Here is a 71,183-nt window from a genome sequence, read left to right as displayed (position 1 = left end):
CTGTAATGTTTATATGTACAAGTTATTTGTCCTCATTTTCGGTATGGTATGTTGTAATTGTTTATTTAGAGGGACAGAACAGTACATCCTGATGCTCCTCTGTTGTCCCTCTTCTCTTCCTAGGAAGTTGTGGAGGCGCCAGTGATAGGCTAAGTAAACTGTTATGGCTGATGCTTTTAGCGACCATTGACATGTCTGCAATATTAAACACAGTGATCCAGACAGAGGATCAAAAATAAACACAAGCATGGACAAACAAATAGATGACTGTCACCAAGGAAATACATAACAATGCATGGTTATGACATGCAATATAGCCAGTGTCTCCAATCCAGGTACATCTGAATTCTATTAGCCAGCACACGATTTGGTTCTGTGTTCTATTAGTCATCTATTTTAGAATGGCATATGGGCAGACACCCTATTGAGGTCATAATGTCAAGATACAGTATCATACAAGATAGATGTTCAGTATACATCCCCCCCCCCCCTTCCCTAATCCCTAATCAGGGAAGCGGAAGTGTGTGTGTGGGGGGGAACAATGCTGGAGCCATGCTTTAGTCAGGATAAGAAACCCCAAACAAGGAGTTTAAATTAGAAGTATTCTCCTATGGGATACCCTGCTGGGTTTTAATTAGGGCAAATCTAATAACATCACACACACACGTGTGCACACTGCTACACATGCACACACACACACTCTTTTAAGTGACTTAACTTGATGAACCAGGGGAAGGAAATGTTTACTAACACACAATCAGATGATGGCCCGGCTACGTACTTCCTGGTACTTCCCTGCATAAAAAACCCACTCCCTAATGAAAAACAGCACAGGATGTATGAACCATTCATTTTCTGTGTATGGATATTTAATACCTAATCATAAATGCATATGCCCAGAAATGTCATACCACCAGAGTTAAAGGAAAGCTTAACCCAAATGTGTTAATCTGTCAGCAGATGCAGAATGTCTCTGTCTAGTAGACTGATATTGCCTCCTGCTGGAAAAAGTTTGAAACTATTTGGTACTGCAATGGGATACGCATCACACACGTGGTGAGAACTAGGTATATTACTTTTTCACCGATACCAACATATATCCTTGTAACACATCCTTGTCTTTCTCTCCCTCACACACACACACACACACGCACACACACACATCCCTAGTTGAGTCACAGCAGTGACCAACATCATGTGACTGCTCTCAGTGGCCAGTCATTCTCCACTATCCCCTTCCTTCCATAGTTAACCGAGAACCGTGCAGACATAAGCAAGATTTTTGGATTACTACCTGCTGGTCAAGGGCACAAGAAATAACAACCAGTCTGCAGTGACCACACACAGCTCAACCCAATCTTTCCCAGTGAACAAACATGCTTTTTTATTTTACTAAGAGCTACTGGGCTAAAAGGCTACACTTAAAACATTTTTAGGTACACCAAATACCAAAATAGCTTATTTTGAGCATAGATTGAGCCAAATTAGAGACCAGAGAAAGACATAAAACATAATTGTGTGGCCATGCTTGGGCTTTAAAAGTAGTACACTGATGACCCCTTGTGTCAGTCTGAGGTACCTAGTCATCAGAGATAGAGAGGGCAATGGGCATAGAGTGAGGTACAGAATAGACTTGTTTCCTACATATAAAAGAAAACAAATATGGTTAAAAAATATATACATTCGGGTCCTTTACCAGGGGTTAACTTTTTTTCTCAGATAATATGCAGATAAATTCTACGTTACCACCTTCATGATCAAATTCAACTTTAATACATTCATTATCATATTCCTAATATTGAGTTGCACCCCCCTTTTGCCCTGAGAACAGCTTCAATTTATCCGGGCATGGACTCTACAAGGTGTCGAAAGCATTCCACAGGGATGCTGGCCCATGTTGGCTCCAATGCTGTCCACAGTTGTGTCAACTTGGCTGGATGTCCTTTGGGCGGTGGACCATTCTTGATACACACAGGAAACTGTTGAGCGTGAAAAACCTAGCAGCGTTGCAGTTCTTGACACACTCAAACTGGTGCACCTACTACCATACCCCCGTTCAAAGGCTCTGTCTTGCCCATTCACCCTCTGAATGGCACACATACACAATCCATGTCTCAATTGTCTCAAGGCTTAACAATCCTTCTTAAACCTGTCCCCCCCCCCTCATCTACACTGATTGAAGTGAATTTAACAAGTGACATCCATAAGGGATCATAGCTTTCACCTGGATTCACCTGGTCAGTCTATGTCATGGAAAAGCAGGTGTCCTTAACGTTTTGTACACTCAGTGTACAGTGATTTGATATGTGTAAGTGAAACATTTTTGTCAACTGAAATTAAATGTAATTTGTACTTGTTATTGTTTTTTTTTTATCTCATTCATTTTCGTCATGAAAAATAGGATGTTGACAAATATTTTTAGTCATAGATATTGTTGACTAAATTAACACTGGGCGACACGATGGCTTGTTTGGAGCATGAGCTGTCTGGCAAGACCATCATAACAGCATTTCATTCTAACCTTGCCAAGGCAAACTCACAATGCCATATGGTGGCTTGCTCTCCCACAGTTTGGCCAAGGTCTTCCTGGCGCCACTCCACAGGTTATTAGAGTAGGTGTCCTGCAGTTTGTTCTTATGCTTGTAGACGTGCAGGAAGAGGATGGAGAGGTAGAGAAAGAACACAATGAAGAAGGGCATGATGAAGACAATGACAAGTGGAGGGAGGACCCAACCCCAGTAGTCTATATAGCTGAGGTAGTCCTGAAGGTCTCACAGTCTTCCTACAGCTGGAACAGGCAGGAAACTGCTGGGCGTCAGTGCAGGAGTGATTTTCACAAGTCATCCTGGCTGTCTCTGCACAGCCCCCAGAGATGGCCGAGGCATCAATGCTTTACGTCTGCCTTGGTCCACACCTACATCATACTAAAACCAGGAAGTAGAGAAACAACACATTAGCTTGCCTACAAACAAATAGCCCACTGCAGGGATCATCAACTAGATTCAGCCGCGGACCAATTCTTTCTTGAGCGGATGGTCGAGGGCCGAAACATAATTCAAAATACATTGTAGACTGCAAATTGACAGCAAGAAGCCCAAACCGATACAATATTTGACTAAAACAGAATCATTTCCAACCTTGTTACATTTGTATATGATCACGTTTCTCTATTATGTGTGGGAATACTTGGGAACAGACTTCCAAAATTAAAATAACTTTGCATAACTATTCCACTTAGGGGATGGCAAGGTTTCTATCAGTCACATAAACAAATATAAAGCTGGCTGTGTGTGTTATCATTTAACAACAGCTACATATTGATATAAACATTTGTATCAACAAACCTAAATTAGTGGGAACACCCCACGATGCCACATCTGGGGTGTATTCATTACGCCAATTATGTTGCAAACTGTTTCGTCTATTGCTAAACGTTTTGCAGCGTGAAACCGTTTACTCCAAACGGAAAACGTTTTGCAAAGAAAACGAGAGTTTCTATTGGACAAATTCAGGTAGGTCCTGCTCCGTTTCGTTCAGTTTGCTTTCATACAAGAAGATTTTAGCAACAGAATCGGAGTAATGAATGAAGCTGATACTGTGGTTTGGTTTACATCAGGGGCATCTTCCACTGCCCGTGTCTATTGAATTATCCGTGGCAAATAAGCTCGTCTCTTTAGCTCTGATCTAAATATTTTTCCGTTTCCATGTTTAGCTAAATCGGACGTGGAAGAGAAAGCGCTGTTGCTGACACTTGTTGCTGTTTAACATTGATCTGTCTTTCAAAAACATCGACCATGTGACACAAGAAGGGTTGTCATCCCAGCATGCAATGCGAGGCACGAATTCTAAAAGACGTGAGTGAACTCGAGCTAGCTAGGTACCAAATTGATTAGCCTGCTAGGTAAGTTGGGAAATTAGTACATTTTTACACATTTAAACACATAATATATTTACCGTTGGCTATAGAGTCATGCCATACTTTATTTGTATATGTCTGTCTAATGTAACGATGAAATTGACTGTGTTTAGTTAGGCTAGGTAGTTAGCAAACTAGTGTTGGCAAGCTGGCTGTCTTTACCAACTTGACTTTGCTTGCTATATATAGGCTAAAATAAATTCTAGGATTGTTAGGGAATAATGTATGAGTTAACTAAAGAGCTCTAACTAGGAAAATAGCATAGCTAGCTATAGCCAGCAACATTTTTCCATTCAAAGAAAACCTTCACCTCTCACCCTTGCCAGGATATCCCGACCCTATTGTTACGCTTGTTTACACTTAGCTGCACTGGGGTCAGAACGCAATCAAGGTTACATTAAGACACATTGGAGGGAGAGGGAAATATGGTTCGGAAAACTTAGGGATGGTATATGCCACTGTACACAATTTTACCAGAACAATAGTGTGTGTTATTGCGGACTATTCTTAGGGTGCTTAAATCAGTAGTTTTTGATTACATAAAATGAAGTCGGAGCTCCAGTCCGTCCACACTAGTCGCTGCTCAACTGCATCGAAAATCGTGGAGTTGAGTTTAATCGGCTACCCTCACCCCAACCTCCCACAACAGAAAATAATAGCCCCCCTCCCTCTTACCCAGCCGCGCATGTGCCAATGCTAGATTTATATTGGTACAATTACAAGGGGCATAGCTATATCATTTTAGCAATTTAGCAGATTTTCTTATGCAGTATGACTTACACTTAGTATAGCCTAGTATTTTACAGTATAGCGACTTACAGTATATCCTGCAGCAGCATAACCAATATTTATCTGTGCTGTGACCAATAATCTCTAGTGGTTTGCAGAGTGAGAAATACTGTTATTACCAATGGTCTTTGGTGTGTGTCAGTCTATTTACTGTAGGTGGTGCTGATGGCTGATAGTGGTAGGCTGCTATGCACCCAAGACTGAGAAGCTGGCCATTACGAGGTAGTCCTAGGTCAAAAACTCTTCTTTCAAATACTTCAGCTGGACATTTATTTAGCATGGTACAATGGAGCTAATAGAATAGACCCAAAAGTGCAAACTTCAAGCTAATTCGTGTGCATCAGACTTTTGACCCAGGCCTGTCATGCAGCTCACAATCTGATTGCATGTCACCAGCATCTTTAATTTGACATAGGCCTAGTTCAGAGGAGGCATCAACGCGGCACTGCATTATATATTTATGAAAGCGTTTATTGCAGTGCCCCCACATAGTCCTGCTGGAATGCATCTGGCTGGCACAGGCTTGTCTTGCAGGATGTCTGGGACATCACATACAACACCACCCCTTTCGTGCCCTTGCTTGTCAGAGAACAAAATCCCCACTGACACAACACTAGATCTTTTGTTTTCTTTCTTCCTCCATGTTAGTTATTTTAAGAGATACTTTTAATGAGTTAGCCTAATGTGTGATTTTGTTTTAATCTGCAGACCACCAAAGGTACTGGTGATATCGATATATTGCTGTCAATGGTTAATAAAAATGTATTCTCCAAATTAACCTGTGACACTAAAATGTCCATGAAATTGGGCATTTTCCTAAAATGTAATCTTTTTTTGTTTACTACTGTGGGTTCAATCTTTCAGAGTGGGACTGAAATGTCATCTGAAATTACCCCGCTGCATTGGAGTTTATCGTCATTCATTGGCCCTGGATAGTTGTGAGTTGGCAGTTAGGGCCTAACAATTAGCCTATACTAGTACACCCTAGACATTAGGCCTAGTTTCATAATTTAGGAAGGATAACACAGGCTGGAAGGATAACACAGGCTGCTTCACATTAAGCTATTTTGGACAGTAGAGACCAGACTGGTATATACTCCTCGGCTTCTAGGTATTGCATGGGAGTGGAGTTAACTATCTTAATAGCTGCAGGCTACAACATTTGCCTTGTCTCTGCAAAGGCAGGGAGGAGTGTCTGTGCAGCTGCCACTTGTGTTTGCTAATGTATGTGCCTTTTTTTGTGTGTTTGTGCGTGTGAGTGTGTGTATGGGTTGTGTACGTGCATGTGTGCTCCTGTCTGTCTCCAACTGTGTGTGTACAGGTAGAGGGAGAGTGTGTTGCTATTCTTCTGAGCCAGCTGCTACACATCCCAAGCTCTCCACCCTCTCCCCTCCCTTTTACTTTTTGAGCCGACTGGCAAGACCAGTTTGTGTTTGATCGGGAAAACCGGCTCTTCCAGTTGTCCATGCCAACAAATTCTGGTATGATCCCAGCCAGGTCCCTGGGAATGCTCAAAACGCCCGGCCAATCCCATGAAAGGCATATTGGGTTATCACTGGTGGTAGTTTAGTTGGTATAGCAGTTGTTCCCTGGTTTCCTCCTCTCTATGAAGTTTGGATCTGTTGAGTGGCTTTTGTGTGCATTGAGTATACTTTGACTGACAGTTCATTCTAGTGGGGTGAGTGAACAAGGCTCTTTTATTCAGTTTGATATAGGAGGACATTTTGCCTGGTGAATGTCAGTGATGACTGTTAGCAGATTTAGTAGGGAGGATTAGGCTACAAAGTGAAATAGGCTAGTTTATCATGTCTATGCTCAATAATGGGAGGAAATATATTATTTGGCCTTAGTTATTGGATGATTATTATAAACCGGGTGGTTCGAGGCCTGAATGCTGATTTGGATGAGAGCCGTGATATGTAGGACCGTATACCACGGGTATGACCAACATTTTTTTTTTTTTACTATTCTAATTACGTTGGTAACCAGTTTATAATAGCAATAAGTAATCTCTGGGTTTTGTGGTATATGGCAAATATACCACGGCTAAGGGCTGTATCCAGGCATTCTGCTTTGCGTTGTGCGTCGTGCGTAAGAACAGCCCTAAGCGGTGGTATATTGGCCATATACCATACCCCCTGTGCCTTATTGCTTATTTCTCCAATGGTGATTAAGCCAAACCTACTGTACCAGCTTGGGAAGGGAGAGGAAAGAGAAGTCCAGGCAAGCTTGAATTGTGTGTGTGTGTGTGCGCACTGGCCTGCACTAATGTGTTTGTGCATTATGTGCTCTGGCTACATTGCCTTCAAAACCCGATTTACAAATTTGACTGCCCTTTAGGATCAGATATGGTCATGTGAATGAGAGGACTATATGAGCATGCCCTGGATTGCAGTCACTTCTCAGTGTCTACATAAGCAAAATACTGGTTGTATTACCTTGTATCATATTTTACCGGTATTGTATCATATTTTATTACAGGTATTGTAGTGACCTGTCAGTGCAGCCATTTCCTCTAGGGGCGCTCGTGAGTAAAATAGGGTCCTCTCTTGACTCATCTTACCCTCTGTTTTCTTTTGTCTTTTTTGCTTTCCCTTCCTCTCGCAGATTTCCGGTTTGGTGCTAGATGGAGTTGTGTATTGGCTGAGTGAAGCTGCCAACCAGTGAGTGATTGGATGATGAGCAGTCCTCTGCTAAGTGGGAGCAGCCCCGGCTCGAGTGGGGCCTCGGAATCCACTGACCTCTTCAGGGACCTATGCGGTCGACTCAAAGACTGTCACGATAGTGCACTGCAAGGTAGGCCTACTGTCTACATGCCAGGGAACCTCCACCAAAACAACTAAGGCCAGTGGGACATGTTTAATACAACTATCAGTGTTAAGAGTACTTGTCAAAATAAATCATTCAACAATCCCCTTTTCAAGCTCTTTTTTTTATCCTGTGTTTAGGTTTGCAAACCAAAGTGAACAAGCTGAAGAAGGAGCGATGTTTGTAAGTACAGTCATTTTAGTTGAACGTTGTGTTGATGATCAATGAATAGAATCTGAAACTTTATATTTTCTGACATTCTACTGCCATTTCAAAGAGTGTGATTATTGTTTTACGGCCGCACTTAAGATGAGACCGTTTTCCGTTGACTCCCCGTCAGTGTGTAAGGTTTCAAATGTCACTGAGAAAGTCAGTCTGACAAAGGCCTCTTTCACACTCTTACTTCAGTAGGACAGCATTCTGAGCCCTACTCATTTACCAGGGCTCTGTGATGGGAATCCCAAAATATAATTCCTCTTGTACCCCAAGAATGCACATTCAAATACATTACTTATATACTCAAACACTCCCATGTTTATTAATTCAAAGGATTTAAACCAATGTGTTCCTTCCTTTTGTCCCCCCTCTCACCCCGTAGAGATGCCCAAAGACTGGAGGAGTTCTACAGCAGACACCAGCAGTTGAGGGAGCAGCACAAAACCCTGCGGGACACTGTCACAGTTCTGGAGGACAGGTTGGTACCCCATCAACCTGTCTGTCTGTCTCCCTCCGACTTTTTCTCTATCTACCTATATTTCTCTCGATCTCTCCTTTTCTTAGTCCTTTGGTTCATCTTTTCTCCTCTGTCTTTCTTCTTTCCCGTCTGTCTCTCTCCTTCTGCCCAGGCTGCGAGCAGGGCTGTGTGATCGCTGTTCTGTCACAGAGGAGCACATGAGGAAGAAGCAGGTGGAGTTTGAGAAAGGCCGTCAGCAGAACATGCGCCTCATCGCAGAGATCAGTGAGTTGTACATCATTCCCTTCTCACTTGCACATACCCTACATTCTGTATCTGAGATGCATTTACCTCCACACTGGTCCCTCTTTTACACAGGCCATACAGCTCCTAAACTTTTGGCTAAAATAGGATATGATTATGACAAAGGATGGGGGTGGTCATGAGTCATTCACAAGGGAACTCTCTCACTACCACCTCCATCTCTCTTTGTCCACTGCACTCCTTTTTTTTCTCTGTAATAGGTTCCCTCATAGATCTACACGTCACACAATATAGCCTTTCTCTTTTTCGCTAAGTCTGGGGGTAGCGGGGGAGGGGGAGACGGACACACAAGTAGTCTCTTTTTACATTGATGGAAAAGGCAAACCTGAATGATCTCTTTGTTTCCTAAGTTATCTCCCAAATGTAACATTCCTCCGTGCTCACAAAAGGGATGCAGTTCTTCCTCTATACCACTAGTGCTCTGCAAATAAATTGACTAAGCCCAATCATCGCTGTAGTAGGTCGACTCCATTGGGAGGAAGGATGTTTGACAAGCTTTTTACATTTGTATCATAAATAATGTTTAAGCAAAATCATGATGAAAGTGGCCATTTTAGGCCTCCTGTAAGACCCTATGATCTGTGCATCTTGGTGTCATTATACTCCTTATAGTGTGTTCTCAAATATGGATTATGTCTACATTCTGAAATATACTTTTTCACATTAATGTATTCAATATAAAAAATATTCATTTGAATATTTCAAAAGTACCCTTTTTAATTTTAATTTTTAGACATTGTTTGGAAAATTATACTCTTCAAACATGTCAAGTGTCCAGATTCGGCTCTCTGTACTTTTGAAGATCTAACCCATTTCATACATTTACATTATAGGTCATTAACCAATCAAAGCCCTACTTCAGGATTGTTTGCACATTCAGCAAATCACCAGCAGAGGGAGTTCCCTTTGAATCCATTTTACCATTCACTGTGTTGCTTGTGCTCATAAAATGTATCATAACTTCAAAATTTGCACAGAGCCCACTATGGAAATTTGATGTACTTGTTGAGTATATTGTTCCAAACAATGTCTTAAAATCTAAAAGGGTACTTTTGCCATATTCATATTTTTCATGTTGAATATTTTAATATAGTTTTATTTCAGAATCTTGACTTACTCCATTTGTTAGAGCACACTATAATGAGTATAATGACATCAAGATGTTCATAGATGATACGGTTTTACAGGAGGCATGTATAGTTCTAAAAATGGCCACTTTCATCATGATTTTCTTAAATTCCTCGCAAATTAAGTTTGTTCTTGCCATTTTCACAATCTGAGATAGCTAAAATGTAATTTGCATGAGTATTCCCACCCCTTTGCTATGACACTCCAAACTGAGCTCAAGTGTATCCAATTTCCTTTAATCATCCACCTGTGGCCAATGAAGTTGTTTGGACATGATTTAGAACGAAATGTATCTGTCTATATGTACACTACCGGTCAGAAGTTTTAGAACACCTAATCATTCAAGGGTTTTATACATTTTTTACTATTTTCTACATTGTAGAATAATAGTGATGACATCAAAACTATGAAATAACACATACGGAATCATGTAGTAACCAAAAAATTGTTATATCAAAATATATTTTATGTTTGAGATTCTTCAAAGTAGTCACCCTTTGGCTTGATGACAGCTTTGCACACTCTTGACATTTTCACAACCAGCTTCACATGGAATGCTTTTCCAACGGTCTTGAATGAGTTCCCACATATGCTGAGCACTTGTTGGCTGCTTTTCCTTCACTCTGTGGTGACCCATCCCAAACCATCTCAATTTGGTTGAGGTCGGGGGATTGTGGAGGCCAGGTCATCTGATGCAGCACTCCATCACTCTCCTTCTTGGCAAAGTAGCCCTTACACAGCCTGAAGGTGTGTTGGGTCATTGTCCTGGTGAAAAGCAAATGATAGTCCCACTAAGCACAAGCCAGATGGGATGGTGTATCGCTGCAGAATGCTGTGATAGCCATGCTGGTTAAGTGTGCCTTGAATTCTAAATAAATCACAGACATTGTCACCAGCAAAGCACCCCCACAACACCACCACCTCCTCTATGCTTTACGGTGGAAAATGCACATGCGGAGATCATCTGTTAACCCACACTGCGTCTCACAAAGACACGGCGGTTGGAATGAAAAATCTCCCATTTGGACTCCAGACCAAAGGACAAATTTCCACCAGTCTGGCCATCGCTCGTGTTTCTTGGCCTAAGCAAGTTTCTTCTTCTTATCGGTGTCCTTTAGTAGTGGTTTCTTTGCAGCAATTCAAGGCCTGATTCACACAGTCTCCTCTGAACAGTTGGTGTTGAGATGTGTCTGTTACTTAAACTTTGAAGCATTTATTTGGGCTGCAATCTGAGGTGTAGTTAACTCTAATGAACTTTATCCTCCGCAGCAGAGGTAACTCAGGGTCTTCCATTCCTGTGGCGGTCCTCATGAGAGGCAGTTTCATCATAGCACTTGATGGTTTTTGCTACTGCACTTGAAGAAAAGTTCAAAGTTTTTGAAATGTTCCATATTGACTGGCCTTCATGTCTTAAAGTAATGATGGACTGTCATTTCTCTTTGCCTATTTGAGCTGTTCTTGCTGTAATATGGACTTGGTCTTTTACCAAATAGGGCTGTCTTCTGTATATCACCCCTACCTAGTCACAACACAACTGATTGGCTCAAACGCATTAAGAAGGAAATAAATTCCACCAATTCACTTTTAAGGCACACCTATTCATTGAAATGCATTCCATGTGACTACCTCATGAAGTTGGTTGAGAGAATGCCAGAGTGTGCAACCTGTTAAGGCTGCTATTTGAAGAAACTCGCATATAAAATATATTTTGATTTGTTTAACACTTTTTTTGGTTACTAAATGATTCCATATGTGTTATTTTATAGTTTTGATGTCTTTACTATTATTCTACAATGTAGAAAATTGTAAAAAATAAAGAAAAACCCTTGAATGAGTAGGTGTTCTAAAACTTTTGACCGGTAGTGTATTTCAGAGCAGAAACTATACCATGAAGTCCAAGGAACTGGCTGTAGATCTCTAAGATAGAATTGTGATGAGGCATATATCTGGGGAAGGGTATGAAACATTTTCTAGAGTGTTAAAAGTTTACAAGAGCTCCATCATTGGGAAATGTAAAAAAATATATATGGAACTACCCAGACTCTGCCTAGAGCTGGCTGTCTGCCCAAACTGAGACACCGGGCAAGAAGGAGCTTGGTAAGGGAGGTGACCAATGACCACTCTGACAGAACTACTGAGTTCCTTAGCTGAGATGGCAGAACCTGCCAAAAGGACAACAGTCTCTTCTGCACTTCACCAAGTGCCACTCTCCCATAACGCCCAAATTGGTGAAGTGCTGTAGAGGCTGTTGTCCTTTTGGCAGGTTCCTCTATCTCAGTGATGGCACTTCTGGAGTTTGCAAAAAGACATGCGAAAGATGGTGCATAAGTCAAAAGTTTGTGTGATCTGATGAGACAAAAATAGAACTCTTTGGCCTGAATGCACATTGAACCTTTTTGCCTGGAGATAACCAGGCACAGTTCATCACCCATCTAACACCATCCCTACCGTGAAGCATGGTAGTGGCAGCAGCATGCTATCGGGATGCTTTTCATCGGCAGGAACTGGGAGACTGAGAGGGAACAATTAATGGAGCCTAAATGCCGGCAAATTCTTGATGAGAACCTGCTTCAGAGTGCAAATGACCTTTAGACTGGGGTGAAGATTTGCGTTCCAACAGAACATTGACCGCAAGCATACAGCCAAAGCAATGCTGGACAGGCTTCAGAGCAAGAATGTGAAGGTCCCTGAGTGGCCCAGCCAAATCCCATTGAAAATCTGTGGAAAGACTCTGTGGAAAGGCTGTTCACTGCTACTTCCTATCTAACTTGAGAAAATATGCAGGGGAAAATGGGAAAAAATGCCCAAATCCAGATGTGCAAAGCTGATGCAGACATACCCAAGACGACTCAAAGCTGTAATCGCCGCCAAAGGTCCTTCTACAAAGTTTTGACTCGGGTGTGAATACTTATGTAAATGAGATATTTCTGTATTTCCTTTTCAATACATTTTCAAAGATGTCTAAACACGTTTTTACTACGTCATTATGGGGTATTATTGTGTGTGTATATGGGTGAGAAAAATACATATTTAATCCATTTTGAGTGGAATAAGTCAAGGGGTATGAATATTTTCTGAAGGCACGGTATATGTGGTTTGATGTGACTTCCAGTGACAGAGAGGAACAGCCTGCAGGATGAGAACAGAAAGCTGAGTCTTGAGTTGGATAGACTGAATGGAGCTCTGTGAGTTAAAACCATCCCCATCCGGGACTACAGTACTTTTGTAACCAGGATTGTTGATTCCAAAACAATATTCCTATTGCACATCGAGAAAGCATGGTTGAATTAGAGTTCTCACTTTGAGCTTAATGCGGTATATTATTATTTCTGTGTATTATTAATACTTTTTATTATTAATATGGTATGTTACGCCGTTGTATTTCTGTGGTGCGTCTGTTTGGTTTCCAGCTCCGTGTCTCCTGAGCCAGAGGAGGCGGTGATTCCAGACTCTCCGCTGCAGAAGATCTCGCTGCCTGTGGTCAGCAAGATGAGGAGGAGGAAGGAGACCCACCATGTCCGCTACGCCGAGAAGTCCCTGTCTCAGTCTCAGAGCTCGGCGCTCAACGGTCAGTCTGATTCATACAAAGAAATGCATATACACAGGTACAGCATTCAAGGGTCACCCTCAGAATCAAACACACATGCAGGTGCGTGCACACTCAATCACACTCGCACACAAACACACTCCATATTAGTTTCTTACGATATCAGTTTCATAGACTTCATTGAAGTTCACTTTTTTTGTTTTCATAATGGTAGAACCAAGGAAAGGATTGCCCTCCCGAACCGCGCAGAGCCAAGGAAACGGCATACTGGTGCCTGAAACGTGTTACATGGACGCCACCCAGACCCAACGTAAGACCTTCATTTACTAACTGATGACTGATAACATGCGTTTGTAATCATGTTATTGCCTCTAAATGTCTGAGTGTCTTGAAAAGCACTGTAAAAAAAATCATGTAGTATTCTTCTTGTTGATTCAGAGTGCAGCAGCCAGGGCCATGAAGGTGCTGTAGTGGCAGAGACGTGTCGCCTGGATCTCCCTGATGATCCACTGCCTATCCCCCAGAGAAAGGGTCCCCTCCTGGGCTGTCCCGGCACCACCACCACTGAGGACAGACCCCTGTCCCTCCTCCCCCGCCTGAAGCTCATCCCCGCCAATGCCCAACGGCGCCACCTGGAGGGGATAGCCCGCATCGCACCTCTTAGAGCCACTTCCACCCCATGTGGCGCCTCTCACCGAGAGCTGGAGAGAGGCAAGAGGAGGAAAAGTAGCGAGGAGGAGGAAGATGAGGAAGTGGTTGACAAGCCTCTGGACCTTTCCGACTCCCCACAGAAGGCCCTCGTGCCTCCGCTCAATGCCCAGAGAGGTAGCAGCGTCCCTGCATCAGAGAACCAAGACAGAGGCCAAAAGCGGCACATCCTATTTAAACATCCCTCTACCTCTCCAAGTGATGAGCGATCCAAAAATGTGTTGCTTAGTCAGCAGGTAGAGCCATGATTTTTCATGTAATTTTCTTAACAAATTACACGATGTTATACAGGTACATTAGTCACATTTGAGCCTTGTTACATAGATGGGTTCATCTGGAAACGCAGAACAAAAATCCTGATAAATCCAAATAACCAGTGACATAAAACCAAAGCACCAGAATTTTTGGGGGGTTTGTTTGATAATTTAAAACTAGGTACACATTACACAGAAAAGTACACAACTTATTTCCATTGTGATCCTCATGAAGGCATATGTGGCAGGATTTAAAAAAAAAAAAAAGATGCTAAAATGGCAGGTCAACTTGGTTATGTTCCTCGTTAGTCGTCGCATCCCACAGTCTTTTGACAGACGATACCATTTGTTACGTTGTCTGTCTGAGATATTATAGATGGGTATATCAAGAGCTCTTTTTCTTGGACACTTTCACCCGTCTTATGCATCAACATACTACTGTAGCCCCAGCTTTCCTATTTGTCCATTTAGACCCACGATGTCCACCACGAGCCAATCAGAAAGCGGAGTCGGGAGGATACTGAAAAACTGAAGCAGACCTCTGTCCTGCAGGCCAACCCCTGTGCCCGTGTGAAGAGGAGCCCTCCACAGGACAACAATGGTACTGCATCAACAACACTGCCCTCCAATGCCCCTGAAACTCCACTGGGAAAAGGTATTGTGTTGCAACTCTGCATAATAGTCAATCATTGATACTGAAAATATTTTTTTCTCGATTGACTGGCCCTTAAGCATAGTCTAAGCAAGCAATTTGAATAGAAATGTCATGTTTCATTTCTTACCTTTTGTTTAGCCAAGCTGATGCCAGCAGAGCAGATGTGGAGCCTTGACCCAGAGGCAGCCCTCTCCCAGTATGATGTAGACACCCCAACTTCAGCAGAGGTATGACATTCACCAAATTAATCTGCTACTTTCCTATACCCTCTGTGTATACCTGCAGTTCTTCACGTGTGTGTGTGTGTGTGTAGCCCCCCTGTGAAGGTGAGTCTGTCGATATGGACTGCACCTTCGTCAGCCCCAGCCTGCTCCACCGAGGAGCTCCAAGAACCAGCTCTGTTACCGGTACAGCTTACTACATTTTCGCACAAAATCTTTGATACATTCCCAATCATCTGATTTTAATTTAATCAAATACGGTAAAGAGGAGAGAGCAATTAAATCCTTACTTTTATCTTTCAAGTTGCATTAGATCACTTCAGTGATGGGAGGAAGGACGGTTACATTCGAGCAGGACCCATATAAACAAACTAACCAAACTCAAAACCCTTCTTTTAGGGATTGGTCAGAGGGCCAACGACAGCTTGGCTGAGATATTCGACCGAACAGGCTACGGGGAGTACGAGTCGTGTCCTCAGCATAACGGCTCATATTTGGACAAAGAGGAACCCCATCATGGGGAGGAAGAGTTTGATAAGGAGGAGGAGGAAGAGCATAAGGATGGTAAGGACTTTACACTGTATTTTCTCTATAATCTTGTATACTTGTTTGTTTTATTTGACCAGGCAAATTGGTTGAGAATGACCTGATCAAGTAGTACAACACTTGAGATGAATTCGCGCATTCATTGTTAAATATTTATATCAATATTTTAAACTGTTTTGTCCTCTCATTAAAAGCACACATGCCTCAAAGTGGAACACCCAATGGAGAACGCAAAGACAGGTGAGATCATAATCGTCAGACTAACGTAGAACACTTTCATGCTAGGTTTCTAAAAGGTTTCTTTGCCTCGTTGTCCTGTAGTAAAAACCTATCGTTTGCACACGTGGAGGTGGTCCGCAAGAAAGCTGAGAGGAGGAAACTCAAGGGGCACACGTGTAAAGAGTGTGAAATCGTGAGTTGACTCGACCGTGTTTTGATGTGTGGAGCTGAAAGTGCCTGTCCATGATCATGTTCATTACATTTACATTTTAGTAATTTAGCAGACGTTCTTATCCAGAGCGACTTACAGTAAGTAGTGAGTGCATACATTTTCGGTACTGGTCCTCCGTGGGAATCAAACCCACAACCCTGGTGTTGCAAGCACGATGCTCTGCCAACTGGATCTCACGGCACCAAACTGAATAAATGTGGTGTTTTCCGTTTCAGAACTTTTTGCCAGATCGAACACAACCCATGATTTGTGACATATCTATTCCATCTCCCTCAGTACTATGCCGACCTTTCAGAGACAGAGAGGGTGAAGAAGTTGTCAGCCTGTTCTCGGCACCGCTTCCGTTATCTTCCTCCATCAACCCCAGACCACTTTTGGGAAGTCGGCTTCCCTTCAACACAAACCTGTGTGGACAGAGGTATGCTACCCTATTCAATTAGATCCATTCAACAGAACGCAATGGTCATCAAATCCATAGTATTTAATACTGTAGTCTTTTCTACACAGAAGATCATACACAATTGCCTGATGTTTTCCTGAACTTTCCAAAATCTCCCTGGTGTATTTCAGTCACGTCAAACCATTCTTCCTTCAGATTGAAATACTGTCAGACTAATCGTAATAGATAGCCCCATGTAAACACTGGCTGATGATTATATCATTTTTGTCACAAAGGTTTACAAAGCCCTGGTATTAATTTTGACTGATGTCAGCACTGATTTCTTCTGAGAAGTGCATTGCTGTTGTCTCAGCCCTCATAAAGGGGTATTTCCCCCCTTGCGTTCAATGTCAACCTCCACTTAATGAGTTTAACAACATTGTGCTTCTTGTTTCTCGTACCAGGTTATGTAAAAGAAGATAATGATCCAGAACAGCGCTTAAGGAGGAGAAGACCTTACAATGCTCTCCCCCAAAGGCAAAGAGCAGAAGACTTAAACCAGTAGGGGAAAATACCCAATCAAACATAATTTAAAACTGTATTTAATTTTCACTGCAACAATCTGCCAGTATCATAATCCTAGTGCCTCAAAGGTATACGTGTGCCTTTAGTGGTATATACACCCAGACATATTTCAGATTCTTATAATTGTTCAAAACAATTGAATGGACCATCAGGTCTCCCAATTTCCTCAAAAAATGAATACAGAATATGCAGCAAGAACCTCTGCTCAGTTAATTATTCTTTGTGAAACTAATATGCACCGTTGACCACTCTTCGGCTGTCCCCATAGGGGAGAAGTACTTTACACCACTGCCTATGGGGACAGCCAAGGAACCCTTTTTTTGTCTGTTTTATTTTGGTGCATTTGTAGATAACCCCCTTAATGCCATTTTTTTTTATGTTACTCACCTTCAAGTATATCACATCCTAGGAAATTGTATTTAAGTTCAAATAAGCAAATATTTTAATGGAAATATATAGAATCTTTATTTCTGCTTTACAGCAAGTTGTAGAAAAGGCATAGTAAATGAAAAAGAATCTCAATTGAAGCATACATTATTGTGATATTTGTTCCAAAAGCAAAAAAATATCACTGGGAAATTGAGTGCAAGTAAACTCGTTGAAACATTTAGTGAGGTAGAAGTAGTTTCTTTCGCAAAGGTCTCATCGCACTTGGGAAGTACTTTCAGAGTACACCAGCAGGGCTTCTCCAACATGGCTGAAGAAAACACTAAGGAGCAAGCCAACACAAAATCACTGAAGTAAATAGTATACCTAAAAAATAGTAACTTCAACAAACACCATGATCACCAAACTTGATATAGGCTTTAAAGTAGCAGACTACAAAATGACTGAGTCTCCAGGGAATATCATCAGCTGCTATTTGTCTTGAATGTAAAATTGGTGACTGGATAGATAGACATTATTTACACAGGTAGAGAACTCACCAGCAGAAAGATGGCGTGTTAACTTCAATGTTAAAAACAAGTGGGGATAGGCATGTGGCAAACACCTAGACAGGGTAGAGCAAGACATGGATATGTAACTGGCACAGCCACTGTCCTTGAAGGAAATCTAAAACAGAATGAATTTACTATTTAACTGTCGGTTTTATGACAATCGTTTACTTAGGTTATTACGGCAGGTTTTCTGCCAATTACTAATACCTTTTTCTGTAGAGGGGAGATGGTGGTAGAAGGTAACAAATAAAGATATGTTTACCATTGATCATTAAGTTGAGTTCTGACTTTCATTACCTTGGACAAAAAGAGCCAGACCCCGCAGTGCTCAAGGGGTAAACCACTCTTTAGTTTGACTGATGCCAACAGCAAGAAAAAACCCAACAAGGCACTGTGGAAGATAAGTGTTTAAGTTACTACAGTGTACAATGCCAAAAGTGTAAATTTTAAAGATTTGGAAACCCTATTAGCAAGTTGATTTTATGAGATTGCTTTTAACATGCGCAACTAGACATCTGAGTTCAATTTTTTACCTGGCACAACAGCCACCGTGAAATCTTGGGGACAGGAGGAAAGGGAATTCCAAGGCACCAAATAGGTCACCTAGATGGAATAAACAAACAAAGATAAACCCAGCCATCAAAACAGATTATGTTCTCTCCTCCAAACAGGAAGAGGGGGGGGGGGGTTGAGAGATTTAAAAATCAGCACTTGACCAAGATTTAAATCAGTGTAACATTGGGATAACTGTCCCAATACACAGTTACATAATTGCAAAAGACCAAGAAGAAGGAAGGCATTGAAATAGCAAACAGCTGTTCATATACAGTCAATTCAGAAATTATTTAGACCCCTTCCCCTTTTCCACATTTTGTTACGTAACAGCCTTATTCTAAAATTGATTACATTTATTTTTTACTCATTAATCTACACACAATACCCCATAATGACAAAGCAAAAACAGGTTGACATTTTTGCACATAAAAACAGAAATCTTATTTACATAAATATTCAGACCCTTTATGAGAATCTAAATTAAGCTCAGGTGCATCCTGTTTCCATTGATCATCCTTGATGTTTCAACAACTTTATTGGAGTCCACCTGTGGTAAATAAACATGGACATTATTTGGAAAGGCGCACACCTGTCTATGTAAGGTCCCACAGTTGACAGTCCATGTCAGAGCAAAAACCAAGCCACGAGGTCGAAGGAATTGTCTGTAGGCCTCCGAGACAGGATTGTGTCGAAGCACAGATCTGGGGAAGGGTACCAAAACATTTCTGCAGCATTGAAGGTAACCTCCATTATTGTTAATTGGAAGAAGTTTAGAACCACTAAGACTCTTCCAAGAGCTGACCACCCAGCCAAATTGATCAATCGGGGAGAAGTGCCTTGGTCAGGGAGGTGGAAATGGGAGAACCTTCCAGAAGGACAACCATGTCTGTAGCACTCCACCATTCAGGCCTTTATGGTAGAGTGGCCAAACGTAAGCCACTCCTCAGTAAAAGGCACATGACTGCCCGCTTGGAGTTTGCCAAAAGGCACCTAAAGGACTCGCAGACCATGAGAAACACGATTCTGTGGCTTGATGAAACCACGATTGAACTCTTTGGCCTGAATGTCAAGTGTCACGTCTGGGGGAAACCTGGCACCATCCCTACGGTGAAGCATGGTAGTGGCAGAAGCATGGTAGTGGCAGAATCATGCTGTGGGGATGTTTTTCAGAGGCAGGGACTGGGAGACTTCAGGATCGAGGGAAAGATGAACGGCGCAAAGTACAGAGAAATCCTTGATGAAAACCTGCTCAGGACCTCAGACTGGGGCAAAGGTTCACCTTTCAACACGACAATGACCCTAAGCAGACATCCAAGACAATGCAGGATTGGCTTTGGGACATATCTCTGAATGTCCTTGATTGGCCCAGCCTGAGCCCGGACATGAACCTATTAGAACATCTCTAGAGAGACCTGAAAATAGCTGTGCAGCAACACTCCCCATTCAACCTGGCAGCTTGAGAGGATCTGCAGAGAAGAATGAGAGAAACTCCTCAAATACAGGTGTGCCAAGCCTGTAGCGTCAAGTCTTCCTGGGTATGAGGTTGTAGTCGCTGCCAAAACAAAGTACTGAGTAAAGGGTATGAATACTTATGTAAATGTGATCATTTTATTTTCTAAACACGTTTTACTTTGTCATTATGGGGTAGTGTGTGTAGATTTAGAAACATTTTCAATTTAATCCATTTTAGAATAAGGCTGTGACATAACAAAATGTGGAAAAAGTCAAGGGGTCTGAATATTTTCCAAATGCACTGTAGCTACAGAACTATTTGATCGATTGGTGGGGAAGAAACAGTCCAAAGGTCTTACCAGTAGGGTGTGCAGCAAAGGCCAACAGCAACACACTAGTTTTAGGATTAAAAACAATTAGAGCTTACATCAATTAATGACAAAACAGATTGAAGAGTGCACTGCACATACACAAAAAGACAAGACATCTCAGGTGACATATGAAAGGACAGGAAAACTCTGCAAAGCCCCCAAAAGTTATTCCCCCTCAAACTTACTCTGTGACAGCAATTAGTGACAATAACTTGATTGACCCTGATAGTCTACTGAAGCTATAGATTGTAACATTTTAACTTTTTACAGTCAATTTAAAAATGCTTTGGACAAAGCAGTGCTTAGGCCATTAACAGTTTTTTGGAACAAAGTATTTCCCTCTTACCTGAACAAATAGTTGATGTATTGTTGTTCAAGGTCACTGTAATATAGATCATGAAAACAAACATGTTTCATAGTATTCACAACAGGAAACCAGTTTTTCAACCCTTTTTCTTACACAAGGGATGCACAAGTTATAGCTTACCTCAAATGACTGGACTTGAAGTGTGTCTGGAACACTCTATAGGCACCTGAAATTGATGTATTTCTGTATTATTGTGTTGCTAAGTGTATTCAGCGATTTATATTTATATGTTCTACGCTTTAAATATATGACACAATCCCACAGCTGGTTTTATTCCAGCTAGACTTGCCAACACAGAAGAGATGTGCCAGGGCCCACATGTAACCACCAGGGTCAAACTGAGGGTCATAGAGGGGGAGGTTGATGGCCGACATCAACAGCAGACTCACACTAGAAAGAAAGCCAATAGCTTACAATTCCATAGTCTTCAAGGACCATCAGGCTAGCTTCCAACAGCAGTTGTATGGGGTATAATATAGTATTTCAAGGAGAAGTTAACCTAATATCCAAAATGTCCCAAGTGATTCCTTACATTGAAACTAGTTAAGTGGAGTTTGCCTTCTTTCCCTGCAGTCTAGAACTGAAAAGCTGCAAAAATGGGTCAGACTGGTGACGTGCCTTTGTGCATTGCTAGCTCTGCTCTGTTGTCAGTCAGTGATTGAGAAATCCGAAAATTGTGGACAAATTGTTTTATTGAAAGTGTATGGCCGAATGAGCAATTTTTTTAATCAAAAGTACTATCGGTTTTGAGTCAGGAAATGTGAACTTCTCCACCTAAAACTATTGAGATTATTTTATGTGGCTGACAGCAACAACAGTGGAAATGAAGATGGGTAACAACTGCGCACTTGTGTGGCCAACTCTGACGTATATACCCTTATTTGGAGCTTTTAGTCACAGATGTAAGTTTTCAGAAGAGAAAGCGAGCGTTCGGAGGTATGTAGTCTAATTGCAGTTGAGTTGATCTTATTGTGTTGTAGCCTAGGCGCTTTACCAGTTAGCATATGTTGAGATAATAGACCGTAATTGTGTAATCTTACATTGCAGAATAGACAGAATAAAAATTAAAGCTGTTACATTTTAATTACTTAGGATCAATCGGGTCTATTCACTTTTTTTCTTCTCCATAATCTCTGATGTCTGTGTTGGCCAGCAATGGTTAATTTGCATCACATCATTTCACAGAGGCGCAACTTTGGTTTTAGAAGTGAGGGGGACATAATCATTATATTTTTTTTTTATCCAGTCAGATAAACACTCCACACAGCCTACCCTACCACTCGGAGGTGTCAGCATGGTCCTAAAGCACACCATTGCCTTGTTTTGTATCACATTCCAATGATAAAACTGGGGGGGACAAAAATACAATTTCACAATGTGGGGCATGTCTCACCCATCCTCAGTGAAAGTTGCACTCCTGACATTTCATGCTTTTAACAACTGTATAGGTTTGTGTGAAATACATGGCCCCAGGAACCACCTGGGGTAGGCCTATTTGGTTGCATGTAGTCTGGTCTATTGTGTATTCGTAGTATTCGTAACCCCCACCTTCCCCTATCAATAGTGGCCATGAGTATCATACCAATATAATTACTTTTAGCCACGTGGCCATAAATGTATTACAGATAAAAAATATTGGCACCCCTCCAAGTAGTTTCTAAATCACTCGTGAGTATTTCATTGTCAGACCTGTCTGTAGGTTGTTATTTACTTAGTATAACTAATCTGAAACATTGTATGTCGTTGTGAATAAGGGCCTTAATCGATGCCATTTAGCAGACACTTTTATCCAAAGTGACTTCGACATGTGTGCATACGGGTGGCCTGAGAATTTAACCCACTATCATGGCGTTGCAAGTGCCATGCTCTACCAACAGAGCTACAGAGGAGTTTTTACATTAAGGGATTCCCCCACAAGAGCTCAGTTGTTACCCATCTCCGCTGTTGCAGTCGGCCACATAAAATAATGATAAAATAATTGTTTTAGGTGGAAAAGTACCCATTTCCTGTCTCAGAACCGATAGTACTTTTGGTAAAAATGGCTAATTCGTTCATAAACTTTCAATAAAAACATATGTGGATTTTTCAATCACTCTTTGACTGACAACGGAGCAGATTTTGCAGTGCACAAAGACACGTAACCAGCCATGTGATCCGTTTTTGCAGATTTCCAGTTCTAGGCTGCAGGGAAAGAGGCAAACTCCACCTAACTAGTTTCAATGTATTGAATCGTTTAGGGAATTTTTTTATTTTAGGTATACTTCCCATTTAAAGTCAATAAAACCAAAACAAATCCAGTTTTGAAAACTTACTAGCTACTTTTTCTGTTAGACACTACTGAATATCCAAACTTTTATTATATTAACGATAAGACTTGGAACAAACCTTAATAGCTTCATCCATGGAATTCGCTGTTAAAAAATATATATATATGTAATTGCGTGTGTTTAATCGACCTTGCCCAAAGTTCAGTGTGGGTAAAAGCTTACACTTACCTCCATCTGGGTTAACTTCAGGATCAGGCAATTCACCACTTCAGAAGCATTGTGAAGAGTGAAGAAGAAAGGGATAGGCTGGAATATGACAAGCGGACATCTTAGATCAGTGTCTGTCATGATAGTAGGTATACAAAATCAAGACCTAGAGCAACGTGGAGACCATATCCCATGGTGAGAGATGCCCCCATCATTTGGGGTCATTTGATGAGTGAAATCCTAGTGTTTGCCCAGTTCCACCTTAAAAGTGTTGTTTGTAACAGAAAAGGCTTGCATGATTAGGAGTGAATGACTCACCAAGCGTGAAAGAGCTCTGGACCCTGCATAAATATTCCCTACAAACAGGAGGGATCCCGGAAGCCAGGAAAGTGCTGCTGACCTGTAGGATAATGGGGAATAATACACAAGGGATTAAAGTTCTCTGTCACTGCCATGGATTTTCATAATGGATTTTTTTTTTTTTACATGAAGGGGGGGTTAACTTGGCCCTGCAACCAATCAATCTCAGATCAATTTAAATTTCAGTCTTGGGATTTTGTTTTGCTTTAATTCCTGTCATCAACCACTAGAGGGTGGTCACAGTCAGACAGTGCCACCTTGGATAACCCCCTTGCATTCCCCAATGCTGGGAATACACAGGACAAATGCAGAGGTTACCTGGGAAAGCCACTTATATCCACCAATCCAAGTTTCCCAGAAAGCAGAAGCAGCAGGCCCCCAATAAAAGTCTGCCATCTGTACAGAATATAGGAAGATGTTTGGAGCATTATTAATTTGCGAGAATCATCCGTAGGCTAATGCTCTAATTACGCAAAAGTTTTTTAATCGGAATATTGCAGAATATAACTAGTGTAGACAAATGTTACTTACCCCTGAAATAGGGTTGGATATGTAAATTTCAAGACAGACAGGACATACTGTAAAACAAACGACAAAATGTATCTATATGGAATTAAGAATTACTACCTCAACTGTACAGCGCTGAACGGCGGTTTAAAACCCGGAAGAGGCTGAGGTCTTGTTACAATGTTAGAATACAGCCACACATCGTTGCTTTCTTTATCTTTGATACAGCGACATACTTGCATGCCAACCAGCTAAAATCAATAATTGATCACTGATAAATCAAGCAACCGTTGTTGAGAGCATTGATGTTGGTAGGTCTGTTTGCCTGACTAGCCTGTATCTGTGGGAAAGCCAGCGAAAACTCACCTTATTCGTGAAATACGATACTACATAAAATAAACAAAATATTAGACCAGTAACATGTCTTTTGAAATGCATTTGTCTTTCTGTCTCTCGCAGTTAAAGATTGATAATTTTACATCATCAAGCTTTTGGTTCACCCTCAGAATGGCCGGGCATCTTTGAACGGGGTTCGAAGTCATGACACGTCATCACACAACCAAGAAATTAACCCTTACCTTAACCATTCGGAACCAGTTTAACCCTATATTTCAAACTTTTACCCTTATGGAGAGAACGCTATTTATAATATGGGTTACATGGATAAATTAAAATGGCTGACCCTCCCTTCGGCAAAATATATTTTACCTAAACCCTCCCTGAACGCTTGAGAGAGAAAAAAAAAAAATCTTTATAGTAAAATCATTGCATGACTATCATCGTATTTGCAGGTCCGAGAAGAGAAAATAAATCGCCTTTTGTATATATTTCATGCAATTCTATGTGATTTTACATACTAGCTAAGTATATTTTCATACCACACAAATTACTCAAATTACAGGCTAAGAATGGACAAGTAGATGGGCCTGTGTTCATTTTATCATATTTTTCCAATGCCAAATCAGTGTGTTTTGTTTGCAACAAAAGTGTCCCTGTTTGCAATAATTCCATCAGAGACATTAGGAATCTGAGCATGGTACTTTCAAGAGTTAGGCCTACATTTCCACCAGTGGCATGTATTCATGGATGCAAAGGGTAGCCATGCTTCCCAATTTCTTTTTACAAATAAAAAATAATACATATTTCCTCTCTTTGTGTTGAATCATTTTCCTTTAATTCGCAAGACTGAATGTATCTTACAGGAGAAAGCATCCGAGCGAGCGACACAGTACCCCTATGTCTCTCTACGTGTAGGCCATCTATCTGATGCTGTCTGGACCAAACAAGTATGACATTGTTGCCGTCCGTAGCATTGAAGGCAAGGGAAGCCAGCGAGCATCTGACCTCCCTTGACAAAAACAGTATAAAATAATTAGCCAATCAGCGTTAATCGAGCTCAACCGTGAATGCACCAAACAAAGTGTCAAGGTAAACCAGTTTGGATTTGGCTACTCTTCTTCCATGGCTTAATCTAACGAAAGGTCACAAGTGTTTCCCTAAAAGCAGTCTGGGTTTAAACATCTTCTATTGTACAGAATACTAACAGTTTATCAATTGATGGTGACAGAAGTAGATTTCTTCCCAAGCAAAGTAAAAATGTTGTCTCCTCGGTTATAGGTTGTAGCTCAGCTTCTGAATGACAAAAAAATAAATGATATCCCCATATGCATCAGAGTCAGACCTTTCCCTAAATGCTTCTGCATTGCTTGCTGTTTTGGGTTTTAGGCTGGGTTTCTGTATAAACACTTTGTGACATCTGCTGACGTAAAAAGGGCTTTATAAGTATATTTGATTTTGATATTTTACAGCTTGTTTCTAGCATAAAGCATCGCAGACCAAAGCTCTGTTATAGATCACTTTATGTAATCGGATCCTAACAAGGGTTAGGCCTGTGCTTTTTGCCATTTTCTTTCATAGAACGTAGACCTCATACCCCCTTGAATTCAAATCTTCGTTTTAACAGCCCTTCACTGACACAGAGGTAGGCTATTTAAAGAGTGCAAGGTGGGTGGAGGAATTGACCAACAAATCTATGGATATAGCAGCCTATAACCTAATTTAATCTGTCAAACAGGTAGGCCTACCTCTTAATTCTTACATAGGAAGAAATAGCCATCAAGACACAGCCCTCTTGTTAGTAGAAGTCTAATTAAAATTAAGAAGTTTTAAATGAGTTATGCCTACTTTCAGCACCATGAGCTGTCCATTTCCAATTGATTGTGCTGCAGCTGCTGCTTCAAGTTTCAGCACCAAAATATAAATTACTCGAATCTGGCTTATTGTGAGTTCAATAACTCTAATTAAAATGAGACACAGAACTGAGTCTGCTGTTCCTCAGTACTGGCTTGTCAGCTTCAAGGACCTTGATCTCCTCTGTGAAACTATCCCTCTGGGCATCTTTAAGCAGGAAAGTCTCCATGTCTTGCCTTGAGGGCTTGGGATCCCCAACAGTTGGAATCATAGTTTGGTACACGGACTCACAGAGCTCCTTCCAACTGTGAGGTGCTCCAGTCTACCTTTACAGGTTGACCTGACCACAGAAAGTAGATTTGTGAGCATTCAGCGGTGTCCTCTTCTCTAGCTGTTCTGGGCATCACAGGCCAGGTGTCAGGCGACTGTTGTAGGACGGGAAGACCTTGAGTCCAGTGGTTCACTCAGGTTAGCTCAGCCAGAGTTTTTCCCCCTCGTGATGTCATCTGCTGGGTTGTTAGCAGTGTCGACATATCTCCACTCCCTAACGTGAGATATTGTATCTCAGCACCTTTGGAACTCACAAACGTCAAAACTTTTATTGCAGCCAGTGTAAGTCGGTCATTGAATCTGACCACAGGGTAGTCTTGCGGATTTCCAAAGTAAGCTCAGTTTTCAGAAGACGAGCTAGTTGTGTTCCAGTCAGGGCAGCACTGAGCTCCAGGCGGGGTATTGTGAGTTGGCGCTTGGGTGCCACACGAGATCTTGCCACGAGGAATGAGACATGTACTTGTCCTTGGTCGTCCTCGGTGCGGAGATGGCTCTTTCTGGAGCATCGCAAAAGATGTGGATGTTGGTGGTCACTATGGCACTGTCTATATTTGGAGGGACATAACACCTAGGGATGACGACCTCTGACAGTGTCGGAAGTTTACGCTCCCACTCTTTCCACTGGTCTAATAGGGGTGCCTGTAAGATGGTGTCTTGCCATCCTTCTTCCAGAACTCCTGTACCAGGATCTTTGCTCTTGTCGTGTAGGGGATGATATATCCCAGGGGCTCGTACTGGCTGGCAAGAGTACGGTAGATGGTCCTCATGGTGGGTGTCGGCTCCACCACAGGGTGGTACTTGTACCCCAATGTATCTGTAGGGCAGTGCCAGCGAAGTCCTAATGTGGGCTCTTCAGGGTCCACACAGTCTTGGAAGAGCCACAGTTCTGTGCTCACAGATCTAGCTTCTTTAGGGAGATGCTCAACAATGGCCGGGACATTACTCGTCCATTGACAGATCTCGAATCCTCCCGTAGCAGGCAGAGTCTTTGTCGTGTTCACCAGCTGGCGTGCTTCCTGGGATGCAGGGAGGCTATGCAGGCAATTGTCGATGTAGAATGCATGTTCCACCATCTGTAGCACATCCTCGTTATCATCCTTGTGATCTCACATGTTGCTGCAAGGTGATTGTGGCGCAGCAGGGGCTGTAGGTCATGCCAAAAGGAAGAACCTGCCATTCGTAGACGTCTGGTCCTTGGTCACTCTTCAGATCCCTCCACGGGAATCGGAGAAGGCCTCGGTCTTAGGGTAGCAGGCGCACTTGATGAAAAATGACCTTGATGTCTCCACATATGTCTCCACTGTGTGCTGCCTGAATTTCAGGAGGATGCCAAGCAGGTAAAGGACACAAGGTAGGTCCTGGTAGGAGGAGTTTGCTAAGAACTTGGCCCTTGTATGCTAAGTAACAGTTGAACACTGTTCATTTCATTGTGGTGCAGGATGTACCAGGACTCCTCTTCCATGTCAACCTCTTCTTGGGGAAACTTGATCACATAGCCTGCAGTTTCTAGCTTCTGAAATTCTTGGCAGTAGATCTTCGACCTGTTCTGGGTTCTTGGGTAAACACCACCCAGGGCTCCTCAGATGAGCCGAGACTGCCTCCAAGCGTGGAGAGTCCTTAACTCGGAGTAGAGGAGTGGCATTCAACATCTCCTGCAGTCACATGTACGGTGTCAGTCTCAAGGGTGCGGATAGCTTCATGATCTTGCTTGGAACGGGTCACCATCTTCTTGTTGTGGTAAGGCATGGTATCAATATGCCACAGCTTCTCCTCGTGGCAGAAAGGGGCCATCTGAACAGGAGATGGTGGAAGTGAACAGGCACTGATGTTCCTTGCCGGAATTGGACGGGGAGTTGGAAGGCCCTTTGAGTGGTTAACCAAGTGTTCTGTTGACTGCAACAGGTCCACCTTGAGGGCCCATGTGCATCGGTTCCATTGGTGTCAGCGAGTGGGGGTGATCTGAACCGATCAGGATCAGGGGACTGGCCTTGGTGAAGGTCTTGAGGCGAAGACCTCGGAGGTGTTTGTAATGCTTCTGCAAAGCCTCCACTGGGTAGGAGTACTCTGCGAGGTCTAGGTCATCAGCAGTGAAGGCTTTGGTTATACTGAACTGCTTGGACGGGTTGCACACTGGTGAAAACTTAAGTGACTGAGTGGTCTTTTAACTGCACCACCTCTTGATGTACGGTCCTAAGCATCAGCTGCTGAACAGCAGAGGGAAGGACAATGGTACGCTGTGAGCTGTCATCTAGGACTGCATAAGTTTCGAGGTGTCTGTTCCCATTGTGGAGCCGGACTTTGACCACCTTTAGCATCACACGTCCAGAGTGATTTGGTCGGTCCAGGTAGACTGTAGTCGGAGGTGTCTTTGCTGATGTTGCACGGCTTCTTTAGGGTGCAGGTGTCCTCGCCCACACCGCCAGCACCGGTCTTTATCCTTGACCCACTGAGCTATTTGGTGTTTGGAGAGCATCTTAAACTTCTCACAAGAACTGAGGTAGTGCTCTTGGTTCTTGCAGAAAGGGCAGTATGGTTTAGGCTTCCCTTTGCCCTTGGATGACTTTCTTTCCTGCGGAGCTGAGGACTCTGAATGCTCAGTAGTCTGGTCTGTGTTGTAGAGGGCGGTGGCAGACTTGTTCTTGTGGGGAGGCGGGCACTGTTGTTTAGCGCTCTTTTCCTCTTTCTGGTACAACTTGAAGGCTCAACTGGCGTTTTGCTTGGCCCAAGACTTGACATGTAACCATGCAGTCAGGTATACATGTGGTCTGTGTCCAGAGGGAAACAGGATCAAATAAATAGAAAATTGATACAATGTAAATCCAATAAACACTATTACATTAAACAGTAATGTCAGTCATCTCTATGCACAATTTACAATAAGAGAAAATTAACACCATAATTCCTCTCAAGAATTAACATTAGTTACTCCAACTGGTAGGTGATAAGGGAGTTATATGCTTAAAGGTAATGATTAGAATATTCCACCCTGAAACCATATAATTGTATGAAATTTATTAGAATCATAAAACTATAATCTGATGATGTGTGTAGTTTTAGTCAGAATTAGAACAAGGACTGTTTGTTCCTTTTTAGTAGGTAAGCAGGGTGCAAGTGCGAAACAAATGATAAGAGGAGCTATCAACAGACAAGCTGGACTACTGTGGTCCTTACAGGACATTCTGTCTCCACCCGTGGAGGGGAGAAACTGTTAGGCTTGCAGACAATTATGAAAACATGTTGCAGATCAAACAATGCATCTGTATAAGTGGAAAAACACAGACTGTCTGAGCAAGGCGTAGTTTAAGATGTGAACTTGTATGTATGTGCGTAGGATATCTACTGTTTGTGTGGAAGTATGTGCACAGCTATAAAATGTATGTCTTTGTATAATGGACTTCAGAATGTTCTTGTGAATAAACGGAACTATCTTTTTGCATAAGCTGAGTCTTTGACTAATTATTATTAAACCCATGGTCTCGGGGATTGGTCAGAGTTATTGATTGTCAGTTATTATCATTGGGATTGAAAATGCTCGTGATAGTAGGCTAATTACATAATTGTGCAAAATGGTATGAGAACTGGTGAAGAAAGTTACCCCTCTACATACACATTTCTTGTATTTACATATAACAATAGGAATACTATAAAAGCATTTGTTCTGACTTCCATTTGGTAAAGAAACGCACAAATATCCCCTCCACGAAAGCCAACCGAACTGAGAAATTACTTTTTGTTTATATACTAACAAGTGGTTGCCATGGTAAATAATCCAATAATAATTGGTAGGACATATGAAAGGAACCTACAAAGAGTTTACCGGAATCTCTAAATGAAAACACTGGCTGATCAATTAAATTTAGAGGATTCTAAATGAATATCTAAGGGGCTTTTATACACTATTAAATAGACCTACTGTCACACCAGCCTTCACTTTGGCTCCCCCTCCTGTCCAGCTCAGGCGTTCGACGTTGCCGGCCTTCTAGCTGCTCCCGAACATACTGCTGGCAAACGTCCTTCACTCATCAACTCCTGACTTGTCTCGTCCTCATTACACACACCTGGTTCCAATCCCCACTCTATCACTGTATAATTACTCCCTCAGCCATTTATCTTTGTCGGTCATTGTAGATGTTGCTTATTTTCCTGAGAGGAACCTCTCCTACTATTTCCTGAGTACTTTATATTTTGCACTTTGGGTTCGCCCTGTGCCTTTTTGTTCAAGATATATTTTGAGCACAACATTGTTTAGGTTTTGTCTCCTGTCTACTCCTCTCTACACCAGTGACAGAATGACTGACCCAAGAAAACAGGAAGCAGCAGGACATCCAGACCTCTCTGCTGTAGGAGCGAAGCTCTGCCACCACGACTCGTGCCTGGAGCACCTCGGGACTGCCATGGACGAGGTGCTCTGGGTCGTACACCAACTGCAGGCTACACCACCACCTTCCCAGACCCCACCTGACCCGTCTCTGCCCTTCATCGTAGAGGTGGAAGCCTCCGAGGTTGGAGTAGGGGCTGTTCACTCCCAAAGCACTGGAACGCCGCCTAAACTACATCCATGCGCCTTCTACTCACGGAAGCTGTCTCCTGCGGAGCAGAATTACGAGGTGGGTGTTCGTGAGTTGTTGGCCGTCAAGAAGGCACTGAAAGCATGGCGGCACTGGCTGGAGGGTGCTAAACACCCATTCATTGTCTGGACGGACCACAGGAACTTGGAGTACATTCGAGCAGCGAAGATGCTGAACCCGCGTCAGGCCAGGTGGGCCCTATTCTTCTCCAGGTTTGACTTTACCCTCCTGCCGGATGGGATTAAAGAACGTTAAGGTCGATGCGTTGCCCTGGGTGCATGACACAGAGGATCGGCGGGAGAAAGTGAGACCCATTATTCCCCTGTCCCGCATTGTGGCTCCTGTCATGTGCACGCGGACATCCATCGAGCCCTGCGACAAGAACCTTCACCTGCCCACTGTCCCGAGGGGCGTATCTACGTGCCCTCTGATGTGCGGGACCGTCTCCTCGCCTGGGCACACACCGCACCTGTGTCGGGACACCCGAGTATAGCCCGTACTATCGACTGTCTCTCCGTCAAGTACTGGTGGTCCACCTTGGCCCGAGACGTCCAGGTTTTCATCTCTTCCTGCTCCACCTACACACAGAGCAAGACACCTAGACATCTGCCCTATAGCAAACTCCACCCGCTACTGGTTCCACAATGACCCTGGTCCCATCTCTCTGGACTTTGTCACAAACCTTCACCCCTCGGAGGGGCACACCACCATCCTGGTTGTTGTGGACTGGTTTTCCAAAGCTTGTCATTTGATTCCTCTGCCTGGTCTCCCTATGGCCCTGCAGACTACGGAGGCTCTCACATCTTCAGGCACTACGGGATCCCGGAGGACATCGTGTCTGACCGGGGTCTTCAGCTCACCTCCCATGTCTGGAAGGCCTTCATGGAACGACAGGGGGTCACGGTCAGCCTCACCTCCGGGTACCAACACCAATCAAATGGGCAGGTGGAAAGGGTAAATCAGGAACTGGGTCGGTACCTTCGTAGTTAATATCAGGACTGGCTGGGGGAGTGGGCTGCGTTTCTGCCTTGGGAAGAATACGCACAAAACTGCCACTAACCTCACACCCTTTCAGTGTGTTCTAGGCTATCAGGCACTGGCACCGGAGTCAGATCGAGGCTCCTGCGGTGGACAATTGGTTCCGGCATGCCAAGGAGGTATGGAACATCGCGCACACCCGTCTCCACCGCGTCGTCCGCCTGCAGAAGGCGCAGGCCAAACGTTACCACAGTGTGGCCCCGGACTTTCACCCCAGAGACAGGGTTTTGCTTTCTACAAAGGACCTTCCGCTCAGACTGCCCTGCCGGAAGCTGAGCCCGCTGTTTGTGGGGCCGCTCAAAGTCCTGAGGAGAGTAAATGAGGTGACGTACAATTTACAGCTCCCTGTAAATTACCGTATCTCACCCTCATTTCATGCATCTCTCCTCAGGCCGGTGGAAACTGGTCCCTTGGCTAGTGCTGGACCCCACGACGCACCTCACTCTCCCTTGGATGTCGAGGGGGCCCCGGCATACTCTATACGCAGCCTGTTGGACTCACAGCATCGTGGGGGGCTTGTCCAGTACCGGGGGGGTGTACTGTCTCTCCAGCCTTCGCTTTGGTTCCCCCTCCTGTCCAGCTCAGGCGTTTAGCGTCGCTGGCCTTCTAGCTGCTGCCAAACCTAGTGCTGGCAAACGCCCTTCACTCATCAACTCTGGACTTGTCTCTTCATCATTACACACACCTGGTTCCAATCCTGTGTGTGTATTCCCCCTGCCATTTGTCATTGTAAATGTTACTTATTTTCCTGTTAGGAATCTTTCCTATTTCCTGAGTATTTTGTACTTTTGGTTCGCCCTGTGCCTTTTTGTTTATGAAGATGTATTTTGAGCACAACGGCATTAAGGTTTCGCCCTGCTTTGATCTATGGTGCGTAAATAAATTCCGTAGTTCTAAACCTGCGACTGCCTACTCCTCTCTACACCAGTAACACCTACATCATGGGCAAGAAACATTGTTTTTAATCCAAATCAATTATAGTAGTAGCAAGCTATCAAAGTTGACCTCCAGTCCATCCTTCTCATCTTCACCCTCTCCTTCTCGAACAGAACATAGGATAGTCCTAATCCCACATTTTTTTTCAGAAGAAGCCTTTGCCTCTCCTGAAATGCTGCGGTAGACCTACCCAGCACAGCCATTGGTTAGGCAGCACAAAAAAAAAATGTTGATCAACAAGAGCAGAGCAGGCTCGGGCTCAGGGGTGGAATAGCCATTGAAATATAATTTTGCTCTGTGCTTCTCCAAGCATGCACTTTGTAGGCTATTGATCGTTTTGAAATACTATGCCTATAGGTGCACTTTGTAGGCTATTGATTATTTTGAAACAACACTAAGCCTATAGGTGTACTTATTGCACAGCTAGCAGAGAATCTGAGATGAAGGGTGGCATCGGGCACACAATATATAGCCTAATAAGAAAGTAATTCTAAAACAAATATTTACATTTCATGACGTTTACCTTAACCATTCAGAATGAGTGCCTAAACTTAATCCGTAACTTAACTTTTAAGCTTGGATAAATTTAATACAGAGGAGCATGAGCATGAAAAACACTTTGAAATGTGATGTTTGGAGAATGTGGATGAAGATCTAATTCTGCAGTGAGACTGTGAGAGCCAGCAGCTTGGGGGCATTCTTAAAGGCACAATCTTTCATTTCAATGGCCTGACCTGGCCACTTCAATGATTATTGAAATAACATCTGCTCATGCCCAATAAATTGTGGAACATAGGTTGATCATATTGTAAAGCATGTACAGTTGAAGTCAGAAGTTTACATACACCTTAGCCAAATACATTTAAACTCAGTTTTTCACAATTCCTGACATTTAATCAGAGTAAAAATTGCCGGTCTTAGGTCAGCTAGGATCACCACTTTATTTTAAGAATGTGAAATGTCAGAGTATTTCAGCTTTTATTTCATCTATCACATTCCCAGTGGGTCAGAGGTTTACATACACTCAATTAGTATTTGGTAGCGTTGCCTCCAAATAGTTTAACTTGGGTCAAATGTTTCGGATAGTCTTCCACAAGATTCCCACAATAAGTTGGTAGGCCTATGTGCTCGCACACGCTTTTTCAGTTCTGCCCAAAAATGTTCTATAGCATTGAGGTCAGGGCTTTGTGATGGCCACTCCAATACCTTGACTTTGTTGTCCTTAAGCCATTTTGCCACAACTTTGGAATTATGCTTGGCGTCATTGTCCATTTGGAAGACCCATTTGTGACCAAGCTTTAACTTTCTGACTGATGTCTTGAGATGTTGCTTCAATATATCCCCATCATTTTCCCTCCTCATGAAGCCATCTACTTTGTGAAGTGCACCAGTCCCTCCTGCAGCAAAGCACCCACAACATGATGCTGCCACCCCCGTGCTTCACAGCTGGGATAGTGTTCTTCGACTCGCAAGCCTCCCCCTTTTTCCTCCAAACATAACGATGGTCATTATGGCCAAACAGTTCTATTTTTGTTTCATCAGACAAGAGGACATTTCTCCAAAAAGTACGATCTTTGTCCCCACGTGCAGTTGCAAACCGTAGTCTGGCTTCTTTATGGCGGTTTTGGAGCAGTGGCTTCTCCCTTGCTGAGCGGCCTTTCAGGTTATGTCGATATAGGACTCATTTTTACTGTGGATATAGTTATTTTGTGCCTGTTTCCTCCAGCATCTTCACAAGGTCCTTTGCTGTTGTTCTGGGATTGATTTGCACTTTTTGCACCAAAATACGTTCATCTCTAGGAGACAGATTGCATCTCCTTCCTGAGCGGTATGATGGCTGCGTGATCCCATGGTGTTTATACTTGCATCATTTTGTTTGTACAGATGAATGTGGTACCTTCAGGTGTTTGGAAATTGCTCCCAAGGATGAACCAGACTTGTGGAGGTCTACAAATGTTATTCTGAGGTCTTGGCTGATTTCTTATGATTTTCCCATGATGTCAAGCAAAGAGGGACTGAGTTTGAAGGTAGACCTTGAAATACATCCACAGGTACACCCCCAATTGACTCAAATTATGTCAATTATCCTATCAATAGCTTCTAAAGCCATGACATCATTTTCTGGAATTTTCCAAGCTGTTTAAAGGCAGTCAACTTATTGCATGTAAACTTCTGACCCACTGGAATTGTGATACAGTGAAATAATGTGTCTGTAAACAATTGTTGGAAAAATTAGTTGTGTCATACACAAAGTAGATGTCCTAACCGACTTGCCAAAACTATAGTTTGTTAACAAGAAATGTGTGGAGTGGTTGAAAAACGAGTTTTAATGACTCCAAACTTAGTATATGTAAACTTCTGATTTCAACTGTGTATATCAACCATGCCCATTTAGATGGTTCGTTTGACAAAGTCTATGAAGAAAAGTAATGGCGTTTTTGTAGGGTTTTTGAATAAACGCTGAAAATAAAGTATGCGGTAAACCCAGGCTTAGTAGATTTTACACGTTTTTTTAATATGAGATGATCAGCTAACATCACTTTTTGTGATTCTTGAGGAATGTAATGTTATTAAAAAAGGTTTCATAATTCATAAAGTTCATGTTAACTGACTGCTATTATCTCATGTAACAAAACGTATAAGATGTCCTAAACCTGTTAACCTCAGACCTTATTTTCTGCGGTTTACCTTAAATCCCTATTCTTTCCACATTAGTTTATCCCATATGGATGGCTGAATGAACTAGATCAAACTAATTTCCGGGTTTTAGGACTACACACTGGCGAGCTCTATTGCGTTTCAAATACAACGTTTTTTCAATTTCGGACCAACTCCACCTACCTGGCTCTATCGAATTGAAAGCTTGCTTCGTCATTTCTGTCGCAGTAAGTTTCCGTGTTTTTGCCGGGTTCAAAGCAACTGGGAACTCGGAAATAATTCAAATGATGACGTCAGTGATCTTCAGGTCGGATGGTCTGTGCTCTCCAGTTCCCACGTTGGAATTCCGAGTTGGATGATCTTTCAAATTGATTTTTTCCCCAGTCTGAGCTCGTTTTTTTCGAGGTCCCAGTTGTTTTGAATTCGGAAGTCAGAGATTTCCGAGTTCCCAGTTGTGTTGAACGCGGCATTAGCTACAACAACATCTCACATATGCTATGGTTGGTGTGCAGTGATGGCTTTTATAAAGAGGAAAGAACGAACGAAAGAAAGGTTCGTAAGTTGGAAAAAAATATAGGCTTCCTATGGGGTTGTGTTGGAAGAGATTCTTGCAATCTAATGTTGTCGTCGTCGTCCACTTGGAAATTGCCAGGGCGCGTGCTGACAAGCCTGACCGAGCACAGAGGTCTGACTTCGGGCAAGGAAATGCAATTGAGATCCTGGGATTTCCGTGTTTGTAGGCCAGTCTATCTTGTGATTTGACGGTAGATGCTGTTTGTTTTGCCTGTCTGGCGGTGAAGAGAATTGATACATTGTTACACGTCTACTAGAGTAGACGAGATGTTAACGATGTATACATTTTTCCAGGACATTAGAATTAAGTTTAATGTACAGTCTGTGATAATTACGCTACATTTGTTGCATTCATTGTTTACCTACTGATTCTTTAAGAATATAACTGATACATTCTTCATGACCTTAGTACAGCTCTCTTCCCCCGCCATGAACTCAAATTAGGTTGTGTACTATAGGCCTATTCCATTATAAATATTTTTGCTATGAAAACTAACCAATCGGATTCAAAATATGTTTAAAACTGTTATTTTAAAACTGGATGGACTGTCAGTCCTTGAATCCATAGCCCCATCTATGAATTTGAGAGTGGTTTACATTTGTCCAGCACCATACCATCCGTTATAGCCAGTGGCATTGTCCAAATGGCAAATCAATTGGAACTTAATGTTATTATGCGACTTAGTCATTAGATGGGAAAAAATGTAGTTGAGGTTATTCTAGGTAATTCTTTAGAGTCATGACCTCAAACATGTGGTAGTTCTGTGTGAAAATGCAGCAAAAATGTCTGAATTGAAGCTCTTCACCGCCATTGTTTTTTCGGTGTCTTTCCCCTAGGTTTTCTCTCCTGTTGCTGGACCTGGAAGAGTATTACTTTGAACAGCACACAGTGTATCATGTGACAACCAGTTCAGCCAAAAAAAGGTAATGTCTGAAATTGACTGACTGACAGATCCACCCAATTTCTATCCCCTATCTAAGTCATGGTGGATAGCAGCACAGTAGTAGCAGCACTGATACTCTTTACTCCTTGCAGAAAGATCAGAGGGTCACTCAAAGTATGCTCCAAATCCATCATATTTGAACCTGAGGACCATGTGGAGCCCATTTTAAAGGTGTGTTTTTGTGCATTGTAGTACAGCACCACTTGCCAAGGAGGATTTACTCAAATGGAGCTCAAGAGCCCGTATTTACAAAATGTTTCGAAAAGGAGCACTGATCTCAGATCAGTTCTGCCTTTAAAATCATAATGAATGGTTAGGAGGATCTGATCCTAGACCAGATCGTTGCTTTATAAATAGTGTACGTAGGTTTGTTATTCATACTGATTTTAACCTCCACCAGATTCCTCTCAGAGATTGCAAAAAGATTGAAGCGGTTGAAGAAAAGGACCAGAATCCTTTCAATGAGTAAGTCTAATTTAATTTGCACTTAAACTGGGTTTATGCACATACATAAACCAATAAGATGACAACTTCATTGATTTGAATGTTTTATTTTATAGGAGCAAACCAGCTGGCCTCACCATTTTATGCAAACAGGTGTGTTTAATTCAAGTGTTTACATTTTAATTAAGGAACATTTACCAACATTTTGTCATAGAATGTTGCTGACATTATTCTGTAAAAATAGGTTTAGTACAACTAATCTAATGCACATTTTAACTTCAGGTTTACCTCATCAAAGAGAACAATGTCGTTGCACCTTACAGAGTTGAAAGGGTGAGTACATGAAATGTCAATTAGATTTGTGATGCAGGTTGTCCGACTATAAACATGACATGATTTAGAATCAGCAGCTGTAGGAAAATTGATACTTTTGCACATTGTATGACTTTTCAAACCATTTCTAATAGGGAGACAGTACCTTTCTCTTCCATCTGGAAGTTTCCAGTAAAACGGAGGATGTTGTCCAAACATTACTTCAGGTATGCAACAGTACCATAGCCGGATTATTACAACCGTGAAAGTGCTTGCCTTCCATGTTGTAATGCAGCTTTAGCTTGTTCTCATTCATTGTTTTCATCCACTTCTCCAGCTGCATAGGGCCTCTTGTCTGGACAAGCTTGGAGACCAGACTGCAATGGTAAATCATAACTGTAACACTAGAAGTACCAAAACATTGTGAAAGCAGATGGTTTTATCGTGCAACTGAGAATATTGTTTGTCTACATACAGTAAATCGAACTGGATTGAACGGTTGAATAAGTCGTTTCAAACCCATTAAGCTTCCCTGTTTACCACAGCGTTGTTGTATACAGGACATGTAAGCTGTTTATTGTTTGTGCTTCTAGATTGCTGCTAATTTACAATCCAGATTGGCAAGAACTTCATTTGACAAGAACAGGTATGTACTTAAATAATATGAGAATAAGCTCTTAGTCACAACCTTGATGTGATACTGAAGTACTTACATAATGCACTGAGTGTCTAATTCCTCTCCAGCTAGCTACAATATATATCACAATGTCTGTTTTGTTAGTTTAAAATGCATATAATACAATATTTTGGGGTTCTCAGCTTTCAGAATGTTTCAGAAATTCCACACATGGAATGCGAGGCGGAGATGGTCACTCCATTGGTTACAAACCCTGGTCACGTGTGTATAACTGACCAAAGCCTCTACTTCCAACCACTCAATGGCTATCCTGTGAGTTATCCATACATACACATGTTATGCCAGTTTGCTATTATTAATTGCGATTTCTCTAAGATGGAAAATGCCTTCCTTGTTGGGATTTTGTGAAGATACAATCTGGTTTCTGTCTCCTCTGCCGCAATGTTCGTTTCAGGAACAGGTAGTCCGAATCGAGCTCCATCGAGTGAAACAAATCTATAAGAGAAGGCATGGACTCAGGCCATTGGTGAGTGCGATGCTCAGGAGGTTTTTAACCAAGCAACGTAGAAACCGATTAATTTCTCATTCTGGTTATTATCTAGTGACCTGAAGAGTAGTGGTTGTATGCGTTTCAAGTCATTCATCTGAAATATTTGCATCATGTTGATCTAACTAGTCAGAATATGCCGCTTTTTCATACCCCGACCAAGTTTAGTTCCATAAATGTAGACACGCCTGAGGCTGCTCTGTCCCCAACTATAATGTGTTTTACTCTCCCTCCCAAACTAACTGACTCGCTCTGTCTTGATCAGGGGCTGGAGGTATTCTGTACCGAAAACGACTTCTGCTCGGACATCTATCTGAAGTTTTACAAGACCAGCGACAGAAATGACCTCTACTACTACATCGCCACGTTTCTGGGTCAGTGACACACAGCAAGTTACGGAGCAAACATACAAACACATTTTGCAGGAAGACCTCGCGTCAGCTCTTTCTCTCTGAGTTGATCCTGGTGAGACCATAAATACCTCTATGGGCCCTGGTCAAAAGCACTGCGCTATAGGAAATAAGGTGCTATTTGGATTGCATTCCGTAAACATACCAGATTCCTGATTGTGTTTCTCTCCCCCTCGCAGAGAACCACATGGTGGAACACACAGTGGAGAGTTACATGCTGCAGTGGCAGCGAGGTCACCTCAGTAACTACCAGTACCTTCTGCACCTCAACAACCTGGCTGACCGCAGCGGCAATGATCTGTCTCAGTACCCCGTTTTCCCCTGGATCATCGCTGACTACAACAGCACAGAGCTTGGTGAGTGGGGCGCAAGGTCTAGTTTTGGGTAACACCTTTTGACAGACAGAAATTTGACGGACTGGAGTACATTGGGATCACGTAGCGCTGTAGCTTCGGGCTGAAATATTTTTGAGCCAGTGTTGTATATTAGCATACTTGGATGTTGTCCATCTTTCCTATTCATTTGGAATTGCTCTATACCTGTGTAGTAGCACTGTAATTACTGTAGTAACACCAACATGTGGTTCCGTAGGTTATTAGGTCATTGTTTTGTAATGGATCCTTTTTGATTCTGTCTCAGATATGATGAACCCCGCAACTTTCCGTGACCTGAGCAAGCCTGTGGGAGCGCTGAATAAAGAGAGACTAGAGAGATTGTTGGTGAGACTACCCTTTGTCCCAGGCTCAATGACCCCTTGCATTATTTCCCCCTTTGAGTCAGGACTGATGTGCCGCAGTTTAGAAAATAGGATTAAATAATTGATATTTGTAAAAATCGAAGGATGTTAATCGGTTAGCCGGTCTTATCGGTCTAGAGGTTAATTTGCATACTTTTGTGGAATGAAATTGGCAAGTGTGTATTTTCATTAGTCGTTATGTATCTTATTTATCACAGGCGCACAGCATACAGAGCCTAGTTTGAGGAGCGGAATGGCCTACCACCTGTCCGACAGCTCGAGAGTAGTTACTCAAAAAGTTGGTACTGGAGTGAAGCCTGCTTTTGTAAGCCCAGTCATTGCGCAACAAATTACAATTCTAAATGTAATCGCGTGCTAAACTGTTGTGATGGCAACGATTTAAAAAATGATCTAATTAAAGCGTGCATCCCAGTCGCTATTCGATTGCGTAAGCTGTAGTCAACGATAGGCAAGCGATCAGCACGTCACCTACAACTTTACAATGTGAGGCAGAATTTTTCGGGGGACACCTGAACGTTTTACTCTACTTCAAATAATGAGTCATGTAACCTTGCTTTAAAGTAGCCTAGCCAAAATCCATGCATAGAAACGTGGAGGTAATTATTTTATAAAGACTTCCTCGTGCCATTAACCAGCATTTCTCTCCTGTTCCAACGGTTTTCATATCAACTTCCTTTCGTTGTCCAGAAGCCAAAGGCACAATCCTAGTCATATTAACAACCCCCATCCTAGTTGTTCCTTGTAGATTCCCCCTCTTTCTATGTTTTAAATATATATTTTTCTCTCTGTCACATATGGAACCGCTGACATTAGGTGTGCAGTTTAGAACAGTTTTCTTCCCCCAAATTGCATTTTGGTAAATGTTTGAACATGACGTTTAATTAGCTGCATTATTACAGCAGTTGCTGCTATATCCTTTTGATTGTAAGACATAAAGCTTGCTATTGTTGCATGTTTTCATTGAGCTCTTAATGAAAAATGTCAGTTCCTTGCATGCATGCATGGTATTTTCTGTTGTTCACATCGTTTTACTGGTTGGAAAAGAAATGTGACCGTTTTTTAATAAAGGTTGGTTAGTCGGCAGTCAAATTGACTGAAATTTGCATCCCGACTAAAAGCACGATAAAATGTTCTAACTAGGGTGCATCTCTCGCTTCCTTACAGTCCCGGTACAGAGACATGCCTGATCCTCGTTTCATGTACGGCAGTCATTACTCCTCTCCAGGCTATGTGCTTTTCTACTTAGTCAGAGTTGGTATGTCAACGCCTTCTTATATTGTTTGACCTATAGTACCACATTTTGACTGTACAAACATTGCCGCTGTGTGTGTGGTTATTGCAAACGGAAGCTTTTACATTATTTAATGTACTCTCTGAGAAGGCTTTCATGACATACTATTTATTTTTTTCTCCCTTGCAGCCCCAGAACACATGCTGTGTCTTCAAAATGGCCGCTATGACAATGCAGACCGCATGTTCAATAGGTTAGTAGCTTGCTTCTAGTTCTGCCCAAGAAAGTTAATGTCACCAGTTTTGGTTATTCATTTAAAGAAGGAAAAATCACCTATTACATAACTATTAGAGAAAAATATAAAAACAATGTAATGGCCCATTTGCTGTAAGGTATCTGTGACCAAAAGATGCATATCTGTATTCCCAGTCATGTGAAATCCATATGGTAGGACCTAATTAATTAATTTCAGTTGACTGATTTCCATATATGAGCTGTAACTCATTAAGATCTTTGAAATGATTGCATGTTGTGCTTATTTCTGTTCAGAGTACTATGTAGTTCAAGTGTAACAAACTTTGCAGACAATAACCTAACCAGGATAAATTAGGAGACAGGTGGAAATGATGTGTAACCCTTTTAGTAACATTGTAACAATCTTTAGCAACCAACTCTGTAATTACAATGTTGTTACAAGGATATACTGTACGTCTATTTACAGTGTACTTACCCAGGACCCCTTAGAATCAATGTCAGCTCCCCCGCAAACATCAAATTAGCATATATATATTTTTTTAATTCTTTCAGTTTAAGCTAGAGATGTTTTTTTTGCTTTGGATGCATCTCCGTCCATCACATCCGCCAATGTTGCACTTCCGCATCTGCGGTGAAAGGTGACAGAGCTAGAGCGGTGTTTGTCAGATCATGAGACACCTCTAAAATCGGTCTTCTCACAAAATTGAAGGTTTGGCCTACTCTTGAAAGATGAGACTTGCTCTACGAAAACGTCTTGGGACTCGTCTGAAGTCGGTAAAGCCGATATGCCTGTAGCATCCGAAGAGTTTGGGCTACACACTAATATGACCCCTCTATGGAAAGGTGAGACTGTTTTGCTCTAGGACGCCACAGGCATCACGAGACTCGTCTGAAGTTCCCCCGGTACCAGTTGAAAAAATGAATGGAAGTATACAGTGCATTCGGAAAGTATTCAGACCCCTTCCCCTTTTCCACATTTTGTTACGTTACAGCCTTATTCTAAAATGGATTTTAAAAATGTTTTCCCTCATCAATCTACACACAATACCCCATAATGACAAAGTGAAAAAAGTGTTTTTGAATTTTAGAAACAACAGAAATACCTAATTTACATAATTATTCAGACCCTTTGCTATGAGACTCGAAATTGAGCTCAGGTGCTTCCTGTTTCCATTGATCATCTTTTCCGATGTTTCTTTAACTTTATTGGAGCTACCTGTGGTAAATTCAATTGATTGGACATGATTTGGAAAGGCCCACATCTGTCTATATAAGGTCCTACAGTTGACAGTGCATGTCAGAGCAAAAACCAAGCCATGAGGTCGAAGGAATTGTCTGTAGAGCTCCGAGACAGGATTGTGTCGAGGCACAGATCTGGCGAAGGGTACCAAAACATTTCTGCTGAAATTCTAATAGTTCGCATCATTTCAGTTTATGTGACAAAACAAGCAAGTATAGGGCAGAGAATCATTGTACCATCTAAACTGCTGTGAAATATCTTTTCCATAACCAAAAATGTTTTATTTTCAGCGGTTTGAAGCTGGTGTACAAATCCAAACGTAGAAGACTCAAAAAATAAACTTAAGCATGGGAAGCATAGAAATAGTGTGTATAGAACTACCGTTTTTTTTAGACTTGCTTTCAATGAGAATGACAGATCTATACACACTCTTCTGAGTGAATTTGGTCTGGTCACACGAAAAGTTGCATATTGCAGCTTTAATGTAAAGTGTTAGCCAATTAGGTTTACAATATTTGACTGAATCAACCATGCCATATTGTTAAAAAATGGGTTTATTCATGTGTTTGCAGCATTGGAGAAACGTGGAAAAATTGCTTAGAGGGTGCAACTGACTTCAAAGAGGTAAAAAGTACCTTGAGTGGAAAATATTTTATAATGATCAGAATTGTATAATACCAAATCTCCCTTTGCACATTATTTCTTTAACATGTGGCTGTTTCCTCGTCAACCATCTCTTTCAGTTAATCCCAGACTTCTATGGGAATGACCCCAGCTTTCTACTAAACTGCCTTAGTCTGGATTTGGGGAAGAGGCAAGGTGGAAGCTCGGTTCAAGATGTAGTTCTTCCGCCATGGGCTGCAGGTAACAACTACAACAGGGAAACCATTTTTCAGGTGTTGTATTTTTAGTGATATTATTTTGGTTGTGTGTGTTGTTTATGTTCATTATTCTCCTGTATGTATGGTGTAGATGCCAGTGATTTTCTTCAGAAGAGTCAGAAAGCGCTGGAGAGTCAGTACGTGTCAGAACACCTGCACGAGTGGATCGACCTGGTGTTTGGCTTCAAGCAAAAAGGAAGTGAAGCCGTGGCAGCCCACAATGGTACAAGAACCCTAGATCTTATCAGAGACTGAGTATCCATTTGCCTGATGATGAAACCTTGTTTTTAATTCATATGGGTGTGATGTAATGATGTTGATTTCCCTGGTTTTAATGGCAGTGTTCCATCCGTTGACATATGAGGGTGGCATCGACTGTGATAGGTAATGAAACCATTAGTGTTATCCACCTCTCCATGTTTCAGACATATATCCAGGAAACTGATTAAATGATTGATGAAATACTGATTCCTTCTCTGTTCTCTCCCTCTGAACAGTATAGAGGACCCCAATGAGAAGATTGCCATGTTGATTCAGATCCTGGAGTTTGGGCAAACCCCGACGCAACTGTTCACCACCCCACACCCACAGAGGATAACACCCAGATTCCAGAGCATATCGCGAACACCCAGTGTAAACACACCCCTCAACGAGCTTTCTCCAGGTAACAGCCTCACCCACACACTGACCGACAGACAAGCACAGGGAACAAACTCACTCACTTGTACTCACAGACAGACAGTCAATCAAATACTGACTTTGCAAAATGTCGGTTTGTTGGATCTTTTTCCCAGTCAGACTCAATATTTTTGCTTTTGCGATATAATCGCAAATGCCAGTTGTTGAAGTTTGGAGGTGTAGTGTTAATTAACCCGTTCTTCATTTTTAGCATCCACCAGTGAGGACTCCTCCTTTGAAGACCTAACCGAAGAGACTAGGAGACTGGCTTGGAACAACATAGCTAAACTCAAATTGATGTCCACCCACAAAATCCATAAAGAGTGAGTGAGAATTTAAACTGTCATTTTTCTCGCCGCCCCTAAAATATGTTCACCCTGTTATTGGACGGTGACTTTTCAACTTGATCACCTCTGACTGAATACACTCCTTGCAAAAACACAGGGCTGTGACGGGCATCGCAGTGACTCGGACCGCGTCGTCTGTCTTCACAACATCACAAGGTCTGGAAAACCTATCAGCTTGTAATGTAGACTTTGGTTATGTTTTAGCATATGGTGAATTGAAATATTGCTGAGCCTTTCCATTTGAACGTTAATGTCCAATTAATATGAGTATCATTTGCTATTGAAGTCTGATAAGGACTAAAAGTACTTGTCTCCTCCAGACTCGACACTGAAGATGTTCTCCAGAGAGTCGAATGGATTGCAGAGAAGCATGTCCTTCTCCAACATGGTACTGAGCAGAATGTTATCCCCTCTCGCCCCCTTTACTGTGAAACCATTTCCATTATTATGAGATGAATGTATGAATTGGTATTCTGCATTTTTTTTCCTGCAGGCATTATCATCGTGCTTGATGCTACCAGAGGATAAGGCCGTAGTCTGCTCCTCGTGGGACAATAATGTGTGAGCATTTTCAGTTCATCACTTGACCATTACCTTAACATTATTCATCACAACTTGGCCTATTCCAGTCATCACAACATGGCCTATTCCGGTCAGCACAGCATGGCCTATTCCAGTCAGCACAGCATGGCCTATTCCGGTCAGCACAGCATGGCCTATTCCGGTCAGCACAGCATGGCCTATTCCGGTCAGCACAGCATGGCCTATTCCGGTCAGCACAGCATGGCCTATTCCGGTCAGCACAGCATGGCCTATTCCGGTCAGCACAACATGGCCTATTCCAGTCAGCACAACATGGCCTATTCCGGTCAGCACAGCATGGCCTATTCCAGTCAGCACAGCATGGCCTATTCCAGTCAGCACAGCACGGCCTATTCCAGTCAGCACAGCACGGCCTATTCCAGTCAGCACAGCACGGCCTATTCCAGTCAGCACAGCACGGCCTATTCCAGTCAGCACAGCACGGCCTATTCCAGTCAGCACAGCACGGCCTATTCCAGTCAGCACAGCACGGCCTATTCCAGTCAGCACAGCACGGCCTATTCCAGTCAGCACAAAATGGCCTATTCCAGTCAGCACAGCATGGCCTATTCCAGTCAGCACAACATGGCCTATTCCAGTCAGCACAGCATGGCCTATTCCAGTCAGCACAACATTACTATTTCATCACATCCATTCATACCCAGTGTTCTTCCTCCCCAGGTATTTCTACTCGATACCATTTGGCAGGCGTCAGGACACGTTGATGGGCCATGATGATGCCATCAGTAAGATGTGCTGGAAGGACAACCAGCTTTACACTGCATCCTGGGACTCGACAGTCAAGGTTAGGGACACATCATGATCTTGATGATGAACACCATGGGTGTAAAAAGACAGCCCTTTTCCAAATGATCTTTGTATGGCTTAATTCATTTCTAATTCAGCTGTTTGACAATATAATAGGCCTGTATGAATGTTAATATTTCTATTTCTATTGAAGGTTTGGCAATGTGACTCTGCCGATATCGCGAATAATAAGAGATGCCAATTCCAGTTGCTGGCAGAGTTTGAACACGAAGCGGGGGTAAGTGCCTGCCTATCACCTCACATGATGCTAACGTGTCTCTCAGAAATTACTTTACTGTTTGCGATCTGTTTGAGTCTTTCTGTCCAACAGCCTTACCCTAACCTATGTTTTCTCCATGTCCAGGTGAACACTATTAACCTAAATCCAGCAGGTACTTTGTTGGTGTCTGGGACTAAGGATGGAACCGTCACCATTTGGGATACCAGTAGCTCAGTACAACTCCATCAAGTCCACTGCCATTCAGGAAAGATCCACGATGTGGCCTTTAGTCCTGGTACGTATGTAATATTAACTAATACGTCCCTCGGTCCCAGTATGGACTATACATGGGAGCATTTAAAACACGTTTACTGGTAGTTTAACCCTTATCATTGAGGCCGCCACCCACAGGAATAACTGTACTAGAGTAATACAATTAATGATGAGGTCTGTTGGTCATTGTCAATGGGGTTTATAATTACTTCCTTTCACTCTACACCTTCGCTACGTCTGCATAATATACACCAAGCATGACTGATCCAGCTTATCAAAGACATTTATTTATTTTCACAGACAGCAGACACATCTTGAGTGTAGGAGAGGACTCGTGTCTGAAGGTAATCGACGTCCAGACGGGCATGATGATCTCGTCTGTGCAAGCTGATGAGGAGCAGCGGTAAGGCCACACCCACGCTGTCCCACTTCCATTTCAGTCCATGGCAACTTCCTTTAGTCCCTGCTCAGAAAGATCTGGAAGGAACTTACCGGGTAAAGCAATATGGTGATAGCCACTTGAATCCCTCTAATTAGCTGAGTGGAGCTTCTGCCGTATTTCTTACACCTATCCAACCCTGGATTTGTGAACAGAGGCGAGGGGCCAGAATAGAACAGGTTACTATATCTGTATCCTCATTCGTCTCTGGCTCATGATGTGCATCTGCATAAATATAATGACCCTTGCTTGACTGTTACCATGTCCCTGGGGACAGGTGTTTCTGCTGGGACGGGAACACGGTCCTGTCGGGAGGTCAGTCCGGACACCTCCAGGTCCTGGACCTGCTAAGCAACAAAGTGACCACCAGGATCCCTGGACATTCAGGTACACCAAACATCATCACTAAAATGCCAAAACACAAATGAAACAGCATAAATGAATACCAGTACACTTCAATTAAATCTGGTATCATTCAAACGGTCCCTCGTGTATACATGTGCCGAATAAATTGCTCTTAATCTTTAATTTTTCTTCGGCCCTGACCAGGTGCAGTCACAGCGATGTGGATGAACGAGCAGTGTAGCACGGTGATCACAGGTGGCGAAGACAAGCAGATCATCTTCTGGAAACTTGACTGTTGACCACGGTGCTAGATAGTCCCTTTGTACGTGTATGTACAGAGGTGAAGTCCAAGGGGGACACTCACAATGAGACATATTTTATACTGTCTGGCTCCAACCAAAGAGACTATCATCGTTGGTCAAGGTAACTACATAGGCTGGCTGGCCTGCTGGCTGGCTCACCCAGAGATGGTAACGCATTATCATTGCACATATGACTTTACAAATATACTGGTCCAGTTAGCAGGGACAACAATCATACTCCTGTCTGGAGTTCTCAAACAAAATCTAATTATGAACAATATAACCATCCTCAACCATGTTAGCGTAACAACTTGGCCATCCTCAACCATGTTAGCGTAACATATTGGCCATCCTCAACCATGTTAGCGTAACAACTTGGCCATCCTCAACCATGTTAGCGTAACATATTGGCCATCCTCAACCATGTTAGCGTAACAACTTGGCCATCCTCAACCATGTTAGCGTAACATATTGGCCATCCTCAACCATGTTAGCGTAACAACTTGGCCATCCTCAACCATGTTAGCGTAAGAACTTGGCCATCCTCAACCATGTTAGCGTAACAACTTGGCCATCCTCAACCATGTTAGCGTAACAACTTGGCCATCCTCAACCATGTTAGCGTAACAACTTGGCCATCCTCAACCATGTTAGCGTAACAACTTGGCCATCCTCAACCATATTAGCGTAACAACTTGGCCATCCTCAACCATGTTAGCGTAACAACTTGGCCATCCTCAACCATGTTAGCGTAACAACTTGGCCATCCTCAACCATGTTAGCGTAACAACTTGGCCATCCTCAACCATGTTAGCGTAACAACTTGGCCACCCTCAACCATGTTGGCGTAACATATTGGCCATCCTCAATCTTGTTGGCGTAACATATTGGCCATCCTCAACCATGTTAGCGTAACAACTTGGCCATCCTCAACCATGTTAGCGTAACATATTGGCCATCCTCAACCATGTTAGCGTAACATATTGGCCATCCTCAATCATGTTAGCGTAACATATTGGCCATCCTCAATCATGTTAGCGTAACATATTGGCCATCCTCAACCATGTTAGCGTAACATATTGGCCATCCTCAACCATGTTAGCGTAACATATTGGCCATCCTCAACCATGTTAGCGTAACATATTGGCCATCCTCAATCATGTTAGCGTACCATATTGGCCATCCTCAATCATGTTAGCGTACCATATTGGCCATCCTCAATCATGTTAGCGTAACATATTGGCCATCCTCAATCATGTTAGCGTAACATATTGGCCATCCTCAATCATGTTAGCCAATAGAAATGTCAATTTGAACCTAGTGAGGATGGTATGGCGATGATTAGATTCTGCACATGCCCTCTTGCAGCATTCCCTTGCTAATTTTGCACTTCAATGCTTTTGCCAGACTTACTGTACAGCATGTTTTGCTTGTCTGTCTATTGTTTAAGCGTTCATTCAGTTGTCATAGTGCCTTAGTGACTGACCATTTAATCATGATGTAATTGACCGCATAGTGGTCGGAATAAACCTCTGGCACAAAAGAAAATGTATAGCAAGCAGTGTTTCAGAAATACATGCAGTAGAGATTATCATGACAATAAATAAATGTACAATGTAACACACTTTGAGCAGCTGGAAAAGCTCTATATAAATCCACTCCATTCATAGTATTATTAAATACACACATGCTACATAAAGATATATTCATTCAATTTATTTTCACCCACAATTTTCATTTGAGAGCAGCAGTAATTCATTGCTAATGCATGGGAAATGTCCAAGAGTTATTGTAGATTTAAAATGAAAAATAAATAAAAAAGGAATATATTAATGCACCTAACTGTTGAACTTACACTGAGGCATAATTCAAAATCATGTTTATAAGCGCTTTGGCCCAACTGTATTTGGGGAACTGCTTTACTGTGACTGAGTAGACTCAGGAACTCTCACCCATGCAAAGAGTGCATTTCTTTCAAGTTTGTCAACCTTGTTATAGCAAGATAAATATGTGTGCTACTGAAGCGTTGTGCTATGGCATAGACTGCCAATGCACTGTGTAACTAACCATATACCACCCTGTACATTTTAATAGAGATGACCCATCTTGTTTTATTACTTTACATTTTATTTACATTATGTGGAGCTTAAACCTGTACTAACAAGGTAGTTACATAGCCAAGTACTGTAGAATGTAATTGCAGTATTGGAACATAGTTTTAAGTACTATGATACATGTTTTCCATTTGTGTAAAATTACACATTTAGACTTTTTTTTATACATGGGATTTGTGAAGGGGAAACCTCCAATTTAGATGTAGTTTAACCTCCCCTTTTCCTATTGCTTTCGATTGCACAGTTGTCTCCACTGTGATCAGTTTATTTGCGAGTCCTTGTAATCCTTAGACAGGTGTAACAGTTGTAAGTAATATGTAACAAAATGTACTCAGAATCTAGTACCACTACTAGCGCTGTAAGTAAAAGCTGCCAGCAGCATTTGGCCTAATGGGAAGTAGCTAAAAACGAAGCAGTGCCCTCCTAGTGACGTAAGTGAATGTATTTGAGTGAGGTTGCTGAGACAAACTATGCTGTAAATCGGGATGTCTACTATCTTTCATGCCTCAGGGCTAACAGTGTTATGTTGCTGCAGTATGTCCTCCCAGCTTTTGTGTACTGTACAGATCCTGCTCAATAAAATATTGCACATCTGTGAATATAAGTTTATTTTTTCTTGGTGTCATTTTGTGGTAATGTTAGGTTTCACTGTAAACATAGCAGAAGACATGAAACGAAGAGGAAAGTTTGTATGGCTTTATTTAATTAACACTGGAAAGCTGTCATAGTAAAACACAATTGTGTATTTTGTGCGAAAATGACGTTGATGATCATGCAGGGCATTTTAACCCACCAATATATGCAGGAATGGATTGATAAAATGACATACAGTTGAGATTAAACTAAATTATAGTATCTACATATTATTGTGGGCTGGTTTTGAATATTATTATGTTAGGATACCTTCAAACACCCAAGCATTTTCACTTTCTCAGGTAAATAGTTTGTTCTTAAAGCTTACAACATGTACTAGAAGGTATACATGTGAAACATTTCAAACGTATACAATGGATGAGGGCAAAAAATATGGGTAATTCAAAGTACAGAAGAAGATAGATTGTGTCACTTGACTACAAAGTCATAAAAGAGGAAAGTCATTTCCACTGACAAAAAAGGAGGGTATGAGATTTGTTAATTGATGAGCTCAAGGTATCATTCAATCCAAAGACTGGCTACAATAGAGCTTTATCCCATTGGGCAAGACGGGGGTCTATTGCTCAGAACCCTATAAAATCAAATCTGTTAAACTGAATTTGTGGGGTAATTCAAAACCATAACTCCTCTAGCGCTGCAGGAATCGACATCTGAATCCATATGGACTTATTTTAGAGCTTGAAACAAACATACTGTACAGAGATGATTTTACACACTACTTTTTTAATCGCAGAAACGTGGTTATGGGTTTTGATTGAAGTAATGGCATAAAGATGCACATGTGACTGGTCTGTTTCACGAACGCAGGATGCAGCGTTGAGACGTGGGGTTATGAGCACAACTCAGCAGAATCATCATTTCTCATCATTCATATAACGTTATTGGTATTCCTCTTCATTTCCCATCACATGACTGCCGGCCTCACACCTCCGGGATAGAGTGATCCATTAGGCTCTTCACAATGCTGGAAGACATCCTGGAGAAACAGATGGACAGTATATCAATGATTGTTCCTCCCAGACTGTCCTGTGGGCGTGACTGTGTCCTACTAGCCTCGAGATGCCAATCGCGGTTTCTCCAGAACGAAAATGAGAGTTCTGGGATCGCGAGACTAGTGTCCTACAAAGACAGACTTATATTAGCATATTCCCATAGGCATTTCCACCCCTTATGTGGTTTCACAGTATTACTGTTGAAAACCAATCAATATTCTGTTAATTTTAGATTTCTGGGGCGATTAGTGGTTAATGGTTTTTTCGTCCGTTTCAACAGATCCCTCGATACATCGTACTCACTTTTTCGTCATGTGCTCAAAGATGATGGTGGGTGTCACTGTGACAGTTATCACTCCACCAGCAGAGGTCAAGATGTCTGTAATCTGGGGATCCTGAACCCAGGAACAAAAGCAGAGGGGAAAAGTGAGCAATTGCTGGCACAAAGAACAGAACAGCAAATTGACAAAAAGACACATTTTCTGATGAATACAGCAAAATGATCAAAGAAAAAAATGATCGTGAAAACATTGCTTGTTTTTGAGTGCAACCAATCAGGACAGCTTGTTTACCTTAAGTCCAATGACATTCTGCCCATTGACTTCACAAATGTGGTGATCAGTCAGGAGGCCGTTGCGGGCAGCAGAACTGTCCTTCACGATAAAGGTGATCTTCCCCTTCTTAAAGATGAAACCCAATTGGCCGTTGATGTCTTTGTGCAGGGTGATGGTACGCTCAAATGGTCTGTCAGAGGAAATGTACAGTTGCAAACACTATAATACACACCATAGTACTATAATGATATCTGTTGCAGCTAGAGTGTTTTGTCACACAGTATCCTCATCCAGAAGCATGATGGACCAAGTCAAGTCAATAATTCAGTGATGTAACTGGATCCTCAGTTGAATTATGAATGGCTGGTGGGAGCTCACCTGTCCCGTACCACAAAGGCTATCCTCTCGGCGCTGGCGTTCTTCAGCACCTTGTGGGCCTTGTCCGTGCTCCACCCAGCGCAGTTCTCCCCGTTTATCTGCAGCACCTGATCTCCAAAGCGCAGGCCGCCCAATGCCGCGGCAGTGTTCGCCTGTACCAGCTGAACAAACACACCCTGCCAAGCAACACTGATACTCAGCAACAGAACTGTATCCAAGGGAGACATTTTGAGTACAAAAGTGGCGCTATAGTCAGGCTTGCTAAAGGGAAAACCCAGGGTAGCTTACTATTTTGTTCATACTTCCAACTGGATCGTTTTATATTACTTGACATGCCATTGAATAGTGCCAGTGTCTTACATTGTCCACAGATTTGAGGCGCAGTCCGATCTTGCCGTCGCTGTCCTTGCAGAGGATGACCTCCCTGATGCCTTGCCGTATCTCAGCCCTGCGGATGCCACAGTCATTCCCTGTGATCGGAGCGCTCATGAAGCTCAGAGCGGAAGTCCTGGGAGCCACTGCCTGCAGAAACCACACAGAGCTAACATATCACTCTCAAAGAGCCACAGAGGTGAGAACATTCATCAGCATCCCATGGAGTAGATGACAATTAACGTTACTTTATGGTTCATTTCTGCAGTTTTAGATTAAACAGAGACATGATAGTAAAGTAATAGCAAACAGGGTTGGTGTCAATTGTATTTTATTTCAGGACCGTGGACTGAAATTCAACAAAATCAACCTTGACAATAACTGCCAGCATTTTATATCAAATTATAGACCCAGAGTGTGATTACCCCAGAGTAGTCTTCTACTGGTACCATGGACAGCGCCTGGCGAAGTGTATCCTCACTGAGGTTCAGCCCCATGAACTCTGAGAGCTCAGGGTACAGTTTGGGGTAGAGTCCTGCAAGGCAACCAACACCAACAGATACAGTGAAATGAGAAACAAAGGCAAGCTACGATCAATAATTATTTCCCATTTGCTCTAAAAGTGGATACAATTCTACCATCATTTGTGAGACATGATATCAAAAGGTTAGTAGAGTCAGCACGTGAAGACATTACAACATATCCAGACTGCATTATTGATAATGGAAGACTTATGGGAGGAATTGGTTACCCATTTCTTCCTCCACAGGATTTGGATTTGGAGCATCCTGTAGAGCAGGTGTCTTGCTTGGACTGGCAGAGTAAGTACTACTTCGAGCCTGGTAAAATAATGAGGCCAATTAGTTATACATGTGCTCAATAACAATGCATTAGGTGTTTCTGAAGTGTTGAAACAAATGTAGGACTCTTACCTGTATAAATTGATCCACCTTCATGTCCTCCAATGATGGATACAGCGACATGGTGGTTTCTAAAGAGAAAAGTTGCAAAGTATTGACAGCAAAGACTCACAGCTATTCTAATAGGTTTCCCTTATTCCTCTGTGTAATTACAGGCTTTCAGCATCTGTAGGCCTAACTGGTAATGTCTAATACATCAACAACTACCTAATATATGTCTGAAAAATGTGCATCAAAGGTCGTCTTGGTCTAGCTGGCAGTCCTATCAAAAGTTGACTAAATGCAGATAGGCCTAACCCCAATATTGTTATTTCAGTAATCCAGGGCAGCACCAAATCGATCACATGAAAACAAGCTCCTGTCTATTTTAATTGATGTTTATCAAACTGCACATGAGTTAGGCTATGTTCTCATTCCCCGTAAGGGATTTATTCGTGAGACATCAAAGCATAAGCCTAGTATAAAAATTCATCGAAAAACCGCATTATGACGCGAACCCCATTGAGATGCTTCCAGCTATTTTTATACAAGGGAGCATTAGACGCAGTGAACCTTAAACCAGAGGGACGAATTAGCCAACTCCTCAGATATGACCTGCGAATATAATAGGCTACTCATATTTGATACGAATAAAAAGCGTGAACTAAACACTGTAGCCAAAATGTAAGAGAGGGAAACGGGAGGCAGAGATATAACCGTGTCCAACATTGATAAATACCACGCGCAATATTATGCTAACAATAGACTACCACCCTAATATGCCGGACAAAAAAATAACTAATGTCGGTTATTTGGCGTTTTTCTTCTAAAGCATCAGTTTAAAGACTATATTGTATGCATCATTGTGGGTATTCGCAATATAGATGGAGATGTGTAGCTTAATTGAGAAATTGCCTACATTGTTATGTTTGAAAAAATATTAAAGACAGGAGGAAAACGCCTAAACTCACCTGGCAAGCGCGAGGAAGACCGAGAGAATAGCCTACTTATATGTGTTTTTATTATGCGATATATTGACTGTCCGTTATACATGCACGGTCGCAAATGGTCTAGTCTACTCTGCTGTTTTTTCCATTGAGGTGTAACCGTTTCTGATATCCGTACGTTTGTTGTGGAGACAGCTAGGCGGCTATGCGCGTCTTGCGCGACCTTGTCCAGCCCATTTATTATAGGACAAGGTAACGTAACAGCCAGATCAGTTACCTAGAACGGCTGCTGTATAGCTTAAAAGCACAAGAAGAATAGTCCCTTAAGGCGTTTTACTGTGTTAGATATCTATATAAGTGAACATAGTGGAAAATAAAAACATGTGTTTTCTTTAAATTAATATATCAGAGAGGTTTTAATAAAACATGACATTTTTCAGTATTTTATTCGTTTTCTGTCCCTCATCTAACTGCTTTGCCATTCATCTAACTAATAATTGATTGAACAATTATATGTAGTAGCCTAGCAGAGATTCGTCTTTAGTCAACTGAAAAAGCAGTTTGTGTCATAGAAATAGCCTATTAGCCTAATCTCTATGGTTTGTGTATTGGAGACAGAAATGGAGGAGAACCCATTATTTTATAGATTTATTTCTAAGAATATTTGGTGTAGGGGCATACATGTGAGAATGAAATGCTAGTTTTACATAGGGAGCAGGCCAGCACAGACAGGATAGGACCAGAACTCTGGAGTACCATAATATCATCATTCTGGTTCTGGAGCATCACAATGCTGTTGTCATGACAACATACCCAACAATCTAGATGTTACGAAAATAAATTCCACTTCTGAGTCACTTTTGCTGAACACTTGAAACAGAGCACAATGCAAACCTATAAGTCTGAATCCTTAAACTCAGCAGGTGGAAATTAATAGATTCATTTTTTAAATTCCTTTTTTTTTCTTTTTCACAGACCTGAAAAAACAGAAACAGGATAACGGACAACGTTCTTGTGCTGTGAGTTTCCATAATCAATCATCTGTAATTAAGTTGCCTATTTGATGGGCTATTACAATCTAGCTGTAATACAACTTCCCCTCTGTTGAATTAATGATTCAATCTGACTTTGCCATGTTAATTTTACCTAGCTAGACTAAACTAGACTGGACTAGACTGAACAAACCAGTAGACTGGACTGAATAGAATAGATTCTCAGAGAGAGAGAGGGGGCTGGAGGAGAGAACTGGAGAGGGAGATGGAGAGAGCGTTAAAGAGAGTGCGGATGCACAGGGGAAGGAAGAGACTTTGAAGGCTCTCTATGGACTGCTGAGAGAGAGAGAAAGAGGAAGAGAGGATGAAGGAGGTAGAGAAAGCGGTATAGAGGATGAAGGAGAGAGAGAAAGAGGTAGAGAAGATGAAGGAGAGAGAGAAAGAAGCATAGAGGATGAAGGAGAGAGAGAAAGAGGTAGATGATGAAGGAGAGAGAGAAAGATGTAGAGAGGATGAAAGGAGAGAGAGAAAGGAAGAGAATATGGAGAGAGAGAAAGAGGAAGAGAGGATGAAGGAGGGAGAGAAAGAGGTAGATGGGATGAAGGAGAAAGAGGTAGAGAAGTTGAAGGGGTAGATAAAGAGGTATAGAGGAGGAAGGAGAGAGAAAGAGGTAGAGAGGATGAAGGAGAGAGAGAGAAAGAGGTAGAGGATGAAGGAGTGAGAGAAAGAGGTAGAGATGATGAAAAATGTGAGGGAGAAAGAGGGAGTATATGGAGAAGAGGGTCAAGAACGAAATAGAGCGGGTGACAGAGGAGGTGCAGGGAGAAAAGGAGAGTGAGCGAGATGATGGAAGGAGAGAAGGAAGAAATAGAAAAATAAAGACAAGGAAGCATACATAGACACATTGATGGAGCTGGAGAGAAAAAAGATATACCGGAGAATGTAAGACAAAACCTGGGAGACGTGAGACAGTGTGTTGAGAAGGCGAGAGATGCTCAAAGACAGAGCAGAAAAAGAGAGAGCAGGACTATGAGATGAAGATTATTGAGTTGCAGGATGAGAAGAGGGAATTGATCCGCAGACTTGTCAAGTAAAATAGACTGGGGATGGAAAATACAGATACAGGAACTCCAAATGACATTCTGTTTGGTATACTGCACATAGCCTGAGCTATAGGAATATAATAGAAACACTATACAGGTGCCTCCATGGCCACAAACACTTTTCACTAACATTAGGTCATATACACAACCAGAGACACTATTCACTAACATTAGGTCATATACACAACCAGAGACACTATTCACTAACATTAGGTCATATACACAACCAGAGACACTATTCACTAACATTAGGTCATATACACAACCAGAGACACTATTCACTAACATTAGGTCATATATACAACCAGAGACACTATTCACTAACATTAGGTCATATACACAACCAGAGACACTATTCACTAACATTAGGTCATATATACAACCAGAGACACTATTCACTAACATTAGGCCATATACACAACCAGAGACACTATTCACTAACATTAGGTCATATACACAACCAGAGACACTATTCACTAACATTAGGTCATATACACAACCAGAGACACTATTCACTAACATTAGGTCATATACCTACCCAGAGACACTATTCACTAACATTAGGTCATATACACAACCATAGACACTATTCACTAACATTAGGTCATATACACAACCAGAGACACTATTCACTAACATTAGGTCATATACACAACCAGAGACACTATTCACTAACATTAGGTCATATACACAACCAGAGACACTATTCACTAACATTAGGTCATATACACAACCAGAGACACTATTCACTAACATTAGGTCATATACACAACCAGAGACACTATTCACTAACATTAGGTCATATACACAACCAGAGACACTATTCACTAACATTAGGTCATATACCTACCCAGAGACACTATTCATTTGAGATTGAATAGATCTCAGGTAGTATACTCGTGTTTGGATGCATAAACCACCTCAAAGCACTGATGCGGTAAGTACACAAACTCTTTCTTTCATTGTCAGATTGCCAGACAGGACAGCTACAGTGATTACATCCCTGACCTCATCAAAAGGGAGTAGAATGGAGAGAGGAAGACACACACACACACACACACACACACACATTTCTACTCAAATGATAAATAAAGGCATGCAAAGGCAACGTGGTTATTTGTAGAACCTTATGAAATGACAATTAAACAGCAGGAAATCTTACCTGGCCTTTAATACATGCAAGAGCATGGTTTATTTTATTACTGGTAAGTGCAAATATGTTGGAATGGTCACTGACTAGAAAGGCGAACTCCCTGTTTATTGGCTGTTGATTTTATGAGAAGGGTTTCGCAACACATGTGCTTGTGGTTTTGCCATTTGTGTAAAAAAAAAAAAAAGAACTTACTAAAAGTTTTGCAGGATAATTCAAATGTGATGAAATATGTCTTGCTCCCAGGCAGACTAAATAACTTTTTTGCCCGCTTTGAGGACAATACAGTGCCACTGATACGGCCCGCAACCAAAACATGCGGACTCTCCTTCACTGCAGCCGACCTGAGTAAAACATTTAAACGTGTTAACCCTCGCAAGGCTGCAGGCCCAGACGGCATCCCCAGCCGCGTCCTCAGAGCATGCGCAGACCAGCTGGCTGGTGTGTTAACTGAGCTAAACGACTACCACCCTGTAGCACTCACTTCCGTCATCATGAAGTGCTTTGAGAGACTAGTCAAGGACCATATCACCTCCACCTTACCTGACACCCTAGACCCACTCCAATTTGCTTACCGCCCAAATAGGTCCACAGACGATGCAATCTCAACCACACTGCACACGGCCCTAACCCATCTGGACAAAAGGAATACCTATGTGAGAATGCTGTTCATCGACTACAGCTCAACATTTAACACCATAGTACCCTCCAAACTCGTCATCAAGCTTGAGACCCTGGATCTCGACCCCGCCCTGTGCAACTGGGTACTGGACTTCCTGACGGGCCGCCCCCAGGTGGTGAGGGTAGGTAACAACCTCTCCACCCCGCTGATCCTCAACACTGGGGCCCCACAAGGGTGCGTTCTGAGCCCTCTCCTGTACTCCCTGTTCACCCACGACTGCGTGGCCATGCACGCCTCCAACTCAATCATCAAGTTTGCGGATGACACTACAGTGGTAGGCTTGATTACCAACAACGACGAGACGGCCTACAGGGAGGAGGTGAGGGCCCTCGGAGTGTGGTGTCAGGAAAATAACCTCACACTCAACGTCAACAAAACTAAGGAGATGATTGTGGAATTCAGGAAACAGCAGAGGGAGCACCCCCCTATCCACATCGATGGAACAGTAGTGGTGAGGGTGGTAAGTTTTAAGTTCCTCAGCGTACACATCACAGACAAACTGAATTGGTCCACCCACACAGACAGCGTTGTGAAGAAGGCGCAGCAGTGCCTCTTCAACCTCAGGAGGCTGAAGAAATTCGGCTTGTCACCAAAAGCACTCACAAACTTCTACAGATGCACAATCGAGAGCATCCTGTCGGGCTGTATCACCGCCTGGTACGGCAACTGCTCCGCCCACAACCGTAAGGCTCCTCAGAGGGTAGTGAGGTCTGCACAACGCATCACCGGGGGCAAACTACCTGCCCTCCAGGACACCTACACCACCCGATGTCATAGGAAGGCCATTAAGATCATCAAGGACAACAACCACCCGAGCCACTGCCCTTTCACCCCGCTATCATCCAGTAGGCGAGGTCAGTACAGGTGCATCAAAGCAGGGACCGAGAGACTGAAAAACAGCTATCTCAAGGCCATCAGACTGTTAAACAGCCACCACTAACATTGAGTGGCTGCTGCCAACACACTGACTCAACTCCAGCCACTTAAATAATGGGAATTGAAGGAAATTGATGTAAAATATATCACTAGCCACTTTAAACAATGCTACTTAATATAATGTTTACATACCCTACATTAGTCATCTCATATGTATATGTATATACTGTACTCTATATCATCTACTGCATCTTTATGTAACACATGTATCACTAGCCACTTTAAACTATGCCACTTTGTTTACATACCCTACATTACTCATCTCATATGTATATACTGCACTCGATACCATCTACTGCATCTTGCCTATGCCGTTATGTACCATCACTCATTCATATATTTTATGTACATATTCTTTATCCCTTTACACTTGTATGTATAAGGTAGTAGTTTTGGAATTGTTAGGTTAGATTACTTGGTTGGTTATTACAGCATTGTCAGAACTAGAAGCACAAGCATTTCGCTACACTCGCATTAACATCTGCTAACCATGTATATGTGACAAATAAATTTGATTTGATAAAAGACAAGGCCTAAGCAGTTAATAAGCTATTTAATACAGTAACAAGCAGAATTGAGTCTTTCATAGATATGGTAGCAGTTGTAGTGCTATGCATGTCCTTATACAGTATACATTATACAATACAAAAAGATCTTGGGCCACTGGTACATTGCATTGGTGATGCATTGACACGTAGAGCAAGCCAATAGTCCCCAAACGCAACCATCCGGTCCTAATTCGCCAAATGAACACAACAGTGACCACATGGAGGGAACTACAGAACCAGTACAAAATCAAATAGAAGTTGATAACATGCTTTGCCAGCTAAAGAGTTTATATATTCACACAGCGCTTGGACACAGACACACACGCGGGTATTGATCAAAGCACACAGGAGCAAAGCATCAACACTGAAGTGCAAATAGCAGGACATAATGCGCTCAGCCTCGGGAATGACTTTGAGTAACAGTCCATGAACCCAGACAATGCTGACTGTGCCAATGCTGCTTAACTCGTTTTTCCCCCTGTTTTTTTTTAAAGATAGTAAGGTACTACAGCAGCCATCTTAAAATCAAGGTTCTGTCTGAGAACTGCAGGTTTGGGGATGCATGCAGGCTGACAGGACAATGTTTTCAGGACCACAAATACCTATTGTAGATCAAATAATGCATAATGGATAATGAGTTACATCCACTGTGTCTACAGGAAGCATTTACAACCTTACTGTAAGCACTAGGTAAACATGATGAAACAGCAGCATATAGGGTTACCGTATGAAAACGTCACAGTTTGACATAGCATCACCCTATAGTGCATCTTATCCTTAAAGGACAAGACAGACCAACACGAATGTTGGCCGTGCGCAGTAGATCACCTGCTGGGTGTCAACGAACGGTGTCGATTCAACATGTAGAACCGTAGGGAAATAAAAAGAAAAGGAAGGCCAATGTTCTGTGGTCAGAGGCGTTAGGACTGCCACCAGCGTGTAGGTATGTCTTGTCCTTTCGTTGGAACTTTGGTTAGCAGTCCTTAGGTCCAAATTTGAATTGTGGGAAGGTTTTGTAATTGGAAACATTTTTATTTGAATGCCTGCTTTAGAATTCTTATAAACACTAATCCATATAACCGTGTTTCCCTTTATACAGTATAAGGCCTGTTGTCGATGATTCAAGACATACTTTACACATATACATGTTTTACTATACATATGCATGTTTTACTATACATATGCATGTTTTACTTTACATATGCATGTTTTACTTTACATATGCATGTTTTACTAAACATATGCATGTTTTACTATACATATGCATGTTTTACTTTACATATGCATGTTTTACTTTACATATGCATGTTTTACTTTACATATGCATGTTTTACTTTACATATGCATGTACTCCAACAAGTGTTTTATGTTTACACATTTTACGTTTCTTATTCATGTAGATATTTCATAGTGTTTCTGGATGTCTTCATGAGTGACATTAGTGCTATGACATCTGGCATGATAATGAATAAAAAATAATTCAATTGTATTAACTTACTGTTAATAAATAAGCAAATGCATAATACATGATGATTTATAGTTTACTATTGATTTACAAATGGTTCAAAAATATCAATAATGATATTATACTTTCACATAAATGCACTGTAAGATGCTATGTTCAATACATCACAAAGCGTTTATCAAATACCTATATAGTATTTATATTTATTTAGTGCTTATGGATGGGTTATGAATGCCTTTTGTAGCTAGCTCCGCTAATCATGACCTAATAAAGCTTGAGTCCTCTCAAACATGGGAGACTTTCTGAGACTCTCGTGCATGTTTGATGCTATACAGCCATTTGATAACGCGTGCATTGCGCTCGACAGCAGATATTCCGTAGGGGACGCGCTCAGCCGAGTCCGCGTCGTCTGTCAGGTTGTCGTTGCTATGCAGCGATCGCTCGCAGTCGGAGCTGATCATGCTGGCGCTGCGGAAGTTGAGGGAGAGGAGGTCGGAGTTGGCCCGGGCAAAGCTCTCCACCACACCGAGGCCCTCCAGCTCCCCGGGGTCCAGCCCACAGTAGTTAAAGAAGCGCTCCACGTCAGCGCCTGCCCGGGCATAGCGCTCACTCAGGTCAGATTTGGATCGGTTCAGGGATGGTCTCCGGGGAACAGAGGCATGGGGTTTGGGTGGCGGGGGCGGGCCGGAGCCACCGCTAATGCCGGGTTTCACACGGAGGGGCAAGCGCAAGTCTGAGGAGCTGAGTGAGAGGTGCAGCAGGCCCTCGACAGGCCGCTCCTGCAGGAGGCTGGCGCTGAGGTTGAGGTTGGCACCCTGCGTGGGGAACACCCGCAGCGACTCAGCAAAGGATCGGCGGTGAAGCTCGCTGGACCGGGAGCGCTGTGGGGCCCAGCTCCTCGCCCCATTCCCCTGGCCCGCCATGCAACTCTCTGAACTGTTGAGAAGATTCCGCAAGATCTCTAAATTGAGGTTGGCACGCTTGGCTTGGCCCACATCAGATTTACCGTTGTTTTTGTTGGAGGCTTTGAGGGCAGGGCTGCTGCCAGCTCTCTTGGGACCATATGCAGGGCCACCAGGGGGTCCAGGAGGGCTGGGCAGGAGTAGAGCAGCCGTCACAGGCTCCTGCTTGGCGTTGATCACCTCTTGGCTCTTCACGTACTTGGCCTTGTCCGCCTCCAGCCTCTCCACAGCGCTCATACGATGGGGTTGGTGCTGCTCTGCGGCCTGCCTGCGGAAGTATTCAGGCCCCTTGTTGAGGATCCGCAATGGCACCGCGCCGGGTTGAGCCGGGCCGGCTGTGGCAGCAGGTAGGGTGACATCCTTGCCCACGCCTTCTGACTGAAGCATCTCCGTGGGCATGTCAGAGATTTTCTCCCCCGCCACAGTCGTGCTGGATTTGGTGGTACTACGCACCACTCACAGCACTGCCTCAGAATAACAGACATCCAGCCGGAGGAATGCCCTGCTGCTGCTGCTGCTGTTGCTGCAACCTGCGTCTGGCCAGTATCGATAACACAGCCTCATTGCACCTCCCAGCAGGTAGCACCGGCCCTGTTTTGCCTCTCGTCTATATACAAATTTATATTTATCTATCTCTTTTGTGCTAAATCTATGACTCTCCCTGTATCTATCCCTCTCTCTCTCTCTACATCCTGAAATATCTCTCTCTATTTTTTTCTGGGTGTGCGCAGTCTCGGTCTAGGTCTCTGAGCAGACGTGAGTAATGGAGCCTGTGGCGTTGGTCTTCTTCTCCCAATCCAGTGGATTCTTCCAATGCAGAGATGGATGCAGCTTTCTCCCCCAGTCCTTTGTGCTGCTCAGCCTAGGCAGCGACCTGAAACCCAGCACAGCCTCCACAGCCAATCATGTCACAGGAGAGTTGACATCACTGTTCTAGCAACAACAGGAAGAGAGGGCAAGGTAGGCTTGTGGTTGGCTGTTAAAGCAAAAACTACGATCCGATTGGTTGATCAAGCACCAAGGGGAGGGCTGGGTAACGGAGTCTCTGTAATAACATGTGGGAAGGTATTATACGGTGGAGCACTACTGATTCTTCAGAGAGGTGAATAGGATTTTCCAGAGTGGAATAAAATGTTTTACATTGAAACATTAATTCCACTATGGTGATGATACTGTCCACATATACTGAAATGATTCCAATCCATACCACAATATGAATTCAGGGAGAACCCTCATGGAAGAAAACATGTGAATTTAATATGATTTTATGGGGGTAGCAGGTAGCCTAGTGGTTAGAGTGGTGTGCCAGTGATTGAAAGGTTGCTGGATCAAATCCCAGACCTGACAAGGTAAAAATCTCTTGTTCTGCCCCTGAACAAGGCAGTTATCCCACTGTTTCCTGTCATTGTAAATAAGAATTTGTTCATAACTGACTTGCATAGTTAAATAAAGATTACTTTTTTAAATCAACTAATGTGATAACGTGAAATATGATGTAATAGGATCTCATGTGAAATAAATGTGGCAACATGGGGATGCAAAATTTCAACATGTGAACATGTGACAACATTTGAGTACATGTGAAAATCCAGGTGTCAAATGTCATTCAGAATATTTTACTTTAAAATGCATAATTTACATTATTTCAATTTTAACAGTCCCCCGCTTTGATATGTGGGTGCAATGTACTGGTGGGGTGATTAGCATATTTGGGGACGTGGTCAAATATATTTGTGTCTACCGACAGTGGCAGTGTTGTAGCATTTTAACTGTCTGATAGTTGTTGGAAGTTGAGTGTCTCTTTTGACATGGTCTATTTTACAAATTCTGTTAGAGCATGTGGCACTGATGAGCGCCACTGTAAAAAAGGTATTGTCTGTTGTCCAGTAGTTTCACTACTGGAATTTGTCTTTTCCTATCTGGAAACCATATGTCAGTAAATTATAGTAAAATTCACAGTAACATACCAGTAACCTATTGTGCCTTCTCTGACTCTTCTGTTGACAACAAGCAACCTTACTTGCTAATTGGCAGCCTATCAGAATATTGCAGGCATGGCTTTTAACTAGCTCTTTTTAGTCTCCCAAGAGTGGGAATGGCTTCCCAGTTAATATGGTCTGTTGTGTTCTGTTTATAATTCTGTGCTTGTGGGCTGTCAGTTCTCCAGCCTGACATGACTGCATGTGATACCAAATAACTGTATACTATTTAATTAATACAGTACCTAGTCACCATGTCATTGTACTACGCCCTTCCCTACTGCACATCAGACAAACAACTAATCATTAACTTCACGTCAGCTTTCTGTAAACCAGTAGACATTAAACTGCACACTACTCTCTTACCAATACAGCTCCTGAGTATCATAGGTTCTTATAAAGATTTCAGAATTAACCGTGTCAGAAGGGGTGTTTAACAACTTTAATTAACATGATGATGATAGAGGAATTCTAAATCCCTTTATGCTTTAATTGCCAAAATCAATTAGCACTCATTTCTAATTCATTAATGAATTGTAAGTTCATTAATTATGCATGAAGTAGATCGAGACCAGTCTTAAAAGCCAGGTAAAGAGCGTTTAATTCCAGAGAGTACTGAATGCTTACACACATTTCACAGGTTATAAACTGAAAATGACGTCAGCGTTTTCCAAACGTTCCGTTTCACAAACAGAGGGCCCCTCTAACTTTCAAGCCTCCGCGTTATCAGCACGAAGTCAAGGCCAGTCAGCATAAATCAACATTCCCGACCATTTGGAGATGGCCCGTTCCCACCACCTGGAGATTTGTACAACTGAATGAACTAAGGAACAGACCTATATTGTTACTAACTCCTGACTACATTATATACAATTGGGAAAGGGAGCAAGAGGGATAACTCACATGTACCGTACATTATAGCATTTGGACTAGTCAGTTTCTGATTGGAATGTATACATAATTATTAATTTCAACCATATTTTCCTCTATCAGATGATTAACCACTTAAACACATACAACATTTCCAATGATGGTTGCCACAAAAACAACATATTGTACACTACGCCCCCAAATATGCTAATGAGTCCGAGCCAGCACATTGTTCCCACCTACATTTCAGTGCTGTAATAATTGTACCTTATACGGAATATGTTGTGTAGAAAAATATAAACCCAACATGTAAAGTGTTGGTCCCATGTTTCATGAGCTGAAAAAAAATCTCATATTTCTGTCTGTAATAAAGCCATTTTGTGGGGAAAAACTCATTCTGATTGGCTGGTCCTGGCTCCCCAGAGGGTGGGCCTGGCTGCCAAGTGGGTGGGCCTATTGGTTGCTCCCATGCCCAGTCATGTGAAATCCATAGATTATGGACTAATTTTTTTTTTTTCAATGGACTGATTTCCTTATATGAACTGTAACTCTGTAAAATCTTAGAAATTGTCCCATGTTGCATTTCTATTTTTGTTAAGTATAGATTAGCCGCACATGTACTCTAAAAGGCACCGACCAGTACTGTGTGAATTCCTATTTGTACCTCTGAAGGTACCTTATGTGTACCTTTGACCTTTTTGTAAACCAGGGAACAACATTGTACCGTAACCATACTCTTAATTTCAAGAGTGTGTGGATATATGTTCTTGGTAACAAATAAGTATCGGATGTCAATGCTGAGACATTGAGGCACTCCAGACGAAATCATATGAAAATGTGTTTTTGGAACATGTCACGCCCTGACCATCGGAGCCGCCCCCGACGGTAGATGCCCACCCGGACCCTTCCCAATTGAGTCAGGTTTGGGGGGGTACTGTCACGCCACAGTCCAGAGCTTCCGTCGACAGTCTACAGTCCGAAACTTCCTGAGACTGTCTGCGGTCCGGAACCTCCTGAGACGGTCTGCGGTCCGGAACCTCCTGAGACGGTCTGCGGTCCGGAACCTCCTGAGACGGTCTGCGGTCCGGAACCTCCTGAGACGGTCTGCGGTCCGGAGCCTTCAGCAGGGGTTCTCAGTCCGGAGCCTCCTGCGACGATCTACAGCCCCCCGAGGGTAGATGCCCAACCGGACCCTCCCCTATTGAGTCAGGTTTTGCGGTCGGGGTCTGCACCTTTGGGGGGGGGGGGGGGGTACTGTCACGTCTGACCATAGAGAGCTGTTTATTCTCTATGTTGGTTGGGGCGTGATAGTGACTAGGGTGGATCATCTACGTGATTAATGGTTTATGTTGGCCTGGTATGGTTCCCAATCAGAAACAGCTGTTTATCGTTGTCTCTGATTGGGGATCATATTTAGGTAGCCATTTTAGCCATTGGATTTGTGGGATCTTGTCTACAGTTAGTTGCCTGTGTGCACACCAGTAGCTTCACGCTTCGGTTGGTAGACTGTTGTTTTTGTTCGGTGTTCATTTATTAAAGGATAATGTACGCCTACCACGCTGTACTTTGGTCCATTCCTTATAACGATCGTGACAGAACACTTCACATTGTGACATTCCAATACAAGTTCATTACCTATAATGCATCTCTGCACTTAGAGTGCCATCTTATTAGTTATCAAATAATTGGACTATTCTCACGTCATTGCTTTAATTGACTTATTTCACCAATTTGAGGGTTTTCTGTATAGTTGTCTAATGTTGGTGGGGTATATTATTCAATGTTACTCGTTTTTATCAAGTTTCTTTTTAACAAAGCTGAGATTCACTTTTAATTCCAAAGTGTAAGAATACAGGTGAAATAAGTTGTTAGCACAGGCGTGGTGGCGTAGCAGAAAGATCGAAATGCTGTGAACCAAGAGGTTGTAAATTCAAATCTGAGGTAAGACACGTTGAGTAATAAACATATGTTGAAAACACTGCATGATAAAAGCACTCTGTGTATCACAATGACTTATTTTTGTTTTCACATATTTCACGTGAAATCATGTGGTTTTTCTGTAAGGGAATAATCAATAAGGATTTTTTTTTTAAATACCCAAAACAACCCCAAACCTCTATGTATTGTTCATAAAAAATATGTATTAACACAAATATAATAACACAAAGGCCTTCCCCTTCCAACACAGACATACTATTATGCTGAAGCATGTTCAAAACTGACTGAATATTATCTCCTGTGTTTGTCCTGTTGCCATGGTTAGAGAGGATGGATAGTTGGATACCTAGATGGCCGTGCAAGGCCAGTCTGGTCTACTTATTGCCCCCACCCAACGGATCGGGTGCCCCAGAAGCGAAAGAACTTACTGGCAATTTTTTTCTGGTAGTGGCGGGGCATGTGGAGAGAGCGGGGAGGTCAAAATAAGTAGACCAGTGCTCACATGAGAGAGAGGGAATGCCCACTTACACAGAAATGAATCTTTATCATTATTTTCAATGGTAAACTGCCTGAGTAAGACATCTTCATTTATCCACCATCTTTGGTTGGATACCTATTCCAATTTAATGACAGCCCTTATAAATGTATTTCTCATATGTTACCAATGGGTGGCGACAACATACCAGGTTCTACACAGAATGTAGTGCCGCAGATGGATTAAGTGCCCTGCACAAAGCCACAGTTGAGTTACTTTGCCTGAGACCTGAATACTTGCATTAGGTCTTCAAGCTCAGTCTGCAGGCTTTCTCAGGCAGCAGGCTAACATATAGGCTTGTGGTGCAAGGGGAGACCCAGGATCTAAGCCAGACAGTAACACCAGTAACCATCCGGCTCACTTCTGTCAGATTTGTCTTGTCAGCCCTGTGATTCGAACCAGCTGCCGATAAATTACTGTAAAATTCACAGTTGCCCCTATGTAGTGCATGATAAGAGAGGATGGGTACATATCCCAATGTAATGACAGCCTCATGAATGTATTACTCCTGTGTTACCATTGGGTGGGGCAACATACAAGGATGGATATTGCGCTGAATACTGCTATTGCCATGAGGTATTGTGCTTGTTCGAGAAAAACATGTCAAAAGATCTTCAGGCATTTAACCGATCAATTTGCTATAAACCTCATATTTTCTTTGCAGAATATGTGGTAAAATACCTTTTTGATTTTCTGAAAAATAAAAACTATTTTTCTATGGTTAAAATAGATCACTGCAAAGTACTACCCAACCGATCTGATATGGCCCATTTCATTTTGCTATGAATATGCACACAAATGTCAAATAGTCAAGATTACATGCCGTGAATGCAAAGATTATAAAGTGAGCCAATCGATCGTCAGGGAAAATGGTTACGTCAGAATTGGGCCTTAAATGTACGCAAGCCTCAAAGGACTTCCACTTTGATCCACATGTAATGTACATGCAGCGATGTAATATGAGAAGCCAAGCAAGACAATTCAATTTAATGGTTGTACTTCTGTGCACAGCATGCTATTGAAATAGTTAAATGAATGGTTTCCCATTGTTCACATGACCTCCAGTCCAGTTGTTGTTTACGTGGCAATTATTTTCTGCTGATTCAAGATTGAAATCCTGCCCCTGGAGTTATGGCTGGTCAGATTGGAGTGACCCCCCCCAGCAATGGGAAAAAGTACCCAATTGTCATACTTTAGTCAAAGTAAAGATACCTTAGTAGAAAATGACTCAAGTAAAAGTAAAAGTCACCCAGTAAAATACTACTTGAATCAAAGTCTAAAGATATTTGGTTTTAAATATACATAAGAATTAAAAGTGAATGCAATTTCTAAAATATAATTATAGTATAATATACTTAAGTATCGAAAGTAAAAGTACAAATAATAAAAAATTCCTGATATTAAGCAAACTAGACTGCAATATATATATATATATATATATATTTTTTTACAGATAGCCAGAGGCCACTCAGACATAATTTAGAAACAAAGCATTTGTGTTGAGTGAGTCCGCCAGATAAGAGGCTGTAGGGATGACCAGGGATGATCTCTTGATAAATGCATGAATTGGACCATTTTCCTGTCCTGCTAAGCGTTCAAAATGTAACGAGTACTTTTAGGTGTCAGGGAGAATGTTTGGAGTAAAAAATACCTTATTTTCTTTAGGGATATAGTGGAGAAAAAGTAAAAGTTGTCAAAAATATAAATGGTAATGTAATGTACAGATGCCCAAAAACACTACTTAAGTAGTACTTTCAAGTATTTTTTACACAAGTACTTTACACCACTGATCCCCAGCCATGCATTTTCAATAGTCAATTTCTGATTAGATTATAGTTTTTAAAAATCGTTAGCCTAACATTTCAATCTGACAAAAGGCGGGTGGAACAAAATTAATATTAAAGAGACATTAAGTGGAGTGTCAAGTTCTGCTTTATTAGTCGATGAAACAGTCTACCGAAGAGAGCTCTTTTGTCTGGTTTGTGATCTGATCTCAAATTGCTATCGCTACGTTGCATTTGTGGCTGACTAAATGTGTCAAAACACCCTTTACCAAAGCAGTTGTGACCTCTGTTACAACTCACGCACCAGCTTGGCCCAACACAAACAAGGCCATTACCATCGTGAAGACCAAGTCTGTCAAGAGATGAATTAAACATGACTTTTCAGTAAACAAGGAGCGAGAGAGAAGGGAGAGACAGAGACTGAACCGTACTACCACAATAGCACCCGACCCACCATAGCCCACTGAGCAGACCAGACAGACACCATGGAATAATCCATGATAAAATGTCTTCATGTTGCCTGGCAACTAACTCACTGTGTTGTTTAGCAGTGCTTGAGGCAATAGATCTATGCAAATTGTTTTTTCTTTTACATGCCTCTCTCTATCCCCTAGCTGGCAGCGACAAACAAGCAGCAAGTGGATCTATTCTCACAAGTCAGCACCCTTCAGGGATTGTTGCTGTTATTGATTAATGTGACAGATTTACTTGTCAAAGCTATTGCCCAAGTGTGAATTATAGCACATGAAGCTCTGTGTTTAGACCTCACACTGCTTTCAACTGCAGCTTGCGGACATCAGTAGTCGTTTCAGTGTGAGGTACAAGAAACCTGTTCAGTGTATTATACACAGCTGGTTCCTCTCAACAAGCATCGCCAGCCAACACCTATATCCCTTGTGTAGATCATTTCATTAAGCCAAGTGTATCTTTCATTTCACCAGCTGTCAAAGCAATGGTAGACTACTACGCAGACCCCTTATCAAATAGTTATGGTGTTTAATTTGTATTCCGATGTATTTATGACAGTCGCTTTGAGGATTACCTCTCTAAATGTTTTTTGTTGTTGTATTATTATAGATGGGGGAGTAAGGGAATGAATGTGTGTGTGTGTGTGTGTGTGTGTTTGCATGTCTTGTCTCTGCAGGTTGATTTAATAGAAACATAGCCAACATATGTTTCCCTCCTGCGTATAGGCCTATCTAAATAACTGACTCTGGTCCAATTATGAAAATGTCTCTGAACAGAGCAACTGATGAAGCTGATATTCTGCCATTCTGTCTGTGAAAGTTGACGAAATTGATGATGAATTTACTTTCAGTACTGCAACACATTGTGTTGACAACCTGAACTTCATTAATTTGACAGCAAATGTGAAAT

The 71,183-nt window shown here is 42.2% G+C and overlaps 5 protein-coding genes across 7 annotated transcripts; 2 read left to right on the top strand and 3 right to left on the bottom strand.

Moving 5' to 3' along the window:
* Positions 1–3,626: 3,626 nt before the first annotated feature.
* rbbp8 (retinoblastoma binding protein 8) lies at positions 3,627–18,197 on the top strand. The gene is given in 18 exon segments (XM_029661313.2): positions 3,627–3,901; positions 7,313–7,501; positions 7,654–7,696; positions 8,112–8,207; positions 8,359–8,471; positions 12,751–12,823; positions 13,049–13,206; positions 13,400–13,495; positions 13,624–14,129; positions 14,619–14,802; positions 14,941–15,029; positions 15,116–15,209; positions 15,423–15,587; positions 15,764–15,809; positions 15,891–15,981; positions 16,297–16,438; positions 16,864–16,924; positions 16,926–18,197. Coding segments are annotated over 17 exon segments (2,109 nt in total). The 5' UTR covers positions 3,627–3,901; positions 7,313–7,380; the 3' UTR covers positions 16,957–18,197.
* Positions 17,425–24,569, bottom strand: LOC115130310 (UDP-N-acetylglucosamine transporter TMEM241 homolog). 3 transcript variants are annotated; one of them, XM_065019479.1, is made up of 14 exons: positions 24,375–24,560; positions 24,033–24,079; positions 23,820–23,897; positions 23,460–23,541; positions 23,163–23,240; positions 23,053–23,078; positions 20,957–21,057; positions 20,788–20,833; positions 20,647–20,682; positions 20,289–20,323; positions 18,456–18,525; positions 18,220–18,313; positions 17,911–17,975; positions 17,425–17,693 (listed from the first exon to the last, which is right to left on the bottom strand). In XM_065019479.1, exons 1-14 carry the CDS (start codon positions 24,444–24,446, stop codon positions 17,627–17,629), a joined length of 897 nt encoding a protein of 298 aa, XP_064875551.1. In that variant the 5' UTR covers positions 24,447–24,560; the 3' UTR covers positions 17,425–17,626. The 3 variants fall into 3 exon arrangements, with proteins under 3 accessions (XP_064875551.1, XP_029517176.2, XP_064875552.1); XM_029661316.2 differs by lacking the exon at positions 24,033–24,079 and having other exon boundaries at positions 24,129–24,561; XM_065019480.1 differs by lacking the exons at positions 17,425–17,693; positions 17,911–17,975; positions 18,220–18,313; positions 18,456–18,525; positions 24,033–24,079 and adding an exon at positions 18,994–20,029 and having other exon boundaries at positions 24,129–24,569.
* An 11,438-nt stretch (positions 24,570–36,007) lies between these two features.
* On the top strand, positions 36,008–50,675 carry nsmaf (neutral sphingomyelinase (N-SMase) activation associated factor). The gene is made up of 31 exons (XM_029661310.2): positions 36,008–36,280; positions 37,139–37,225; positions 37,338–37,416; positions 37,646–37,710; positions 37,806–37,842; positions 37,972–38,022; positions 38,157–38,228; positions 38,339–38,386; positions 38,595–38,647; positions 38,821–38,950; positions 39,093–39,164; positions 39,451–39,559; positions 39,775–39,951; positions 40,235–40,314; positions 41,517–41,607; positions 41,773–41,836; positions 43,651–43,702; positions 43,822–43,942; positions 44,051–44,182; positions 44,301–44,343; positions 44,457–44,623; positions 44,849–44,960; positions 45,082–45,140; positions 45,305–45,372; positions 45,478–45,545; positions 46,248–46,371; positions 46,528–46,611; positions 46,738–46,888; positions 47,167–47,269; positions 47,583–47,692; positions 47,855–50,675. Exons 1-31 carry the CDS (start codon positions 36,243–36,245, stop codon positions 47,947–47,949), a joined length of 2,742 nt encoding a protein of 913 aa, XP_029517170.1. The 5' UTR covers positions 36,008–36,242; the 3' UTR covers positions 47,950–50,675.
* Positions 50,676–50,747: 72 nt separating this feature from the next.
* On the bottom strand, positions 50,748–55,078 carry sdcbp (syndecan binding protein (syntenin)). Its single transcript, XM_029661312.2, has 9 exons — positions 54,887–55,078; positions 53,949–54,007; positions 53,768–53,855; positions 53,442–53,551; positions 53,005–53,166; positions 52,645–52,820; positions 52,285–52,456; positions 52,016–52,107; positions 50,748–51,696 (listed from the first exon to the last, which is right to left on the bottom strand). Exons 1-9 carry the CDS (start codon positions 54,966–54,968, stop codon positions 51,642–51,644), a joined length of 996 nt encoding a protein of 331 aa, XP_029517172.1. The 5' UTR covers positions 54,969–55,078; the 3' UTR covers positions 50,748–51,641.
* Positions 55,079–60,261: 5,183 nt separating this feature from the next.
* Positions 60,262–63,567, bottom strand: LOC115130306 (protein FAM110B). Its single transcript, XM_029661309.2, has one exon. The coding sequence runs from the start codon at positions 63,097–63,099 to the stop codon at positions 62,023–62,025; it is 1,077 nt and encodes a 358-aa protein (XP_029517169.1). The 5' UTR covers positions 63,100–63,567; the 3' UTR covers positions 60,262–62,022.
* Positions 63,568–71,183: the final 7,616 nt, after the last annotated feature.

This window comes from Oncorhynchus nerka, linkage group LG6, assembly GCF_034236695.1.
Source record: "Oncorhynchus nerka isolate Pitt River linkage group LG6, Oner_Uvic_2.0, whole genome shotgun sequence".
Taxonomy (NCBI): domain Eukaryota; kingdom Metazoa; phylum Chordata; class Actinopteri; order Salmoniformes; family Salmonidae; genus Oncorhynchus; species Oncorhynchus nerka.
This window is presented reverse-complemented; position numbering and strand designations above follow the sequence as displayed.

What these genes read in the sequence shown, in the direction of transcription:
- sdcbp (XM_029661312.2), bottom strand. Translation starts at nt 54,968, where the DNA reads ATGTATAACGGACAGTCAATATATCGCATAATAAAAACACATATAAGT. An exon ending in GTCTTCCTCGCGCTTGCCAG is followed by an intron (nt 54,008 to 54,886) that starts GTGAGTTTAGGC and finishes TTTTCTCTTTAG; the next exon opens with AAACCACCATGTCGCTGTAT. An exon ending in GCCTCAAATCTGTGGACAAT is followed by an intron (nt 52,821 to 53,004) that starts GTAAGACACTGG and finishes GTTGCTTGGCAG; the next exon opens with GGTGTGTTTGTTCAGCTGGT.
- nsmaf (XM_029661310.2), top strand. Translation starts at nt 36,243, where the DNA reads ATGGCTTTTATAAAGAGGAAAGAACGAACGAAAGAAAG. An exon ending in TGTCTTCACAACATCACAAG is followed by an intron (nt 45,141 to 45,304) that starts GTCTGGAAAACC and finishes TGTCTCCTCCAG; the next exon opens with ACTCGACACTGAAGATGTTC. An exon ending in CAAGCTGATGAGGAGCAGCG is followed by an intron (nt 47,270 to 47,582) that starts GTAAGGCCACAC and finishes CCCTGGGGACAG; the next exon opens with GTGTTTCTGCTGGGACGGGA.
- LOC115130306 (XM_029661309.2), bottom strand. Translation starts at nt 63,099, where the DNA reads ATGCCCACGGAGATGCTTCAGTCAGAAGGCGTGGGCAAGGATGTCACC.
- LOC115130310 (XM_029661316.2), bottom strand. Translation starts at nt 24,250, where the DNA reads ATGCAAGTATGTCGCTGTATCAAAGATAAAGAAAGCAACGATGTGTGG. An exon ending in TACATCAACTATTTGTTCAG is followed by an intron (nt 20,324 to 20,646) that starts GTAAGAGGGAAA and finishes TCCTAAAACTAG; the next exon opens with TGTGTTGCTGTTGGCCTTTG. An exon ending in CTTTGCTGCACACCCTACTG is followed by an intron (nt 18,526 to 20,288) that starts GTAAGACCTTTG and finishes TATTCCATCTAG; the next exon opens with GTGACCTATTTGGTGCCTTG.